Here is a 64,807-nt window from a genome sequence, read left to right on the forward strand (position 1 = left end):
TGTATGAAGTTGTCCCACTACTTTAGTTCACTTGCAATTCCCTCTACCTATGTCTACCCATCAATTAGTACATTTTTCAAATGAAAAAAATGGCCTTCAATTAAAATGCTCGCATTTATATGAACTCCTTCATTTGAAGGTCATGATGACATCATCTTTGATGGCAAGTCCTTCATAAGGTATATGCGTATTCAAAGGCATATTACAATTTTTGGCACCTTGGACTCATTTTCTTCCCCCTTCCTTAACTAGGACATATTGTTATGCAATCAAGTGATGGTATGTAAAAGTTCTCTTAATATAGCAAAACTTTTGATAGAAAAAGTGATGGTATGAAAAGGCTTTGAAAGAGTAGAATGGTACAAGAAAGTGGATTAGCGCCAAAAGAAATAGTACCAAAAGGTTGTAGGTTTGTCTAAGAATGTATTGAAGTTGTAGCACACTTCATTAGACCCTTTGTGGGGAATCTAGCTCAGTCAATAATGACAAATCACTAGAAGAAAAGAGGGAAAGAGAGCTCTAAAGAAATAAAGAGAGAAAAGAAGAAGAATATACAAAAATTAGAGAACAAGAATTAAAAAATTGTAGTCTTCTTATCACTACAAAATGTCTCTATAGCGCTTATATACATCTCTAAGCATTTCTCAAGACACGAGAAGGTAACCTTGTTGATTGTTTTGTTTAGTGCGTTATAGGCGTGCTTAAGAGAACAAAATTTATATATATATAATAAAAAATATCACTACTATATCACATAAGTAAACTAGAAAGAAAAATTATATATATATAAAATAACCCCTTGATTTTTTTTAATCAAATTCAAAATATTAGTTGTTAATCCTAAATGTTCAAAAATAAGATGCCAAATAAATTTTAGATGATATTGATTTTAGGGTAAGTTATTAAGAATGGAAGTGGTTCTATTTTTTAGTTATTTAAACATGGTTTTGACAATAATTTCTCCTCCTCTTTACTTTGAATTTATTTTTTTTACCATTTCTTTTACATTAATCTAATTGTTAAAAGTGTCATGTTAAGAGAATTACATTTGAGGTGTGATGAGATACATATTCCAAATTTTACATGGCAAAATAATAAAAGAAGGATGATGATTGCATCACTTTTAATCACATATAAGACTTAATTCTTAATTTTGAGTTTCTTCAAGAATACTCAAACTTTTCATGCTTGAACTTAATTGTAAGTTAACATAGACTAAAGGACCTTACATGCACTCTCACTTAACTTTAAAGTTGCATGTTAACTTTAGTCCCTGCAATATGCCTATTCATTTCGCTATCAATATTGAACAAAAAAACCTTGCATGCACTATCATGGGTAAGACAAGGCCTCCATTCCTTTAGGCTTCTCACTCTTTAACCTCTTTCCTCATTAGCAAAGCCTACTTAGATTTTCAGCCCTTAGCCGTTTTCCCCACTAGCAAAGGAGTATTTAGGCTTCTCACAATCTAGCTTCCTTCCCCATTGAAGAGCTTTTGAAGCTCTTAAAAATATTTTGTTATGAATGTCATTTGTTATCTTCGTAGTTTCAATATTTGCATGGTGACAACAATGGTTGGCTAATAACTTTCCTTCTTTATTGGATGAATTGGATTTGAAAAAAAAATTGTATCATCGTTATCTTGTATGTTATGGAGAGAGGTCATGATCTTGATTGGAAAAGGACCATTTGTGAATCTGATTCACAAGTGGTGGTGAATATGTTGCATGAACAGCACTTGAATGATGCTAATTGGTATTTAGCTGTGGTCATTCGCCACATTCTAAGTTTGAGGTCTTTAGAATCAGTTACATTTTGTCATATTTCTAGGGAATGGAATAGAGTAGCAGATTGCCTGGCAAAATGGGCATTTGATCTAATGCAGGGTTGGAATATTGCAGATAGTAGACATTTGCCTTTAGATTTATCTCATACATTAGCACAATTAATTGTGGAGGATAGGAATGGGTAATTCATTAATCTTCGTAAGACTGTTGACCAAATTGTAAAGTTTGGCTAAGTACCTCTCTTACCTCTGATTGATTGACATGGATAAACATTAATCATCAATTAAACAGAAACTGAAAGCTATAGTAACTTCCTCATATATACAATGTTTATACACCATCCTTTCCAAAATGTAGGTTGGCCATGTCCTATATTTTACAGAATATTGGTGCTCAATATCAAATCATATGTCACGAGTTATCTCAGAGCACTCAGAGGTGTCATGGTCAGAACCTTCAGCCTCTTCAGGTTGAAGTGCAGTGAGGTTAACTGTCCATTCAGGAGGAGGATCCCTTAGTTGCCATGTTCGTCTAAGCTGTAATCCAGACTTTTGCATTACTCCCCTGGCAGTCCCTGCTATATTGATTGCTTTCACTATCTTCTCTTCCTTAAAATTTGCAGCCCATTGTCTGCAACACTTTACCACAGCATCTGGTAACTCTAATAAGCAGGAAGTAATAACATCTCCAAAGAAGCATTCAAGCTCATCAAGCAGTTCCCTTACATTATTATAATTATTATTATCCAAGATCAATCTGCATACCATGTACAAGCTATAATTGGGTTGTATAGACCTGTCTGAATATCCTGCTTTTGCTTGGGGACATTCTCCCAATATATGCTCTTTTGTAAGAACCTCCTTAGCTTTGTCAAACATCATACATATGGACTTAAGTGCTGCTTTAAGCTTTATTGTTTCAGGAGGAACAAGTGGTTTCATCCCTTGAACAATTTTTTGGGGTATTATCTTACTTTTGCAATGATCATATAACCATTTTACCGGTGATCTTTTAGGGTATGGAAAAATCATTTCAGAGATTGGAGCATTGCTCACTGCTTTCAGAAAGGCAAATTCTTCAAAAGTATGGTTTCCTGCAAGCAAATAAACTGGGTCTTGAACTGCTTCCTCAGGATTGTCCACAAAATCCAGCAGGTCTCTTGCTTGACAGTAAGCATTACTAACAAAGTCATCTTCTTGTTCCCCTACAGCTTTCCTTACCAACTTAATTACTCTGACTATGGAGTATGCTGTCATCTTCCAAATGGGCTCCCTCATACCCAGAATATATCCCTTGAAAATCATGGAACGTATCTCCTCAAGCATATATACATATTTTCCAGGACCCTGTTTTGCATCAAAACTTCTTGTAGTCAATTCAATCAGCTCTGTATAGCTTTGCCCTCTCTGATAAGCTTCACGAAAACTCAGTCTTGTTTGCTCGATAGAGCTCCCATCAGCTATCCAGAGGCTGGCAGGAACTTCTCCAGGCATACAAACTTTCTCCAAAGCTTGTTTATATCTCACAAATTCACTTTCCTCAGTCACAGACTGCCAAATACTAATGTCCACCCCAAACAGACACTGACCCAAAACCCTGCTACGAAAAACCAACAGAGATGACAAATACCAACAGAGTATGCTGATGTATAACAGCAGACGGATCATGAGTGACACAACAACTGTCAGGACAAGTCCAGTTAATATGATCAAAAAGACCACAAGGTAGGGCACAAGAAGTAGGGTTGCGGACAAAAAAGTAATGGTGCCCCACAACATTGTTCTCAAAGTGGATGATGGTATACCCAAGCTGAGTTTTATATACATTGCTAGAAGTTGTCTGCTGATGTACCAAATCATTGGGTGAAGCCTTGATATCAGCTCATATACTCTTGTATCAGAGGCAATGGTCTCCACAAAGATGAAATTTCTAGACCTATTCCAAGCAGAAGTTGAAAAATAAAACACAGACATGAGCCATCTGTAGAAAATGACTGCAGATCCAATTGCAATGAAAATACACTGAAACCAAAATATCAAAGTGCTCAAATTCCCTTCATCATCTCCTCCATTATCATCATCCTCCAAAGCAGATTTCAGTGACACCACTTTGAACACAAAGACCACATCACAAATGAAGGCAATGAATGCTGCTATGGTGCTGCACAGTGATCTTGCTAACACATATTCTGGTTGACAAGCTCTGGCTATGATCCTTGTCTTCAGAACCTCAACTTCAAAGCTCTCCCATACATCCTCTGGAACATTTTCATTCTCATCATACTGTGATAAAATTATGGGTATAGTTATTCTCAGCCTCTCTCGAATAGCCTGCCCTGCTAAAACTACTAGAGTTAAAAACAGGAAGAGAAATACAGTGGAGGCTGTCAAAACCCCATGATATACAATGCACCATCTCCAGTCATTTTCCTTCCATACAAAATAGTTCTTCTTAATCTCCATGAAAATATGGAAACCCAAACTTCCAAAAATGGTTGCAATATTGAAGTAGCGCGATATAGACCCTGGCTCTGCCATGCCTGGCAGCAAACATCCTGCAAATACATAGAGTGAAAGCCTTGCTCCATAAATCTTTAGTTTATTTGCAGTTAACTGAAAATCTGATTTAAAGAAACCAATCATATGTACCATGTGGATGGTCAGACCCAACATTACTGTTTTCCCTGGAATCCAATGGGCAATGTTTGAGCGTGCTTTCCATATATCCAGAAGAAAAAATATTATGAAGATACTTGTTATTACCAAACTCTGCCATTCTTCCAGGACAAGTTCCATCATTTTACCCGAATTTGAATCCTTATATACAGATGATGAAAGATAGAATGATAATCACAACTTCAAACATGAGATATTTTTCAGGATTTTCCTTGCCAAACTGCAATTTTCGCATTTACCTCCTTCTCGATGATTCTTAGTAATAACACTCTCTAAATAAGTTCAATTATATTAGCTTTATATATAAGAAATAAGACTTTCCTTTTAAATCCTCAAAACCCATTGCAGCATCTGATATGTTCATCACAATGGTCGGCTTCATATAGCCGAGAAATTGACAATTGCACGAGTGAAGATTCTTAAACTAGCTCTTCTACCAGTTTTTTTTGTAAGAAAATTATATTTAAAAAAATTAATAATGTAACATGATTTTAATTAATTTTTTTAATTTAATAAGTTTAATATGTTTAAACTAGATTAAAATGTGAGAAGCATTAATATACTGAAAACATTCTACTCCATTATCATACTTCCAACTTTTGACTATTAGGCTTTCTGCACCTATTTTATATATATATATATATATATATATATATATATATATATATATATATATATATATATATATATATATATATATATATATATATATATATATATATATATAACTATATATAACTTCAATTTTTAAATACAGAGTACATATTTGTTTTTCAATTTTTTTAAAAATTAAATAAAAAATAAATTTTGTATTATATATTTTAATTATATAATTGTTCTAATAGTTTTATTTATTGTTTTCTTTCTTATTGAAAATTATTTGTCACTTTTATTTTCTTACAATTTATTGAAAATTTTAAATTAAAAAAATTTATTCACTTACATAATTATTTCAATAATTTTATACTTGTAAAACTATTTTATTCATTAGTTAAATTAAAATAATTCATTATTCTTATCTAATTATTTCAATAGTTATATTTACTATTTTGTTTATTATAACTATTTCAATAATGTTACTTGCAATTCTATTTATCTATAATTTTTAAATAAATTATTTTATCTTGAAGTATATCATTCAATAGTTTTATTTATGAAAAGGATATTTTATTCACTGCCATTAAATGAATAACACCATACCCACAATGAAATGTAATAATATAAATATATTTTATTTTACAATATCTAATAGTCTATGTTTCTTTTCTTTTTAAACTCTATATTTATAAGAGGTGTTTTCTTTTTTATTGAAAAGGGTAGTGTTGTGCATTTCACAACATGCTTTATTGCTTCTGGCAAAACGAAAACCCCTATTTTCCTTAGCTTTAAGCTAGTTCTCATTACTAGTAATTCTTAGTTTATGTTCCAATTGAAGAAGGTTATTATTTCACCTTATATTTGAGTCATCAAGTTTGTTAAAATTCATGATCCTTGAGGAAGTAGATCATATTGTTTTAGGTTCCTTTTAAAAAATATTTTACATATTTTAAAAAGTGGATATAGTATTGTAGACACCTAATTTAATCCCCAATTCTTAATTTTGTATCCTTATTTATAGTCCTAACATTGCATAAAAATAGAAAAATTCATTATTAGGACTTTATCTTAATTTTTCTTGAGTTCTAATCTATTTTCCTAGTCATAGGCGCTTTTCCACATGATTTAATTAATTAAATCCTTCACTTGAGCACCCAAAATGAATAAAAAAATTAAAATGTTATTTTCTTCACCACTCATCTCTTAACTATCTCCCAAAATCATTTTGCAAATTAGATAAAATACCTTTAATTATCCATCCTCGATCTTGTTGATGCCGCATTTAACACATGCAACATAGTTAGGTGAAGTTCACCTTACCTTTCTTGAAAAAGATAACTAATCCTTAAATAATTCACCTTCTATGGTCCAAGGAGTTGGGTCACAATTGTGTTGTATGGCTTCATGGTCAATATGGTTGTTTGTTGAACGGGCCTAGTAGTGGTTTCTTGATTAAATGTTGAGTTGAATTTTAATCTAAACTCTATTCTAACCATCCACTTGATTTATTTCACCCACGGGTACATCCTTGGCTTAGGATTGCTTTTGATATACAGTGTTTCAATGACTCGTTGTGCGCTAAGGTTCCTAAGAATGCTTTTGAACCGTAGCACTTCGGTGGGATCTTTGAGCGGTGATGCTTTATTGAAGCAAGATTCAATTGAATTCTCAAGAACCCTAGTGCACACAGATACCCTGACCTCTCTAGTATGTAAGCGATAATCCAACAATGCTTCTTCGAAAGGAAATAAGGAAAGAAGTGGTAAAGGAAGAATCATATTTTGTAGAAATGGGCCTAATAAGAAAATAAAAGATTTGGAGGGTTTTGGTCAAGCCTATTTGTTCATCACCAATGAATTAAAGATACTTAGCAACCTCAATTGGTTGGGGATGTGTAGATTTACCCTTGTGCAAGGGGGTTTTTTGTGGCAGCTTTTGACAATGTTCAAAATAGAAATGCAATCTTATGTGAATTTTAGTGGAACTTTGAACAATATTTGTTGATGTTAAAACCATGTAGACTGCATTCAATCCTGTCACAAAATATTTCAATGTTGACCCCATCTAGGTAAGACGCCAAATCTTCTATTGTGATTCTAGTTTGAATCCTTTTCAATCTGTAGGTGATACATTACAAAAAAAATTGCGGGCAAACGAGGGTACATCAAACTATTTGCATACTATTTATGTCTCTATCATAGTAGAGATGGACAATACCAAAGATCTCTTGGTATTTATCTCCATAAAAACCATTTATGGGTGTTACTCTGGTGTTAGATAATGAAGGATTGCCCTTCCATTGTTGCAAATGCTTCAACATTGACCATATTGTTTCGCATTCCTCGAAGTGTAAAGTAGACAGTCAGGACACCTAGTGGAGAGATGTCTCCCCCACCATTATTTGAGAGATGTCTCCTCCACCATTATTTAGTAGAGACAGATGACTCCATTCATGATGCCAACTCTTGTGTTGTTGACCCACATGAACTTTATGGGGATGGCAAATGCAAGGAATCTGCAAGAAAAATTTAAACCTATCAAATGGCCATAGATGGAGCTCCTCAAGGGGAGAAGGAAATTGTTAAGGTTTAATATGCATCTTTGCTCCTACACTAAAAGTGGAGAAAAATCTCAGCATAGATTCTTAAGTGTATTCTTGTTTTTCATGCAAATTTATTGTTATATTGTTATATGCAGCGATGAGGTCCTCTAATTGTGGCCTCACTAGGTGTAGGATAAGCTTATTTTCCCATATCTATTTTGGGTACAACTCCCTTATGGTGAATTAACCGATCAAAAAAAATCATATTCTAATGAAAGGATAAAGAAAGACCAAAAAGATAAAGGGAATGCAAGAAGATGATGTGCATACCTTACTGTAATCCAAATTTGTCTAAAAAACTAAAAGATTTATTAAGTGCATTATTGAGACAAAACTAAACACAGTCCTTCATTTAGTTTTTATCAATAATGCAGTTAATATTAAATTGTAATTCATTTATAACTACTATATTTCACATATAAATCAAAAATAAATTAACCAATTTCATTTAGCACATCTATCTCTTAAGCAATTAGTGAATTAAGATTCAAGGTTTGAACATTACACCATATATGAAGGAAGACAAATTTAGAGAAATAGAAACCATGTTTATAGACATACTTCATTAGAACTTCAATTTGAATACAACCCATAGATGTACACACTAGAAATTCTTATTTTCTAAAATGTCTCCAACTACACTAAAAATGATCTAAAAACTACATGCAATTTAACTAATGAAAAAATTAAGAATGGCCAAAAGCCAAAAATTTTAAGATCTAACTTCCAATTTCACTTGCGCCTTCAAATGAGCAAGACTTTCCATTTTATAAAACAAGAGTCTAAATTCCCCACCCAAAATGGAACATGCAAAAATTGCAATCTCCTCTCACATGCAAATGTTTCATAAAGAAATATTTTATTTCTAAGTACAAGTCAACTCCAATTAACTATTTAAAATGATTCATTTTGTTTTAATTTCCAATTGAATTGAATTTCTTCAGTTCATCTTTAATTCACCCTAGCATGATGTGGAAAACAACTAACATGCCATTTTTTGCCACTTGAACGACACCCAAAATACCAATCAATGATCCTCACTTTGACTTGTTTCATTTATATACTTTCAGCTAATCTAAACTGTGAGGGATTTGCCTTATATCTTATACCCAACAAAATGTTAGATATATAAAAATCTTGATAAATTGTCATTTTTTAGCTCCATCATGAAAGCATGCAATGTGTTTAGCTACACCCTATTGCTTGATATCACCATTAGGTATCTCCCTTACCTTATGCCTACTCAAGAGAATCGAGAGAAAACATAGATTTGAAATAAAAATAAAAAATTACTTAACCTCACAACATGGGATGCCCTTTCCCACCACCTACTATAACAATACAAAAGCCTTCATTGGTGTTGTTTGTGCTTTGAGCTCGAGACAAAATTCTCATAGTCTATTTAAAAATATATATATTAGTTGTGAGTCATAAAAACATTCTAATGAGCATGATGAAGTTAAAAAATAATCGCTCTAATTTTCTCCATAATATTGCAAAGAGTTGTAGCGTCCTAAAATTGCATCCCTTTGCAATTTTGATTGTATTTGGGGCCCTCGCCTTAGTGCTTGCATCCCTTTGTAATTTTGATCATATTTGGGGCCCTCACCTTAGTGCTTGCATCCCTATGCCTAATTAAGACCTGATTATGCCTTCACCATGCAAATATAACTTCATTTTCATCTCATGCATTGCATGACCTCTTGGTTTGGCCCCAAAATAGGGTAGGACCAGGGTGTGGCACTCTGGTCCTCATTGGAACCAGGGTGCCACACCCTGGTCCTCCTTAATTGGGCCCTATATTGGTCCCCTCTGGCATCCTCAAATTTGAGCGAGAAATCTCCCCCCGTATCGGCCTATGTCAAAAAATTAATGCATTTTCGACAAGTAAGTATATAAGGAGGTTTTCCCCTCTCATTTGCAGGACACAGATATACAAGAGATCATGAGAGAAGGGAGAAATTATCATCATCAATCATTCAAGCATTGAAGCATTCATTAATCATCTCTGGAGTTCTTCAAGGCTACATTCTTCATTCATCAATTATGGAGCAACTTTACATCAAACATGTGTGTGTGATTAGGGTTTTGTCATGTTCATGTCATTTCATACAACATATGTGATCACATTCAAGAACAAAAACATCATTATCCTTCATTGCAGATCTAAGGTATATCCTTCCGTCATTTTATTTCAGTATTCGCAATATTTCGTTCAAGTTTAATTCCTAAACTGGGTTTTGACTTAGGCAAACCCCTATTCCCAACCTATTTCCCTTTCTTTTTGTGTGCAAGAAATAGGTATGAAGTTGTACTCTTCAAAATAGGAATTATTTGCAAAGACGAATCAACCCTCTTTAGCGTGTGAAAAAGTAGGAGGACCATGGCGATGGGAACACCAATCTCAACATTTTTGGAGCTTTTTCGGGGATTAGATTTGAATCTGCAAACATTGCTCAGATCCAAGTGCGTGCAAAATTTTGATGATTATAGCTCACTATTTCCACATTTTCATCTTCATTTCCAGCACTTTTCCCTAATTTCAACATTTCAACTCACAAAAGAGGGTCAATTCATTCACACCACCCTTAAATCCATTCAATATTCGGTCCTCATCATTTTTTATTTGGGATTGGATCTATTGGATTCCTCCCTCTTTTGAATGTAATGGCAAATTAGCGGTCTTCATCCCTCTCATGGTGGAAACCCTAATTTTTCACCATTACAAGAGTAATTAAATTGTAGTGTGCAGTTTCACAATTTCTTGGTCAAAATACACATGCACATGTAGGCCTAAATCATTTGATTGTTGGACATAGTGTTGTCATTGATGTCAAACATGTTGTTAGTGTTGTCATTGATGTCAAGGTATTTGAAAGATTGTTGAAGCATTGAATTAACATAATGTCATATCAGAGCATTTCAAAACAACAAAGTACAAATTCAAGTGGAGTGCCAGTCGGAGTAAGCATGTGAATGTTCATGTTGGGTAGCACATAGCATGTCCCACTCTTGGTGCAACGTGTAGGCTTTAGGACCATGCCAACTACATGTTTGGTTAAGAAATTTACTTGTGGTCGACTTGCAAATTTAATAAATATGTTCTAGGTTTACTTAAGAATGTAATTAATGTTGCAATGCATATAAATAATTAATCTAGGTTCATTCTTAAAGTGTGTGGATTGGCAGATGTGGAAAAAGTTGTGCAAGCTATATATTGAGGAGGTAGCACAAATGAATTGAAGTGTGTGAATCAAGTTGTATATCCTATACGCACTGAGAGTGTTTAGATGCAAATCAAATCAGACAGATGTTGAAGGTTGAGTTGTGAAGGTCCACATAACCTATCTTTTGTATATCTTGCTGGCAATTAAGGTTGGTGCCCCATTATCTTATTCAATTTATCATATCACTTTGGTTTTCATCATTACATGCCTTAATGGAAGCATCCACTGCATTTTCAACCAAAAGAGCTCTAAAATTAAATTTCTCTAATTTTATAGAAAAATCTATTAGATGCAACAAAGCTTTGATGTCATAAACAATGCAAAAAATGATGCACTTCAAAAATTAAAAGACTAAGAAATGTCTTCTCACTTCTTAATGATGAACTTAATAGCATCTAAATACAATCTCTATTAATTGATTGTTCTGCCCACTTAACAATTTGTTCAAAAATCTTAAACATAGTAAATGACAAAGAGTAATCACCCTTGGGCCATCTATTTTAGATTCAAATGGTTAAGTTTGAAACTAATTATTAATTATCAATTATTCTTCCCTTTATTTTGTGTCATATTAGTACATATAATTATTTGTTTATTTACATTTTTAACATCGAATATTTGAAACTAGGATCTTTATTTCGATTATGGAGATAATTAGTCGATAGGCTTTTATGGGTAGGAAACTCTCACTGGATTTGTTTCATATCTGACACCAAAAAAAAAATGTCAATGCATCTGAATTTTAGGGCTGACTGTTCTCGAATGTTTATAACAGTGAGTTTACATTGCAAGACAAAAGATATTGCAACGTAAATTCCCTTTAACACATCCTTCAACAGAAAAACACTATTTCCATTTCGGAATTTGAATATATTCTGCATTTTATGAGCAATATCGAGTATGTTCATAAGGAATATGGATACTCAATTAATTTATAAAACCTATATTGTATTGAAAAGAAAGAACTAATATTATATTTTTATTTCTTCAAATATACCTCTTCTAATATTGTTCTCGTTGTTTAGTAGCTATTTGTATTATGTTTTTTTTAATTCGGACTATAACCTGTATGAAATATTACACCCATCCACTTTTTTAATCAATGTGTATAATTTTTTAATTTTTATTTTTATTATTAAATATTTAAAATAAATAAAAATAAATATGTGAATTATTGTGTAAATAATTGTTTATTTTTAAATTTGACTAATAAGTCATAAATATATTAAAAAAATTGGTAAACTTAAGATGATGAAATATTTGTATATTAGTAAAATATTATTTTAATATTAATAAAAAATAATTCACATGTTTATCTAATTTATTTAAATTTCATACTACTATTGAAAATAAAATAATAGATTATAACATAATATATTATGACTTGATGTGGAGCTCGCGATGGATGGCCCGACTTGAAGGGGGAAAGGTGTGGAGGAAGGAGTTGGTGTGAGGTAAACGGACAGAGAAGAGGAGGTGTAACAGCAATTTAATATCGATGGAGGTAGGAGGCAAAATGGTTGCAAATGTTGATGTCGTTGGAGGTAGGAGGTAAAGGCATACAAAGGATGTTGGTGGTTGATGGTGATGAAAGGACAGAGATGGAAGGCAAAAAGCGGAAGGATGGAGGTGGAAGGAGTGGAGGAATAAGGAGACAATGGAAGAATGGAGGTGGAGGAGGATTGGAGGAGTAGATAAGGCAATAAGAAGGATGAAGATGGAGGAAAGGAGTAGAGGTGTTAATATTTCAAAAAGAAACTATGGGGAGGGGGTCTCAAATAGTTTGTAGTTCCAGTCAAAAGTGATTACGGATCAAATATATATATATATATATATATGTGTGTGTGTGTGTGTGTGTGTGTGTGTGTGTGTGTGTGTGTGTGTGTGTGTGTGTGTGTGTGTGTGTGTGTGTGTGTGTGTGTGTGTGTGTGTGTGTGTGTGGTGATTTAATCAACTTGGATATAATAAAAATAATATTTGTCTCTTATTTTTAATTTCTGATTATTTATATTCTGTAAGATATTTTCATTCTATTATATTATTTGTTGTCATTTTAGAAAACTTTATATTTAAATGTTATATTTAATAATATTATAAAAAAATTAAAAAACTATTTAAAATTTTTGAAAATTCAAATAATTTAAAAAATATTTCGTAATAAAAATTCAATTGAAAATTTATAAAATTATTTTATTACAATACGTTGAAGTTAGTTGTTGCAGTTTACTACCAATGAGGTTGACTGTCATGATTGGTCTGAAGCATAGTTTGAAAACTCGTGGACTCGCCACGGACTCGCGAGTCCAATGGCTCCACGAGTTGACTCACCAAGGACTCGCAAGGCAAGCCTTGGCGAGTCTTTCTCATGGACTCGCGTGAGTCAATTACACGGACTCGTGAGTCTTTTGCAGGCACTCGCACGACCGAGTTATGATGCTTAGCAATGTTAAAAAGTGATTTTTTGCATTTTTTCATTCATTTGCCTTTCTTTCTTGGTGAAAATTTGAGCTATATTAGAAGAAGTACAAAGAGGAAGATGTAGTCTTCTCTTTAGTTTGTTCATTGTTGTTTTTCACATTTGGAGTTGGACATATCATTATATGTAATTTTTTAAACATTTATAAACTTATGCTGCTATTATACATATTAGAGTTTGAAACTATGAGTAATGAGTATGATTTTAAGTATGAATGATGAAATTTCAAATATTGAGTGTTTGGAGATCATATGACATGTGTAATGTTTCAATTATGGCTCTTATGTTCTCTAAATGCATTAATTTCTTTATGTTTTTTTGTAAAACTATGGTGTTTTTTTTTGCCGAGTCTTTCATGAGTCCGAGTCCAATTTTGTGGTTTGTCGAGTCTATGACGAGTCTGGGTTTTAAAACTTTGGTTTGAAGAATTCTCTGTAGTGTTGGTTCAAGTGTTGTAGCTTGGAGGACATGTTCATATTACTCATGTAGTGTTCCAATTCAGAATTCAAGTGTCGGTTTTCTTTTCAAGTGAAGATATGTTGATCTATTGTTCAGTGTTATCTATTGTGTTGGTTTATGACCGACTCAGTTGGTTTATCTTATTTGGATTATATTCTTTTTGTCTGGATATGCATTGGAGGTTGAGTTAAATTTTTGGAGGATGTGTTGGTGTGTGTGGTTCATTGCAATCGATTTAGGAAGACATGTTACAATGATGTATTTGGGTTCTCTTTATCTCTTGGAGTGGACCACATTTAACGCAGTTGGTCATGGTGGCCAACTTTAATGTAATTTATGCTAATTTTGTCTATGGTCGACCTAATTGAATGTTTCAGTGAATAAGTTAATATAAATTGATGTGTGAATTATGTTGTGGATTGATTGAGGATGGTGTAGAAGCATATGCGTGGAAGCAAAAGTGTGAATATCAGTGTGTGATGTGTTTATGATTAGGAGATCCCACTCAATGCAATTTTTATTTTCTTTGTGCCTGTTAGAAGACATCGAGTCTTTTGGAAGCTTGTACAGATTTGTATCTTGCCCTAGGATTGTGCATCTTAGTATTTCGAGTCCTTTGTATCTTGCCCTAGAGTAGTGAGTTTCAATAGTGCAAGTCCATTGTATCTTGCCCTGAGGTTGTGTGCCTTAGCCTGCAAGTGCAAATCAGGAGTAGTGAGCTTCCTTAGCCTTGAGCTTAAACATTGTATTTAGTTAACTATATTGTGAGTGTGATTCTCATCGTGGTTTTTCCCACATTGAGTTTACTATGTAAAAATCTAGTGTTAATGTGTTTGGTGTTTCATCTTGCATTGATTTTTAGTTGGTTAATGACAATTGATAAGTACTTGTGATTAAAGAAGTTTAAGAAATGGTCAAGACTGATTCACCCTCCACCTCTCAATCTTGTGGTGTGTTCAACATGTCTCATCCTATTTTGTGTTCTCAACCTATCCCACAGTTTTCTTCTACTCAACTTCACACATTTGTTGCATTTAATGACAGTCTTTTGCCTCATCGTCCTAGTGTTCCCCCTTCAGTTGATGTTGATCCTCTTATGGCAGGTTCTCCTCTTGATTCCCCTCATTGTGGGACTTTGGATGATAGTATCGATTTGATGGTTGTTAAAAGGAGGAAAGGTCCTTCTACTTCTTCTCATCCTCTTTCTCTTATTGTGAAAGAGAATTCACTAGAATAGATTTGAGTCCCTTATTTCCCATGGGTTCTTTGCTCTAATCAAATGCACTAGTTCTTCTTGTTTATTTTTCCCAATCTCACGACTGGTGAGACTCATCTCTTTTGCCTCAATGCATGTGATTGTATGGGTTCAAGCCTTTCCTACTTTATCTAATCAAAACATATTTGATTATCTCAAAATAATTTTGTGTTAATTATTAAAGGAGATGAAGATAGATTTCAAAAGCAATCCAAATAATTATCAAACTTAATCTTGAATTTCTTCATTGATTTTGGCTAAATGAGGAACAAACTAAGGATGACTTTCAAGACATTTATTAGATAATCAATCTTGGGCATCTTGGATCTAAGCACCAAGAGTAAAAAATTTATGCATACACCTATGTTTTAGTATTATTTTATTGTGGAATTAGGAGACTACACGTTACTAATATCTTGTGAGTTCAATCTATGTCTTCCATCACTTTTTTCTCTTATTTAAGTTACTAAATCATTACATTCATATCAATTTAATGAGCAACTTGGCATGAAGGTTTTTGCCAAGGCAAAGTCAAGTTTTGAAGAGGATGTGAGGAAAGGAAATCCTCATCTTTTGAATTTGTAAGCTTTGGAGGACCAAAAATCTCCCTAGATTCAGGATGTGTGATCTAAAAAATCAAGACAAGATGTTGGACCGTTAGAGTCATGTTGTTTCCATTAGTTGATTGAGGTTGCCTTACAAATTCTCTTCATAAGTTTGTTGCATTTTGGTATGTTACGATATGAAAGGAAATATGCTCAAGATAGAGTCATGTATGAGATGATCTAATGCATCTCAAGTTTGCCTTGAAATAGAAGTATACTTCCTTAAAATTGGCAATTTTCAAGTATGTTGAAACCAATCATTTTGATCATGGAAAATTTGAAACCATTTCTTTGCAACAAGTAGCAAGTTTTTCCATATTTCAACGAAATGTGAAATTTTAAGGGTTTTTGGTGTTTCAACTAGTTTTTTCAACATTTTATCTTGCTTTTTTAACACTGGGAGGTTTCAAGAAAGGCATAAATTCATTGTAAATATTGTTGGAGAGGATGGATTTCATTGTCTCCTTCATTTTCATCTTCTTTTTGCAACTAAAATTGACAAATCAAAGGTTTTTGAGATGCAAAGGTGAGTAGTGTGACTTAAAAATTGTCAAGGATCCAAATTACCCTAGAGGCACTGTTTATCTATAATTGAACTACACTAGTGAAATGAGGAGAAAGAATCTCACTCTTGTTCAAGATTGCCCCTTTCTAGGGTATCTCAAAGGTCATCTTATATATAAGCAATATAACATTTCCATGGTCCAAAAAAATTAATGAAGAGTACTTCTAGGTATAATTACGTCCAAGATTTTCCATTGATATTTTAAATTATACTTCATGATCCATCTTCAAGATAAAGAAATGAATGAGGTAATCTTGTTGTTTATAGTTTTTGTGAATGTCCCATTATATGGGATACTTCCATTATATGTTGTCTTTATGTTTTGCAACTGCAATGAACATGTTTATGATTGTTTTTAAGTGTCCTCTAAAGATGAAAAATGACATTGTTGAAGGTGTTTGCAATGTAATTTATAGTAACATAAATGGTTAATAATCAAATAGTATCACCATCCTGTTTAAAAAAATTGAGTACATTGTGATTATGAAAAATGATAATGCTTATGGACCGAGGTTAGTGTGTATTCAAAGGTTCATCACGAAAGGTTAGTGTGTATCCAAAGTTTCATCACGAAAAATATGTCTGGATACATTCATATATCCCATTCGCAAGGTAACACAAAAAAGATTGGTGTGCAAAACAATGGCATGCTGCAAGACGAAGCATGTACTAGTGGTATTATAAGGTAAAATTGTGGCCACTTAAATCCCTCTAAAGAAGAAATCCCATTCTTGTGTTGCAAGCCTATGATTCTTTAAGTATGTGAGAGCATTAGAAAATTGTATGGCGTAAAAGAAGAACTTGTCAGCCTTAAGTAAAATTATTGTAGCTGAACTAATGGCTGAAGGATGAAGAACAGCTCACTCTTCTATTGAATTTTTCAAATTGGGTTTCTCTTAGTCCAGTTACTAGTATTCTCATTACTGTTATCTGATGCTCTTTGCCTACATTTCCATATTTAAATACTTTTGTTCGATGCTTTAATATTCAAGAATAGGGAATGATTTTCCTTGTGTTATTAAGAATGCATACTAGTGCAATCCAATTACATTAAGGAAGAAAATGATTTGTGATAGTTAATCAAGATGTGATACCTCTTCTACTATTCTTCTCGTTGTTTAATAGCTGTTTGTATTATGTTTTTTTTTATTCGGAGTATGAATTATTATATCCATCCACTTTTTCAATCAATGTGTATGATTTTTTATTTTAATTTATTAAAATAAATTTGTGAATTGTTGTGAATTGTTGTGAATTATTGCTTCATTTTTAAATTTAATTGATGACATAGATACATTAAAAAAATTGGTAACTTTAAGATGATGAAATATTTGTATATTAGTAAATATTATTTTAATATTCATAAAAAATACCTTGCCATGTTTATCTAATTTATTTAAATTTCATATTACTATTTAAAATAAAATAATGGATTATAACATAATATGGTCATTTGCTAGAGGAAGTGGGGGAGGCTTTAGGCAAATTCCTAATGATTGATAAGGAATCTTACCAAATTTATCATTCTATTTATGCTCGTATTTTAGTTAACATTGATGTCTCTAAAGGGCTTCGAGCTGAGTTAGAGATTGAATCTTCCTTGGGATCTTGGGTCCAACCACTCGACTTTGAAGGTATCCCCTTTAGATGTCAAAAGTGCTTCCAGACTGGACATGTTGTTGCAGGGTGTGAAACAAATAAAAAGAAAAAAAGATGATCTTCTTGGTGGAAGGGTGCATCCTCTTAACACTATTTTGTTATAAAGAAAAGTTTCTCCCAGGTCGTGGCACAGGTTCCTCAGACTGAGGGTATGCCTCTTGTTTCTGGTGTTGCCTTGCCTCAGGAATATGTGGATGCCTGTGGTGGCATCCCGAGTGATCGTTTGAAAAATGATGGATCTTCCTCTTCGATGGATGACCCTCCCGCATCTCAGATTGTTGTCGTTGTCTCTGCCTCTCTCGATGTTGGCTCTGTTCCTCCTGATGAGGGGAGGTTCTCTATTCTGGACCCATCCTCTCGGCAAAACGTTGTTGTTAGGGTTGAGGAGGGATGGATTACTGTTAAAAGTAAAAAATCTAAATTGTCCCAGTCCTCTTTTGATATGACCCTTCGATCCCATAAGGGTAGGTCAAATTCTTGATCCTTCCTGGTTGGGTTAGGGCTGTTGGTTTTTTGCAGCCTGTAGGTTTTTGGTGGGGATTAATGTTGTTCCCCTTCTTTTGATTGGCTGGGCCGAATCTCTTTTGTGTTCTGTTTCTTTGAGTGGTCTTTCAAGTTTATCTTTCGGTCCGAGTTGCAGGTCCTTCTAAAACCTGTCTTGTAAAGGGTTTCTGGTCCCTTAAAAACTTGTTTTTCCTTAATCAAAAACATAATATGGTGATTTAATCAAATTTGATATAATAAAAAAATTGTCTTAATGATTATTAATTTTTTTTATAGATAATAGGCCAAGGCCGATAAATTTATTCATTTTGAAAAAAAATTACAATCCTGATTCAATGTGGGCACCAGTAGGAAAGAACCAGGAAAAAAAAACTTCCAGTCTTGCCCAAGGAATATACATTCCTATAGATAATGCAGACTTCAACCAAGATTGTTATTCAACCTAACTAACAACTATCTTTATTACAATGGCTGAAGGTATACATTATTTCAGAAATCACCTCCAATTGGTGTTAAAATGCCTGTTAAGCCATAGCTTGTTATAATGGAATATCGAAATTACAGCATTATATTACAGACATCCTTTTGATTTTCTAGATCCCTATCATTGTAATCCCCTGCTTATTTCTGGTTCTGCAGATTCTACAAGACACATAGGCATATCTCCACAATTCATAGGTTAAAAATTATTTCCGAATATTTAATTAAACCTGGCGCAATCCATCTGGGATAACAAAGCTTCTGCAAAATGAAGTTAATCATCTAGAAGTATTTCATAAAATCAACTACAGCAACTACCCAATTCGAAAAAGACTATCATACATTCCACAAGCATAATCTAAGATGCTTTTGTCAAATCAAAGACATTAACAATTATGCTAACTTAGAAATCCGCACCACCTTATTTGATTAACCAAATGCCACTCTTCTCTTAGGAGAATAAAGTTCATAACATCAAGAGAATTTTCCAACCTAAATGACAAAGGTTGCTCTAGAAATCCGCACCACCTTATTTGATTAACCAAATGCCACTCTTCTCTTAGGAGAATAAAGTTCATAACATCAAGAGAATTTTCCAACCTAAATGACAAAGGTTGCTCTTAAGCCAATAAACCAAATAATTAAAGACACGAAGCATATATATATACAAAATGAAGAAAAAAATTTAATTGTTATATTATTTGTTGTCACTTTAAATCTTATATTTAAATGATATTTAATAATATTATAAAATTAAAAACTTAATTTTATAAAAAATCAAATGATATAAAAATTACTTTACACCAAAAATTCAATTGAAAATTTATAAAATTATTTTATTACAATGTGTAGATTATCATCTTTATGAATTGAGTTACAATCCTCAATCTAATGTAGATATTAAATAATATATAAGAAAATTAAATAATATGTATCATCTCTTCATTGTAGTTACGAGTCAAGGTTAAACATAAAATTAGAAGTTAACGTTAGGAGTTGGTTAAAATTAAGTTATGATTACTATTAGGGCTCAATTAGGGTTAGATTAAGTGATATTTATTATAATAAAATATAATAAAATACCTTTAATTTATAAATTATTATAAAAATGTATCAACCTTTTTTTTAAATAATAATAATAAGCAATGTACATCTATTTTAAATTTGAGAATATAGAATACTGTACTATTTTTCTAATACAATCAAATTGAATTATGATCTTCAATCTAATGTAAATATAAAATACAATATACCAAATTAAATAATATGTAACATCGCTTTAGATTAAGATTAGTTTTAACATTAAGGCCTAATTAGGGTCAACATTACGTTTCAACTACAAGATTAACATTTTAGAATAAAACTTGGGGTTAGAGTTACAATTGAATTAGAATTAAGTTTAGCATTAAAATTTAATTAGGATTGGAACTGATGTTCCTAAGATTTAAATATAACGTTAAGGTTAGGATTCAATTAGTATTAGGCAAAGGATTAGTATGCCATATTATAGATCATTGTCTCTCTTTCTTCAATTTGTACCTTCTAATATATTAGTTAACTATATCTTACTTTCATTGTAACCATTGCACCTTTTGGTAGTGCTAGTTTTTTACTTTTTGAATGATTTTTTATAGTATGAACCACACCGTTTCAGCCTTTATCCACACACTTCTTCTGAGTAATTAATGACCATAGAAACATACAAAACATTTGCTAACATTTAACCTATCAAATTTGCAGCAGTTACGCACGCTCTTTCACTACATGCCAGAAATTATTATATTTCGCATTGATTACTTTCTACCACAAAAGCAACAATTATATTAAATGTAGCTAGCTCAGTAGCAAAACCAACCATTTTGCCCTTCCGAGAATGATAAGCACTTTCAGTTGAATTATGTTAAACATGCTTCCCAGAATGATAAGCACTTCCAGTTGAATTATGCTAAAACATGCCAGTCATTATTTTTGCCTGACTATTTGTTTGCACGTAAGGTTTGAATACTACCATTATTTTATGGTTTCAAGCAAACCTACTTACATTCACGAAAAATTATTACAAACTGATTCAATTTATTGACTTCTATATTTGAGATAAGCTCCACACCTTAATGTATTAAGGGGTATAGTCCTAGAGCCGAATTCTTTGATAGTAGGGGATGGGTCCTATATAATTAACTCTTCCTCCGTGGGAGATAAAACTAACAACAAATTTTGAGCTAGAGGAACGTTGAAGATTTTTAAGACTTTCATATCATACATTCCATCAAAAAAGCATTTTATGACATTGTAGATTTCCTCACAAATACACATAATGCAAAAGCGTGTACTTTCAACGACAAGGGAGGTAGTTTATAACCAATAAATTACAATGTTTTGGTCTTGAATTGCACACATTTAAGCAACTTGTGCAAGAGGCAAGCGCTAGGTATATTGTCATTTTTTTTACCTTACAACCAATTCATCATTTTAGTTTGAACAATTTAATTTAACATGGTTAATAAAAGTTTTGAAGATTATGCTAATTTATGGACCATTTTTAAGCTAATTTCTGCAGCTCAATATCATGGTAATCTTTTATCATCTATTCCACATGTGTAGTCTCCAGTCTTCCTATAAATCTTTATTAATGATTTCTCAGTGCTCACTAAATATCAGTTCTCAAATGCCATATTGGGTTATCACGTAGAACATCATCCATTATACATCCTGCAAAATTTTGACATTATTGAACTAATAGAGCTGTAGTTTCATTTTCTTTATACCAATTGGGTGTCTGTATCAGAGGAATACCGTTACCAACAATACCTATAGTTTTTGTTATTTAGCTTCAATCATACCTCTGATCCAATGATGTAATTATCTATGCAAATGATTACTGTGGCACGTCCAAAATTCAATTATCTAATGAGTCTCACATTGACTATGAACCTAACCCTCTTAATTCCCTCGGACACAAGGCAGAACTGAAAAAACAGATGAAGGGTTAAAAAATCATCCATAAACCATTGGCCTTCTGCTAAAAGAAATCCCTTTTGTACAAACATTTTTTTGCTTGTAGCGACAGGGCCTTTTTAGCTCAGATATACTTTTTGCTCTTTGCTTCTACCTTCCGATTCAAAATACCAGAAAGCTTATTCACTTCATAGAGAAGCCCCACGGAGAACAAGAAGCTGCATGCACCACCACCAATCCACAGCTTCAGAACAATAAAAAGTCATTTGGGAGAGTCTGAGAAATCAAATCAACTATTTAATTTTTTAAATGTCACCATAAAATAATCATGCATCTTTTGGGAGAGAAGAAAGACAAACAAAATACAGTTGAATTACACTCATAGATTGCAAAATAAAATTTTGTTCTGAACCCTAGATTTAAACCATTTCAGTCCAAATCAGATAACAATCATTGCAAACATATCTATGTCACTACTCCTTAGACAAAAGACTACATTTCTTTGGTTTTTAAATTGTAGGGAGCAAAATAGACTTTCTTTACCAAACTCGAGATTTAAAAAAGCCCAAATCAGGTAACAATAACGTAAATCCGTACATAAGACAATATATAGATGCAACTTGTAAAATCTTATATAACAAAAACTTTAATTACAAGGATTCCTAATCTCGTAGGGCACACTTCATAGTAAATCAGAAACCATTATAAAATCAAAAATACTCATAAGATGCAGTTTTCCTAACTAAGAAAACAAATGTAATCTAAAGAAAATCAGTATGTAAGCTTTTCTCTCAAGATTATACTTTTTTAGAGATGGAACACACAAAACATATCACCAAGATCTTAATTCAAGATACAATTGCACTCTAATCATCATAAAATTTCACCTACTTAGGATTGATGAAGTAAGTAAATTACCAAGTAGTGATGCACACTCTGTGCACGCTACCAGCAGTCACAAGTGCAACAAATTCTGCCAACAATGCTAACAGCAGAAACAGAAAACAATAATATTACAGTTGAACAAATTCAAATTATCGAAGTAAAATCAGCAAGGGGCTTCCTAACTTACCAGCTCCCCAGCCAGTTCTAACACCCATTGTTTCCTGGAAATTGCCAATAAACTACACAAAACATAACATAGTAAGTCTTCCTAATAGGTACAATAAATAAGATATTTTAATCTTTGCTTCATTTATTATTGTTCGGAGAAATATTATACAGTAACACATTCAAGAGCGAATAAGCAAAGTCAAAAAGCAACAATAGGAACTCTGCTTGCCATTGCAACCTACTAAGGAAAGTAAATATCCTTATTATAATTGCAATGTGGCATTCCAACCTTCAACTAGCTTTAAAACTACTGTAGGCACCAATATTGCATTCGAGAGCAAATGACCAAAGTTAAAAAGTAACAATAAGAACTCTGCTTACCTTTGCAACCTCCTAAGGAAAGCAAATATTCTTATTAAAATTGCAATGACCATCACTCTTGTACGTGTCAAACCATAATATTTCTACAAGACACTTTTAATAAATTATCCCATTAATTTATTTGAAATTTGAATGTTACAGCAAAGAAAACAATTCCATTATAATTCAATATCACTATATCATCTACCCAAGAAAAAGAAAACAATAAAAAATACGACAGTGCCTTCTATGATTTGTACGTAATCTCCACATTTCAACCACTGCCTGATTAAAAATCCAATATGGAACATTGTTAAAATTAAAAATTGAAAACTTGAACCATTTTGACTCTAAATACTATATAAGTAGAAAATGGCCCCTTTGCATTTAATACCTGGTTTACAGTGACAAGGTGAAAGGCAACTTAAATATTGCTAGCCAAATGTGCTAACTTTAATTCTGCTTGATGATATATTCATTTTGGAGAGAAATAGACTAAGATACCGGGTTTATGCACTTGGGGGCGGAATCAGAGACGAATCTGATGCGGGTTCCAGTATGACTGGGGCGCCAGGTCTGGTGTGTGTGTGTCTATATATATATATACATATATAAATAGATAGATACAGACATGCCTGTACCCATACCCATAACCATTCCCGTACCCAAGGGAAAAAATGCCATACCCACGAATCCGTACACATACCCGTACCCGAATCAGTAATGTAGGAAATAGACTTAACACAAAAAGAAAGAAACATAAGCCAACTGATGTTAGCTCTGGCTACTTCCATCAAACTTCCATGCAATTCTAAAATAATAGCAATTTTTTCCTTACCATTGTTTTTCCCAAATACTAGAGCCAAAATGAATAATTGATTCAATTCAACAGTTAAGTCTTGTGTTATTGTAGGCCAAAGGGACTTAAGGGCCCCAAGAGAGAAGTGCCTGTGATTATAATGGATAAAAACCCATATTACAGAATCACCAGATACGCTAGCCGATTCTGTGATGTCCCCTTTTTCAGCAATCAAATTAATTTGATATATAGTTGCTCAAAATAACTTTATTTTTAATTTTATTAATTAAGTGCAAATAATATTTTATTATTATATTAAATAGGTTTTTAAGGATAATATTTTATTTTGTAGCAACAAGTACAAAAGGAATATTATTTGATTTTTAACACATTATCGAGAAAGTTCCGTGGTAGGCTAAAACAGAAAGCTGAGGAGAAGACAAAAGGCCTTCTGAGTTTGATAATTTTCTCTTTTAGAGATTTGCGCCTGTGGCCAGATTTCTCGCCTGGGGGACAAAAACCCCAATGGTTTCCTGACTGACAGAAACACTGAACGAAATGTGGTTCCAATCAGGGATCGACATTGTGCTGAAGATTTGGAGATTGAGGACGAAAACCATCAGATTTCGTTGGAGCAATTTCGTATAAAAGTTTGGCATTGAATGTTTGCAAATATAAATTTAATGAGATTTGTACACAAATAATAAATTTATCAGTGGTTTGTGCAGATGATCAGAAAATATTTAGTGTCGAGTGAGATTACAAAGGCAGGTTGTATTCAAAAATAAGAGAAAAAAAATATTATATTATTCCCAGTCACAGTCATGCTTCCTATGAAAGCCATACAAGCTTTAGAATAAGTTAAAAATGGGGTTGATAGATTGAATTGGATCCTTTATTGGTCTTGTACTGCCTGTGTGTGACCCTTTTCAGGGAGCCATACCACCAATCTCGAGTATGAGTAATCGATGCATAAAGATAGAGTTTTGAACTTAGTAAAGTAAGCCTTCAATGCAGCCTACAAAGTGGTCAAAGGAACTAAAACGGCCTCTAGCAAGGGACTGCTACCTACCAAGGCTGTCATCCCTTCTACCAAGCTGTCGTACACCACCCTCCAATATTCTACCACTTCAAAAAGCAAGCAAAGAGACATAACCTGTTTGGTGACACAAAAGATTTGTCAAAGGTTTAATTGATGCCTAGTTGGATTCCATTATCTCCATCACTGCCTTCGTAAGGAAGCTTAAACATGTTTAAGCCTATCATACTTCCTTCCTTAGTTGTCATACTTTCCAAAGGCAAGCTGTACAGTTAAGAGGAGTAAAGACAAGTTTTTGTATGTAATGAAGACTATTCAAATGCCAGGTCAGCTATTTAATGTTTAAATATTGAGTTCCATCAAAGATCACTCAATGGTATGCAAACTTTCCGAGTAATGTACTTTGTAACAGCAGCAAATAGACGATTGTCAATGCAATATATTATGCAATAACTTTGTGTTTTTGACATGAATATCAGAAATTTAAAGTTATGGAGTTCATGCTATGGAGATTGTAATCATATTCATCAAACAAATTGTATAAACACAATCTGGACAGTTACATGCCAGCTATTTGACAAAATGCCTGGCAAGCAATAATACAGATTGGTTTAAGAATTAGCTCAGACCATTACAGTTGCAAGCTGGTTTAACAAAATTCTGTTAGAGGATATTACAGATTCTAGATGAAACATCCCAAAATCAAATCCTGGTTCGAATTGCCTTTGGATTTGAGCATTGTTCGATTTTCTTGCACTAGAAATGATCCCACCCTTTGTCAATCAAATCTGACTGATTCTAGCACTGACATGGCAATTCTGGAGGGAAACTTGAGCGATTCCAAAGGTGGACACGATTTTCAACGGTTTTATTTTCTTTTTGGACTGGAAAAAGCTCTGAAGATCTTTCAGTTGCAAGAGGGAAAATGACTCTGAATAGAAAAAACCCTAAAAGTCTTTTTACAATGGGAGGGAGAAATGACTGTTGTTGAAAATCTCATCATTATCTACTTTGAGTGTATGCAAATGTGATTTTGTGCATCTCTTAACAATGGCCATGTATGGTAAATTATGTCTCACATTTTTGGGGGGGCTTTTGTCCAAGACAAGGTTCTAAGTCGACTTCCTTGTCATCCTGTTTCAAACCCATATCCTCACCATTATATATTGCCTGTGGCTTTACGTGATACAATTCATTGTAGCAACCAGTGGAGATAATGAAGAGCAAACAGCCTGATCATGATGCTAGAAAAGTGGAGAGTGGTTTTCATTGCCACATTATATTCATTCCCTCTTATGACTGAGTTGTCCACTGTTTATGATGACTTTTCACCTTAAAGCAGCTCACTCAGCATATTTCCCTATCTGTCAACATGATGTACAACACATAGGGAGGGCATTGTGAGTTCATTTATTTAATTTGAACTTCCAACTCTCTTTGAAACTCTTATCCAGCGGGGCAATGGGAGTAGTGATAGTGAAGAGGTTGTGGTTCGAATGCAAGAAAGAAGTATACCTAGATCTCATATAAGTAGGGCAGTCACTGGGTGTTCTTCAAGGAGTGGGAGTGTAGCAAGGCCAGCAAGTTCAAACCCATTTGAATGTCCCTTTATCCTCAAAAACTATGCAAAAGGTCAATTTAACCCCAAGACACCTCTATTACAATTTGCATCAAGAGTTGATAAACATAAGAAAAGAAATCAAAGGGGAGTATAATATAGAGTTTACATTTGTGCAAAAAAAGAATATAGGGTACTTATACAAGAGTTTATTTCCATATGTTGTGGATAGGTGGTCAAGGGGTGAAAGGTTATGAAACAATAACTCCAGCTGAGAATATTTGAGGCAACTAGATTGCATATGAAGGTGGAAGCAAGAAAGCCAAGAATTCCATTGGAGAGCATGCAGCCTAGTGATTCATTGCCTACAGGATCCGTGGATGTTCTACTTTTACAAGAAGAAAGAAAAGTACTATTGTTACAAATGTGTTAAACATACAATCATGAGATGTGGCTGATTCTTCTATTGCCAAGTTATTTTATGCTCATGCCATACAATTTCATGAGACACATTTACCATATTTTAAAAAGAAAAAGTTAAAAGATGTGATAGTTGTAGGTCCCTCATTTGTTTCACCTAGAGAACATATCCTACACACCACCCTCCTTGATAAAGAATATTCCTAGTTGAGTGTGTTGATGAAAAGTATGAGAATGTCATGTCCCTGCAAATGAATACAATTGAGCCCAACTTTTTCTAGATTCCTTTAAATATAAAACTAGGCAGCAGAAATTTATAAGGGCCAACACTAAACTAGGGTTTTTCCTCCAGGATGGCACCTCTTCTATTTAAGGCAAAATTAACTCTATCTGGCTGAATTGAACCTTGTTTTCCCTTTTGACGTCAACCCTTGTTGGTGGCTGACCAGCTATTCTATTTGTCTTTGTGACCAGGTATTTATGAAGGTGAAATTTGCATTCTAGGACATCAAAATTAGGTGATACGAAATTACAGCCTGCAATATTATTAACTCACCCCTGGAAATTGTTGTTTTGCCTTTATTAGGGTAATGATCTCCCATAAAAACTCCAACTAATTCATACACGGATTCGTGTTCAGTTTAATGTATTAACTATCAATGAAGTGCAATTTCAAAAAAAGGGTCCAGCAGTAATGAAAAGGTTAAGGGCAAGATCTGAAGAAACGTCTCTTGAGGAGGGCTGTGACTTTATGAACGGGCAGGGCATGACTCTCCACCCATGATGAAGAGATACTTATACAACAAACTTACCACTACAAGAGGGGAGGGGATGAACAGCAGAAAACTTTCATATGCAGCAATCAACTTGATCTGAGGAATGACACATTAATCTCTCGTGGTCTCCAAAACAGACTTATCTTTTCATGTTCTTGGGGGAGAATTGTATCTGTAAGAATTGACTATAGCAACCCAAGATCTAGAGGTCAATTGAAGAGCACAAAAACAAGAGAGAACAATAGAGACAAGAACAAACTATATTCTCATCAAGATGCAAATAGCTGGATGATAGTACATAGGAGACTCCCTTGTTTATATAGCCAAGGTGAGTGAATGAGACAATGACAAATGTCGTTGTCTCATGTCAAGATAAGGGAGTGAAAAGCTATCACCCCACCTAAAGTGGAAAAGTGATGGTATGATAAAACCACAAAAAGTGGATCACCCACTAAAGGTGGAAAAGTTCATCTACTACAAGCGGATACGATACACTAATAACATGATAAGTCCACCTAAAGTGGAAATGCTCCAACAACTCCTATGCGATTTCCTAAGTAAACTTAAGTAAAGTGTAATTATATCCTAGGAGATAAATAAAAAAAATTAATTACACCAACACCCCCCCTTAAGTGCAACTTAGGGGAATGTAAACTCAAGCTAACAATACTAGACGGGTCTCAGCTACTAGGCCATGTACAAATGCAATGCAATCTCTCGCAAATGGAGAAAGGGAGAAAACCCAATGGGAAAAAAACTCACCCCCCCCCACAAAAAAAGAGATGAACACACAAAAGAGCTCACAAAAAAAGAGATGAACACACAAAAGAACTCTCAAAGAAGAATGAGAAGGACAAAACCTCGAGTGATGAAAAAGTCACCCCCATAAGAGAGAATGGAGAAGTCAACTGAACCCCTCTAATGAAATATCATGCACCCCAAGAGAGACCGCAACTAATGAAACTTACTCTCAGTGAAGGGTTTGGTGAAGATGTCTACAACCTATTCTGTTGTAGGACAATACTGCAAATCAATGACCTACTAATATATCAACTCCCTGATGTAGTGCACATGGATATCGATGTGTTTGGTCCTCTAATGGTGAATGGCACTTTGATTGTCACAGTGAAAGACTATACCATGGAGTGGTGAAGTCAAACTCGAATAAAATATTTTGAAGCCAAATAGCCTCAATAGCTGCATTAACAACCCCTCGATACTCAGCCTCAGTTGACGAAAGAGCAATAGCATAGTGTTCTTACTATCCCAACAAATGGGGCAGGAACCAAGATGAAAGTTGTAGCCTGAAGTGGACTTACAATCATCAAGATTGTTAACCCAATTGAAGTCTGTATGACCAACCAAGGTATGTCCTATACCTGCTACATAATGAATCCTAAAGAGATGTATACCCTGTATGTAATGCAAGATGTGTTTGGTAGCTTTCCAATGGAGCTCATGTGGTTCCTGCATAAAACATGAAACCAAGCTAAAGATACAAGTAGATGAGACAAGCTAAAGATACAATGTGGCATCAACACATAGAGTGGAACACTTAGCCTCAAGCTTGACTCTTGAAAGAAAGGGAGTCAGCATAGGCTTACAATCAGCCATGTGGAACCAAGCTAAAAGATCAAGAGCATACTTGGGCTGAGCAAGAGTAATCCCGAATGAAGACTGCGATATCTCAATCCCGAGAAAGTAGTGCAAAAGGCCCAAGTTAGTCACAGAAAATCTCTCATGAAAAGTAGATTTGGCATTGCCAATGATGGATGAGGTGCTCCCTATAATGATCAAGTCATCAACATAGAGCACAAGTAGCAAATGGGAGTCATCCTATCACAAACACACTTGGTGAAACCTCCTGAGAGAAGAAAGGAATCTATCTTGGCATACCAAGCCCTAGGGGCCTAGTTGAGGCGATAGATAGACTTCCTCAATCTACAAACCAAAGAAGAATCCTCAATGAAGCCCTTAGGCTGCTCCATGTAAATGTCCTACTGAAAATCCCTGTGAAGAAATGCACTCTTCACATCCATCCGGTGTACAACCCAACTATGAGCTGCAGCAATAGCAAGTGTCAAGCGAATGGAGTTCATCTCAGCAACGAGGGCAAAGGTCTCTGTATAATCAACACCAAGAACTTGTGAGAAGCCTTTGGTCACAAGACGAGCTTTGAACTTATCTACACTTCCATCCACTACATACTTAGTCTGATAGATACACTTACATTGAACCATCTTTCTCCCCTTAGGGAGAGGAACTAAATCCCATGTGTTGAACCTGATCAAGGAATTATACTCTTCCTCCATTGTTGAATCCCACTCAAGAACTCCTAATGCTTCCTTAAAGGATTGTGGATTGAAAGCTGAAGCAATGTAAGCATATGGAAGATGTTGATGTTGTGACCTAGTCCTTCGAGTGCCCGAAGTATCCCCAACAAGGATACCTACTAACTCAAAGAGTCTATCGAGCCCAACGAGATCGTGTAGGCGATGGACAAGTCTCCTCCACAAGTGGAACCTACAGAGGTGTGAACCTGCGAGTCAGGATTAAGGTAGAGTCATCTGAGTCACTATCATCACTTTCCACTATGGAGGAAGGATGGGGAGTATTAAAGGCCAAGCTAGGTAAGCTTTCCTCAAAGTGAACACTCCTCTCAATGAATAGCTCATATGTCTTTGGATCCAAAAGTCCATATGCCTTGACACCATCAAGATATCCAACAAAGATGCAAGGCCTACTCTGAGGTTCCAATGCCTTGTGCTTCTGTGGAGGTATGCGTGCCCATGTTGGGCAACCAAAAACTCTGAAGTGTCTCACAATCGGTTTTCTACCACACCAAGCCTCAAAAGGAGTCATACCTTTCAATGCCTTGTCGAGAACCCGATTTTGGATGTGTGTGGCACTGCTGATAGCTTCTACCCAAAAAGTTGGACCACGAGAACAAGCATGAATCATGCAGCTAGCCATCTCCTTAAGGGTTCTATTCTTCCATTCTGCAACACCATCCTGATGTGGAGTATAGGCAACTGAGTGTTGAAGATTAATCCCCTCAAGAGTACAAAATTCCTCAAGTCTATTGTTCACATGTTCCCTTCCATTGTTTGTGCAGAGAATCTTGACTTGCTTCCTTGATTGCTTCTTAACATGAGCCTTGAAGGAAAGAAACTTGTCAAACACTTCACTCTTGTGACAAAGAAAGTAGACCCAAGTGAAGCAGGAGTAGTCATCAATGAAGGTGAGGACATAGCAAGCCTTACTAAATGATGGCACTAGAAATGGGCCTACCATATCACTGCAAACTAATTGAATAACTTTCAAAGCCCTCCACGACTTCCCTTTGTCAAACTTCTCTTCGAGATGCTTGCCCATGGAACAACCTAAACATACACCATCTGAAAAGTCGATATGAGGGAGTCTTGTAGCCATATCCTTGGAGCTAAGCTGTTGAAGATAGCAGTAATTGAGATGTCCAAACCACTCATGCCATAACTTGCTTTCTGAATTTGAATGAGTGCGCTAGGTTGTAGAAATGAGGCACAAAGTGGGAGAATGAGTAAAGCTGAGTGTTGTGATTTGCATGTCCCACTACAATCAAGGCATCATCCTTAAATTCTTTGACCACAACTAAATCAGGTGAGAACTCAACTTTCTTACCATCTCCAAAGTGAGTGATTTGGTAGATTGAAAGAAGGTTGGTGCTCAAGTTAGGAACATGGAGAACATTCTCAAATGTTCTATCATTCATGTCAACCGAACCTTTCCCTTCAACTTCCACTTGAGTATCATCACCTGAGATACCTTGGATGGCTCCAATGAAGAAAATTGTTCCCTTGTAGAGCCCATATGATGTGAGGCACCCGAATCAAGTATCCATTGCTGCAAAGAACTTGTAGTTGCCACAAATGCTTGCCCTTTTCCTTTTCATTGTGAAGAAGTGGAAGGAGATGAATCCTTCTTCTCGTAGGCGGATGGCAAATTGATTGTTGTTCTTCTTGATGATGTTTGTCAACTCATCAATTTGCTTAGAGTGGCAACAATGCTCATCATGACCAACTTTCTTGCAATATGAACAAGTTGGTTTCTCCTTCTTGATTGAATTTTCTTTCTTGGAAGAAGAGGAAGAATTGCCTTGTTGTGGAGAGGATGATTGTGCTCTATCCTAGTGTGGCTTTGGCTTAGATTGCTTTTGGTTTTTGCCTTTGCCTTGATTCCTTTGATTAGCCACCAAAGCTTTTGACTTGGAAGACTTGAGAATCCCCATACTGATCAACTTTGCTTGTTCAAGCATCAACATTTTTGTGAATGCATCAAAAGATGTAGTGAATGAAATACTTGAAGTCAACCGATGAGTTTGGAAACTGCAAAAAGAGGCTGCATACTCTGATGGATGCTTGTCCAACAAATTGTATACCAATTGTGCATCCTTGTCAATGCCACAATCCTTGAGTTTTGCTCTTAGCTTAGTTGCTTTAGTTAGATAGTCTTGGATTGCATCAAAATTCTTGGGATCCAACATTGTGAGAGCATTGTCAAGCTTGTAGCCCCTAATCTCATCCACTTGCCCATAGAATTGACCAAACTTTTCCCAAGCATCTTTAATTGTCTTACACTTATCAATGTGAAAAATAAGATCATCAGATGCATACTTCCTCAATGTTCCAAAAGGCATAGTATTCTTAGATAGATACTTCCTCAATGTTCCGAGCGCCATAGTATTCTTAGTGAGCAATTGGATCAGCTTTCAGGTCTGGTGGTGCTTCAACAATTCCAACAATTTAATGAGTTAGTCCTTTTTCCATTAACATACTCCAAGCTTTGATTTTCCAAGAAGCATAGTTATTTGGAATCAAATGTGGACACTTAGGAGAACCCATAACTAAAAATGAAGGAGCACAAGAAATAGAGAGAGGCACACTCACACAAGACACCTACCAAATTCACTCAATCAAAGAAACCCCCCCCCCCCAAAAAAAAGGATGATTGGGCACTTTATACTTAGTGCGTGTACAATGGGCCAAGGCAAAGTGGGCTTCTGATTTCAATGATTTACAACTACCACAAATAGGCTATAACAGACTCAGATTACCGATGCAAAAGACCTTTCTAAGATCTAAGCATGATATATGCCAAAATAGGCTAGAAAGAGACCAAGTTCTGAAAGTGATACTTCTACTATCAATGATGAAAAACTGACAGCACCACAAAAAATTATGCACTTTCAAAAAAAACGGCACCTATAAAGGAGGTCATATGAGCCTAAACGGAGCCCTGGAAGTTGTAGAAATGAAGATTGGACAGATACAGTTGTAAAAAACAAAAAAATTGGAAAATCTATTCACCACAATCAAAAAGTAACCACACCATAGCGAAGTACATGAAAAATTAGCCCAAATCAAAAAAAAAATTGCACTGAAAAAGTTCTCAAAATGACCAAGATATGAGCCTTCAAAGTTGGACTACAAAATTGAAAAGCTCAATAGAGCGGGGTTTGCAAATTTTCAAAAAATACTGACGTCAACAAAACACGAGCTTAAATTTGATGATCATATGCCCGTCACGTGAAAATCCCCTTGCAAAGTGTGCGCCCTTGGTCTCCTTGTGTTGTGTAGCACAATGCTCAAGTTTGTGACATGGTTTAACCGCCTCCTGTGGATTCTATAAGTCTAGTGATTGTATTGGGCATTAACAAGTCGATCTTTTGGTGCAACGGCAACTGCATGTAACACTCCTAGCCTGGAGAGATTTATACCTTTGATAGCATGCTTGGGCATATGAAGGAAGCAACACATAGCAGGGACCCTACTTTGGGATTTTACAAGGAGCATCTAAGGCCCATTGCGATGTGATAGTAGAACACTATTAACACCCCACTTCATATGGTAGCCTATGCTCTAAATCCCAAATGGTATGTCACTAAGACTTGGAAGAGTGCCTCCATCTCATGATGAAGAGGTGAAAGAAAAAGTGAAGGACCTTCGGAAAATGTATATTGAAGAGGAATTTTCTTTACTTCGCACACAATGAATTGCATTTAGCATCTCCATGGTCCAACCTTCAACAGGAGGTTGGATAGAGCTACATTAACTAAACCAACCCTATTAGATGTTAGAATGGCAATGATGCACCAAAGTTCAGAGACTTGCCATTTGTCTTCTTTCACAAGTTGCCAATTCCTCTACCTCTATATTAAGGTTCATCCATTCAATCAAGAGGAACAACTTTACCTCTAGATAAATGGAGAAGTTGGTGGTCACGCATAGTGCTTTGCACCTATAGGATCGACATACTCCTTAGTATCGTCAGACTCTAGCCTTACATTGGGATGTTGATCCCAAAGATGCTATACAAATTGATGAGACACAAGAGGGATTGGTTGGGGTTCCATTGCCCGAGGCAACCCCTTATACTAGCGTTGACACAGACTCGAGCTCTGATTTTGATATAGACATACCAGTTGCATCTACTAATTAGAAACAGACATATAGACCTACCAATTGCATCTACCGATTTTGATATAGACCAACCAATTGCATTTGATGATTAGAAACAGACATACATTTTCTATGTTTTTGTCATTTTATAGTTGAAACTTGGAGCCTTTGGGCATGTTGTTATCATTTTTATATAATATGTAAACACATTGACAATGAAAGAATTTAAATTTTGTTAATTTGCTGTCAATTCTCACGTGAAAACTCAATTCAAGTCTAATGTTATGTATTAAGCTTCTATAATGTTTATGATGAATGTTTTATCAATATTATGATATGAATATTTGAAATTTCTCTATATTTTAAAATTCCTATTTTTTAATAGCTGTCCCATGTCATCCCCTAAAAAATGGCCCAAAAGTACACCCTACCGGAAAAACATCCAGCTGTCCCTTGTCGTCCATGTCCCCAAAACTTGGCGATATATATATATATATATATATATATATTTCACTAGCATACCCAAGACGTACCCAACCTTCTCCAAAACTATTGTTGTACCAGCATACCATATCCATGTACCCATACCTGATTAAGATTCTGATTCAGTAACTTCGATGAAAAATAAGAAAACACTGAAATCTGTCAATATAATGACTAGAGAAAGGAGCAAATACCTTAAGAGAAAGAAAAATACAAACAAGGTCTCTAGGAAATGCATGTTTGCTGACATTCAAAATAAGAGATACCGTATATGTGCTCATTGCTAGGAGAGGAAACATTAACGAAGAGAGTTATTGGAAACACAAAAAGTTGTAAACCAAAATGTTGATGACAGATTTTCTTTGCACATTTGATTTAGCCACAATTGAATTACCAAAAGAAAAAATAAAGACAAGATTGAACTTCCATGGTCTATAGACATCTTTTATAGCTAATTTTCTAAATAAGAAAGAGCATTCCAGGGTCTATAGACATCCTTTATAGCTAAATTTCTAAATAAGAAAGACAGAAAGCATTAATACTCATTAATAGGCTCACCGTTAAGACAAGAAGAAAAATAAGGGAGCTAACGAAGCCACCAAAAATTGTAAACAATTCTGTTGATGCCAACTTTTCCTTGTACATTTGTTGAAGTGAAAGTGTAATGACAAAAAGGAGGAATGAATATAACATCGAATTTCCAGGACCTGACATACTCTGTACTGCAAAAGGTCAAACCAAGGTGAATTTATTAGCTAAATTGTTTTTAGTGTATAAGCTTGAGAATTAAGAGTACCATCAGATTTACAGAGGAGAACTGTTCAGCTAAAAACAAGCCAGCAAGATATTTCTTTCTATTACAAATTTAAATAATGATACATGGCCATGTCGGAATAAAAGACTCAAACATGTAAGTAACTAATTCAAGTGCTGAATAATTGAGATATCATTGCAAGGACATATCAGCATTACCAAATGAACTATTTAATCTAGCCTCTGATAGAATCTACTAGGAACCATACAACATAGATGAAAAGCTCAACTAGTAAAAAATGCAAAGCAAAAACCAAACAAATCCTGAAGGAAAATTGTTCATCTAAGATGCTTGTAAGTTGTAGTTTGCTACTGATTTGAAGGCCAGTGAAGGCCAGGTTTGCCAGCCAGAACCTTTACGACGTGTCCTAGTTCCCATATGATCTGGTGATAAGAACTTGTCACAGATTATGACTCTAATATGAGGCATCATGTGAGAGGAATTGGAATACTTAATGCCTTACAATAAATCCCTGTCAATTAAAAATGGAGACACGCCAGGAATATTTCATGCACACAGGTACCATTCCTGAATTTGTCCACAAACAAAGCTTCATGTATGCTTACTTATCTCAATCATGAGAAGCACATAAAAACAACGAAAATAACTGCATTCAAAAATTTGATAAAACTTGAATTAAAACCAACAATCGATTTTCTTTTTAAATTATGCCTGTTCAAGTTATATAATTTTATTTAAAAGCTTATAAATGCAACTGTTCAAATTTTATTTTTTTTTAAAAATCTAATAAATATACCTGTTCAAGTTTATGTTTTTAATAAGGACAAAAGTTCTGTAGATCAAAACAGCATAATTACATCAATATGGTTCACCAAACTAGAGGGACTAGACCACAACACAACACAGACTCTAATTCCATAAACAGACCCCCATAATGTCATGTCCCCTTTTTTCCATTAGACATTGGGATGTTCCCTAGACCTTCCCGTAGGCTTGGGGAAATAAATTAGGGAAATGACTTTGTAATACTTAAATGTGTCCTATTTTATAAGCACCCAGATTATGGAGCCTTTTGTGTTATGCGATAAGTGAGATAATTAGAAAAATGACTTTGTAATACTTAAATGTGTCCTACTTTATAAGCACCCAAATTATGGAGCCTTTTGTGTTATACAATAAGTGAGAGTTTCTTTTGGAGGGAAAAGAAGAGAATTTGAAATTTGCCTTATCAGGCCCCATGTGCATATTTAATCAAAGATGGCATGCTTGTTTATGAATTCATTTCCTCGAACAGATCAAGCATCTTGTTTGTCTATCATGAGAGATTGGAGGGCCAAACCCCCCTGATTTCTACACACCTGGTTAGTTGAGGAAAACCTTTTATCTGCTATTTGGGTGGCTTCTACAGCACCTGTTTGTTTGGGTTTGTAAGTCTGAGTTGGCTCCCTTAGTGCCTAGGGTTTGTAAGTCTGAGTTGGCTTCTTTAGCACCAATTGCTGTTAATATTTTACATCGTCTGATAATAATAATTGCTGCGGTTATTCCAGAAAGTCTAATAAAGCCCAAATTCATTGCAAGTTGAAATCAAATTTGTTAGAATAATAATTCCTTATATTGTTAATGGTCAATTATGTCTACAGTAGCAGGTAGCTGATTTAATAACTACGGTGTTTTTGTAATTTATATAAATGTAACTTTTTCTCATTTTAATGAATGAAGTTTTTACCAGTTCATTTTGCTGAACATGGTATCAAAGCCTAGGGTTTTTGCGTCTGTCTAACCCTAAAAATCGCGGATTTGTTTAAGGAAGAAATTCGAGGGTTTGAAACCTTTGTTCTGGCGTCAGTATCTGGGTGGTTCTGGGCGTCGTTTTTTTTCCTTCCAGCAGCGCAAAAAAATTGCGGCTTTTTCTGGGCCCCTTTTGCGATTTTCGCGACTTGAAAAATCGTGATTTTTTGCAAACCCGCATGTCTTGCTATATTTGCAATTTTTCTGGACGATGGTCACGATTTTCACTGCATTTTTTCTGCAATTTTTTCGAGCTAGGGTTCATGTTTTTTGAGGCGGCGGTGGCGCCACTGGGTGTGATTTTCTGCGTATTTCCTACGACCTTCCACAGTTTTTTCTTGCTTAGCGTTGACTGTTTATAGCGCAATTTTCTGCAATCTATAACCATTTTTCCGGCCCTGCTAAAAACAGCAACCGGATTCTGTGCTGGGTTTGTAGCTGTGCGACCTAAGGTTTAAACTGTACCCTCAGTAATCTTTACTTGCAGCTAGGTTTTGTGAAAAAAAAAAATCATTCTCAAAAAACTATCACCTTGATTTCTTTGGGTTTTTCCTACGATTTTGGGTCCTTTTTTTTCGCAGCTAGGGTTTCTGCACATTCACCTAGGGTTTTGACCCTCCGTTTCAAGGCAGAATTGTATTCTGATTGCAGATTCTTGGTGGGTATTTCGAGAGCTTTTATGGGTTGTTGTCTGATTGTTCTAGGTCTTCCAGAAAATTTTCTGCCTTGAAAACCGTGCTAGGGTTTCAATTTCTGCCTCAGAATCCGACGTGCAAAACTTGTTTTCATCTGCTGTTTTTCGTGCCTTGGAATCCGTGTCTTAACCAGTTCGACCTCGAGGTACATGATGGCATCTCTAACAAATATAATGCTTGAAAGCAACCAAAAGTTCAACGACCACAACTACAACACCTGGAAGCAGCGTATGCTAACCATTTTTGAGTACCGATGTCTTGAGGAGAATGTCAGATGTTGGTACTTCTACCCTCAGGCCTAAATGGTGGGCCAAGACAATAGGAGATCTTCGTGATGATTGTTGAAAATGTAGTTAGGTCGTATCCCTTGATTGGGCCGACCTAGCTTGGTAAATTTTAATGTGGCCTTCGGCCTTAAAATTTATTGTGTATGGGCCTATTTGGGATATTATGTAACTTGAATTAGGGCAGGCCCTATTTGGGCGAATTACATGTGTAACTTGTAAACACAAAATAGGTCAAGACCTATTCATGTAACTTGTGTTCATATGTAACTTGTACTTAACCTAGACCTATTCTTCTTGGCAGATAAAATGTCTATGCCGACCAAGAGGGAAATTAGAATGTATTATCTCCTATATATTCAAGTTGTTGAAAGCATTCATTATATACATTCAGCGAACTTCTCCATTCAGCAAGATCATTTATCAGCAAAGCATTCATGAGCATCAGCGATTCACATTACAAGGACAACGAATCACATTTCAAGGTGTGCAAACTGGTTCAAGGGACAACGATTCATAACCCTGAAATAGCGAACCATCTCCAGTAGCAGCTAACTATCTTCCAGGGTCTCCACACTCACCTTCAGGTCTGCAATTCATCAGAGAACTCCATTGGTGACTGCAGATAAGTTACATGCTCACCTAATTCAGATGTGCTAAATGCTTCCTGTGCTGAAACAAGTTGTAAAAAGACCTACTGTTAATTGATTAATATGATCTGAGAATTTAGCTGGGATTTTACACCTCCAAGAGGGAGGTTTTCCAAGGGTATAGTTGTGTTGTGTATCCTTCTTATTGTGCAATTTTGTTTTCTGCTCATTAATTGTTAATCTGATCATTAAAAACTAACATGGTATCAGAGCAGGTTCCTTCTATAACACCTAACAGCTTGAAGGTAGACCCTGTATCTTTTTTTTGCAAACTGAGAAATCAGAGCAGGTAGCACAGAGAAGTGTTGAAGAAGACTAGCATGAATGTGATTCTATCAGGCTTATCGCTCTACTCATACAGACTGGGAAACTATTCACAACTATTGATTGCTAATGTCATGCAGTGTCCAGACTTCAAACTAAATTCACACTCCTGTGGCGAGGGTATTTATGAAGTGCTTATGGATGAGAATGGATTCTGAGTGGTGGCGAGGGCCGAAGGCCACACAACCATCATCAGATGATTCAGTGTGATCTAAAAGGTTATGTTGGAAACTAACTTATAAGAGAAGTATTTTTTGAATTTTTTATGTTGTTATCAATTCGTTGGATAGTGAATCATGTATGATAATCTTGAACTATTAGTAACCTCTCTTAAATGCTTTCAGGACGGACTGAGGAGCATAAAGATGATGATTGTATTCAAGAGAGGAAAGTTTTGAGACATCTTGTGAGGAAGCATCACAGGATGAAGACTAAGAGACATAGCTTAGTTGGTGATACTACGATCAAGTTCAGCTTCAGAGGGAGCTTGTTGTTTTCAGCTTCAAAGGGAGCTTGTTGTATTCAGCTTCAGAGGGAGCTTGTTGTTTTCAGCTTCAAAGGGAGCTTGTTGTATTCAACTTCAGAGGGAGCTTTTTTGTTGTTTCAACTTCAGAGGAAGCCATATCCTTGGTTAAGGCAATCTTCCGAGAGAAGATTGAGGTGAAAGCCCTCGGTTAAGACAATCTTCCGGGAGAAGATTGAGGTGAAAGCCCTCGGTTAAGGCAATCTTCCAAGAGAAGGTTGGGGTGAGCGCCCTCATTCCACCCTCTGCAAGTAGGCATGGTGGTGTTGTATTCTTCTCTGGGAGAAGTCTGAGGTTAGAGCCCTCATTCCACCCTCTGCGAGTAGGAATGGTGGGTATCACGGATGAAATTCCATGATGAGTTTGTTCATCCCATGGGAGTAGCCATGGTAGTAGTCACGATGTGACTTGATTGATCAAGGGATCCTCCCTAGCTAAGAGGGAGTGTTGAAAATGTAGTTAGGTCGTATCCCTTGATTGGGCCGACCTAGCTTGGTAAATTTTAATGTGGCCTTCAACCTTAAAATTTATTGTGCATGGGCCTATTTGGGATATTATGTAACTTGAATTAGAGCAGGCCCTACTTGGGCAAATTACATATGTGTAACTTGTAAACACAAAATAGATCAAGACCTATTCATGTAACTTGTGTTCATATGTAACTTGTACTTAACCTAGACCTATTCTTCTTGGCAGGAAAATTCTCTAGGCCAACCAAGAGGGAAGTTAGAATGTATTATCTCCTATATATTCGAGTTGTTGAGAGCATTCATTATATACATTCAGCGAACTTCTCCATTCAGCAAGATGATTTATCAGCGAAGCATTCATGAGCATCAGTGATTCACATTACAAGGACTAGAGAATCATATTTCAAGGTGTGCAAACTGGTTCATAACCCTGAAATAGCGAACCATCTCCAGTAGCAGCTAACTATCTTCCAAGGTCTCCACACTCACCTTCAGGTCTACAATTCATTAGCGAACTCCATTGGTGACTGCAGATAAGTTACATGCTCGCCTAATTCAAATGTGCTAAATGCTTAATGTGCTGAAGCAAGTTGTAAAATGACCTACTGTTCATTGATCAATATGATCTGAGAATTTAGCTGGGTTTTTTCACCTCCAAGAGGGAGGTTTTCCCAGGGCATAGTTGTGTTGTGTGTCCTTACTGTGCATTTTTATTTTTTGCTCATTAATTGTTAATCTGGTCATTAAAAACTAACAATGATGAACTTCTTGAGGATAGATCAGTAGCCACAAGAGAAAGCAGCAAAATATAGTCAACTTTGCTCTTATGGCCAACATCCATGAGCCCCAGACATAATACGAGGCTAAAGGCATTCCTGAGTGGGAAAAGGCTATGGAGACAAAATACCATAGTCTTCTAAAGAATAACACTTGGGTTCTTTTTTATTTGCCTCCTGGGAAGAAACCTATCAGCTGTAAATAGGTTTACAAAGTCAAGTATCATGCAGATGGTACTTTGGATAAGTACAAGGCCAGATTGGTTGCTCGGGGTTTTACACAGCGGGAGGGCATTGACTATGAGGAGATGTTTGCTCCTGCTGCCAAGATGAGTACCATTTCTCTTCTTTTCGCCATTGCAGCTCAATTTGGATGGAAACTTCACCAAATGGATGTTAAGAGTGCATTCCTCAACGGTGAGTTGCAAAAAGAAGTTTATATGACTCAACCTCTTGGCTTCAAGGTTCTTGGTAAGGAACATTAGGTTTGTAGATTGATAAAAGCCCTATATGGCCTGAAGCAAGCCCCTCGGGCTCGATATTTGAAGATTGGTCAGTATTTGGTTTAACATGGTTTTCAGCACAGTCCCTCTGACACTAATCTGAATGTCAAACTTTTCGGTGATGATATCTTTTTTCTTGTTGTCTACATGGATGACTTGAACATTACTGGCAATCCAACACATTTGATTACAGCCATCAGACAGGACTTGTGCCAAGCTTTTGACATGACAGATTTGGGGCTTCTCCATTATTGCTTAGGTGTCAAAGTGTGGCAGACTGGTGACAATATCTTTATTTCACAGTCCAAGTATGCCCGTAGTTTGTTTGACAAGTTTCGAATGCAGGATTGTAAACATGTTTCCACACCTATGGAGAAAGGGCTCAAGTTATCAGCCAAGCCTAATTCACTTGCAATAGATGAATCCGAATTCAGGCAACTAGTAGGCAGCCTCATCTACCTCACTGCCACTAGACTTGACATTTGTTTTGTTGTCAACTACATCTCTTGCTTCATGACGGCCCCAAAAGCTGATCATTGGATTGCAGCAAAACAAATGCTATGATATGTGAAAGGCACTTCAGACTATGGCATTCTGTATGATAAGTGCAACGATCCAAAGCTGATTGGTTATACTGACTCAGATTGGGCAGGCTCAGTGGATGACAGAAAATCCACTTCTAGGTACGTATTCAGTTGGGGTACAAGTGTCGTCACTTGGAGAAGTAAGAATCAACAGGTCGTGGCTCTTTCCTACACCTAAGTTGAATACCAAGGAAGAGTCAAGGCCGCATGTGAGGCAGTTTGGCTCTAGAGGATGCTTTCTGACATGTAGATGCCGCAAGCAGGTCCTTCTCCCTTGTATAGTGATAATCAAGGGGTGCTCAAACTGGCCAAAAATCTAGCCTTCCATGAACGTACCAAGCATGTCGAGCTTCATTGTCATTAAATCCGCAAGCTGGTAGAAGACGGATCAGTTCAGTTGCAGTATGTTCCGACAACGGATCAAACTGCCGATATTCTCACTAAGTCTTTGAGCCCGGATAAGTTTGTAAAATTCAAGGGGCAACTTGGTGTTTTTGATAGATTGACCATTAAGGGAGGGTGTTAGAATAATAATTCCTTATATTGTTAATGGTCAATTATGTCTACAGTAGTAGGTAGTTAGAAGTAGGTAGTTGATTTAATAACTACAGTGTTTTTGTAATTTATAAAAATGTAACTTTTCCTCATTTTAATGAATGAAGTTTTTACCAGTTCATTTTGCTGAACAAAATTAAATTAATAAGGAGTTATCAATTAGCGTAGCTGCTATGTTAATTGTTTGCATTCAAAGGGAATTCTTATCCATTTCTTCACGTTCTATTGAGAATAATATTGGTTTTATTAAGTCCAAGGGGTTGAGCTTAACTGGTTAAAACACTAGGTTCTCATTGTGGAGACCCAAGTTTAATTCCCAATAGGGACATCTAAAGTGGAATTCTAAGTTGTGACTCTTGGCCTTCCATAGGATGGGGAAGGTCTTGGGGTCAATCTAATCAAACATAATAATAATAATAATAATAATAATTCAAAGATATGTAATGGGGATGGGGCCCCCTACTGTGGCCCCACTGTTTCATAGCTCCAGTCAAAAGCTATTCAGGCTTCGGCCAATTACCTATCAAAAAAAAAAATATTGATTTTATTAGATCTGATCTTGCAATAAATCCAGACATGTATGTTGATTGGAATTGAATTTAATAGAACATATAATATTCCTATTGGTGATATTGCACATAACAAATAAGTTATTACCATGAACCCCGGGCAACATTAATAAAAGCATCTTCAATTATTTGAATACTAAACCTGGGAAAAATTTAATTCCACCTCACATCCTCAACTCCTCCTATGTCACAAGGTTCATGCTTGCATTTGATTTTGCGAAAGATAAAATTTGGATCAAGATTGACATTGGAAAAAAAACGTGATTAACTTTGATTGTTTATTAAAATAAAATAATATTATATTAACTTTAAATACATTATAATAAATTTTTAAATATAAATAAGTTCTATAATTTTAATTCAAATACCCTTAATATGTTGATTTTATATATTAATATATTAACAATTAAAAATATGAAGTAAAAATTTTACAATATTAAATTTTAATAAAAAAAATTAATGACATTTTAATCTATTAAAGTATTAAAATGGATCAAAGATAACACATAAAATAAAAGTAAAAACAAAAATAAAGACAAACAAATATAATAAAATGTGGATCCCTATCTCTGCCTCCCACAACTACAGCTTGCACACACCATGATAGTCTTCAACACCACTCAACACAATATACCATGCCTATTTCACAGGACCTGAACCTAAATATCTTGAAACAAAACCCTCTTGTCAAATAATGCAAACCTCTAGCATTGCCTTAGCCACTAACTCTATAGCTGCATATTCCATTGATTATATCAGTAAGATCTCTGCGAGTACCAACCATATTATCAAATCTACAACAGCAGGCAACAAACTGTTAAACCAAACACCCAGTTGTCAACAACTCAACACTAAACGCTTTCAAACTCTTGCAGAAAAAAGACTGTCACAGAACACAACAAAATTACAATGAAGCCTGTAATATGTTTTTACATGTCATTGTTGATTGTAATTAGCAAAATGGCGGATTACAATTGCCTTGGGCAACATTGGAATCCGCCCAAGGGGGTTGGGCCCTATACCTCACGGCACTCCATTAAACCCAACGCTACATAATAAAACCCCATGCCACATACAAGGTAGCATGCTCCCACAAATAGGGCCAACCCTATTCTAACATGGCATTTCAATAAAAGAGAAATATTAATAATTAAAACCACCAATTAAGTTAAAAGCCGACTCAATTAGTCTCTTGCACTCCATATAAATAAATGGCATCTTCACTCCATTAGATACATAACACATGCATCCTTATGCAAAATATATATCTGCTGATAATGCAAAATTCACATATGCCAAATGAAGCAAAGTACACATCTGATTAATGCGAAGATTGGTGAAGGAACTTATGTGAATCATCCCTGCCATTTGAAGAAGTAAACATCAAGCTCATACTATCACAAAGGAGGTCGAGCTGTCCCAAAATTAAAGTGCTAGGGTTACGGATCAGTTTCAAGCATAAATGCAGACCTAAGATACATCAAGAGTGCAGATCTAGGGCTTGAGTCTGAGTGCTGGTTGGGGTGTCTAAGGGGCAGATAAAGTGCAGACCTGTTGTTGATTCCATTAGCCCTAAGTGCAAACACTTCAAACATCTTCAAGAACTTGAGATAAGTGTTGTAACTGTTATATGAATATAATCCATAATCAAATCTGAGGATCCTTTCAGGCTGAGTTTTTCCTCCTAGGAGGTTTTCCCAAGGTAATAGTGTTTTGTTCTTATTTGTTCATTTCTATGCTATGCCTAGATCTAGAAATCTCTAAAATTTAACAACAAACAAATCAATTAGAAACTAAATTCTGATTTCTAAGATTTTACATTAATCTGAAAGTATAAAATCAACATGGTATCAGAGCTAGGTTCGTACTAACCAGTGATCAGATTTAATCATGTAATTTCAGTCTCTTGTTCCTTCTTTCTTTGGTGACAGGTTAGTAAATTTAAGGATCTCTCAATAAGACGACTTTGATGACAATGAAAACATTAAATGTTAAATAAACGAATCCTTTATTTAGTCCTTGTTAAACCAAATATTATAAGAGGATTCTTGGTTAATTAAGGTTGTTGTTAAGGGCTTATTATTTCGTTTGAGCTGCATACTTATGTAGTGGTTAAGATCTGATTTAAATAAGAGTTGCAGATCTGATTGTGAAAGGTTGTGTCCCTTTCAAAGAGCAGAAATAATGAAGAGTTGCACTCTTTCCAAAGGAGCTAATGGTGAAAGGGTGTGTCTCTTGCCAAAGAGCATACATGATGAGGAGGTGTGACCTCTCCCTCATATTGAGAGATAAAGGAAAGGAATCAAAGCATCCAGTGATATCACCACGGACCGGATCAGGTCAGAACTGTTATTAAGTTACAGGCAGTAACATCTTTGTTCTAGATGGTATGCATGGGGATGTGCTTAATATGAATACTTAATATATGATACCTGATAATGTTCTTATGCAGAATTTAATATTAATATGGACTGCAATATGTATGACAGTTATACTTAAATTTCATAATACATGACAAGTTAGTATACTTATAGCCTAATGCTTGTTACTACTGTCAATATTTAAGAAAGTTAGGAATGGAGTTGTTTCCAAAGAGGGGCAGTCTAAATCCAATCAATAGGATGATTCCCAAGATAGGGTAAGGGCTTGGAACCATAAACCTTGAGGGAGCCTATTGTATTTTGGTCTCTGAGCACTTCAGTAACATAGTCATCCCCTTCTTCCTAAGAACTGAAGTAGTAACGTAGGTTGACACTTGCATTAAGAATTATGGATGATAAATTAATTGAACTATGGAATATCACAAATTTGATTCATGTTAAGATAGATTTTGTCTTCTAATCAATTTAGTTGGAATCATAAGTATTTTGAAATAGATTAATTATGGTTAAAACAGGCCTAAACCTAGTAAGGGAAATTTTGTGTAAGTGCCTGATCAATTAAATACTGAAATTAAATATGGAATGTATGCCCACATTAACTATCTAGTGCTTAATTGTTCCAATGAGTGAGATCAAAACAAAGAAGAAAAGTTGAACTTCGTTTAATTTGTGAATGCCTTTATCTATGTGCGTAAGGAAAAATAAGCCAGTTACATAGGTATCGCTGCTAATTGAGTAAATGAAGTATTCATTAAATAAATGTCATAAATAAGTGAGCTAGGAATTTATTGTTCACAATGCTTGATCCGATGATTAATTCCTTTGATGTATTTGTTGTTGGATGTCTAGAGGTTTGATCTGAAATCCTTTATCAGAATTATTTTAATTATATATACTACAGCTTACTAATTGTTGTTGATTCATGGAAGTATAGGCTCTCACTATCATTACTTGGTTAGTATCTTCATTGGTAAGTATACTTCACTCTCCTTGTAAACATTCTATTAGTACTTCCTCACCTATGATCTGATTGAGTTTTGACTATCAATTGAATGATTCTATAATAGTTACATAAAACCGACTTTTTAGTTGAGTATTTGCTATCATGAAGTGTGAAGTATTATGGAAATTAATAATATACACTATATCCTCAATTGCTGAATTAGAATTATTCTAGTTGATAACTACCGTACCTTTGTGAGCAAATTGTAGACTTTATTAGGTCATACTAATGGTTGTATGCATGTATTCTCAAATCTGTGGAAATCCTGGTGAGGCAAAAAATAATCATGACTTAACCCTTGTGAGTTTCTTTATGAAAATTAGATTTTTGTTATAACCTGTATGGTGATGTACAAGTTTTCAAGGTTGTGTGTTACCGGCTGGCTCCTTTAATTTGTGTCACATAAGTATTGTCTCAGCATTCTATGTATCATTGGTTATATTGTTAAAGGAATGCATCTAACTTATCATGAATGTTGTGATCCTCACCCAAGGTCATTTTTATATAACCTCATATAGTAGGTGATGTATGTCGAGGGCCAAGGCCATACTGACATCAGAAATCCATAAGTTTGGATTAATGAGTCTTCAAAGGGAGCTTTGAAATAAGGCATAAAGATCTTCACACTCAATTAGAAGAAGTTGAGGATATGTCCTGATCATAATTGCGCCATGAGTCCAATTCATAAAAGGTGAAGTTAGCATTTCTCATCCCTGTTTATGAATACTTACGATCTATGATGCCTGGCTATCAATTTGATATTGAGGATTAAAAGGGAGATCTATGATCTTCAATAAAACTCTTGGTATGAAAGAGTACTTCATAAACCTAGGGGTTTTGTAAAGATTCTAACCTGTTCCTTAAAGTATTTGAAATGCTAATTCTGATTCCTTATGTGGATGATCTAACTCTGATTGATAAAGGTAGTCTCATGATTTAATATATAAGAAAGAATTAGCTCAGAATTGAGATGGAAGATCTAAACCTAAAATGCATTACTTCTAGGTTAGAAGTGTGGCAAGGATCTAATGAAATTATTCTAAGTCAAGTTTTCTATTGTTATGTTAGAATTATGGATTGTAAGCTTATATGGAAACTAACTTGAAGAAGTTGAGTATGTCTGCAGCCAACTATGATCTTGCAAATTCATCTGAATAGAGGCAGGTTGATTGGTGGGTGCTTCAGCTAATCAAAGCTAAGCATATTGTTGCAGCCAAGCATATTTTGATATTTGCAAGACACAATTGATTATGGGCTGAAGTTGCTGAGGTTCAGATTGGTCAAGGAGTGTTACAGACAAGGAAAACACTTCAAGCATTCACCCGCTGCGATCTCTTGGACCTACAGGGACAATCCTCAGTTGCATTGAGTATTGCTGAAGCTAAATACATTGTTGCAAGTGTTGCATCAAGAGAAGCAGTGTGGTTTCTCAAAATTCTTGTTATGCTGTTTTGATTTATTATTAGGGTTGTATAGAGATACCTGACAATTCAGTGTTTTATGGCAGGACAATCCTATGTTGCAGATGTTCTCACCAAGTCTCTTGAAGTTTGAGTACTTCAAAAGATAGACTTGGAGCTGTGGAGAACACCGCCTTGGTTGAGAGGGAGCCTCAACCTCAGTGATACATTGTGTTGTATCAACCACCCTCTACAAGCAATGTAAGGTGGTAGTGTAATCTTCTCAAGGAGAAGAGTAATTGTTACCATCCTCTGCGGGCAATGTAAGATGGTAGAAAAGATTATCTCCACCCTTGTGGGCAATGTAAGGTGGATCCAGTCTATGCTTGTGTGTGAACTGGAAGACTATGTTATGTAGTTCCATTCTATGCTTGTGTGTAAGATGGAAGACTACAATATTCTGATTATGTTTATTCCATTCCTTGCTTGTGTGCAAGATGGGGGATTATGTTTATTAGATTCCATTCTATGCTTGTATGCAAGATGGAGGACTATGTTTTCATTTTATGCTTATGGAGGGAGAACCATGATTATGCAACTCCCCTCTATGCTTGGGTGCAAGATGGAAGATTATGATGTTACATTCTTCTTTGGGAGAAGATTGAGGTAAAGACAATGAATGATGGATATGAGTGATCGATGGCATGGAATGACTCCATGATGTGCATGAATAATTATGTATATATTCATGACTTCTAAGTGTGCATGTTAAAGTTTTTCACCCTCCACAGGCAACACAAGATGGATACTATGGGCTACTAGTTGTGGCTACTTGTTGTGACCCCCCCTCAGGAGTATTTGAAGTTGACAGCTAAGTTCGGATTACAATTTAAACATTGTATGTATTACTTAGGGTTGGGCCCTAATCTCGAAACCTGGTTGTAAGATTATCTTTCTCCCTAATTAAGAGGGAGTGTTGATTGTAATTAGGGAAATGGTGGATTCCAATTGCCTTGGGCAAGATTGGAATCCACCCAAGGGGGCCAGCCCCTTTCTCCAATGTGTAGGGTTGGGCCCTATACCTCACGACACTCCATTAAACCCCATGCTACATAATAAAACCCCACGCCACATACAAGTTAGCGTGCTCCCACAAATAGGGCCAACCCTATCCTAACATGGCATTTCGATAAAAGGGAAATATTAATAATTAAAACCACCAATTAAGTTAAAAGTCGACTCAATTAGTCTCTTGCACTCCATATAAATAAATGGCATCTTCACTCCATTAGATACATAACACATCCTTATGCGAAATATATATCTGCTGATAATGCGAAATTCACATATGCCAAATGAAGCAAAGTACACATCTGATTTATGTGAAGATTGGTGAAGGAACTTATGTGAATCATCCCTGCCATTTGAAGAAGCAAACATCAAGCTCATACTGTCACAAAGGAGGCCGAGCTGTCCCAGAATTAAAGTGCTAGGGTTACGGATCAGTTTCAAGCATAAATGCAGACCTAAGATACATCAAGAGTGCAAATCTAGGGCTTGAGTCTGAGTGCTGGTTGGTGTGTCTAAGGGGCAGATAAAGTGCAGACATGTTGTTGATTCCATCAGCTCTAAGTGCAAACACATCATACATCTTCAAGAACTTGAGATAAGTGTTGTAACTGTTATATGAATATAATCCATAATCAGATCTGAGGATCCCTTCAGGCTGGGTTTTTCCTCCTAGGAGGTTTTCCCAAGGTAATTGAGTTTTGTTCTTATTTGTTCATTTCTATGCTATGCCTAGATCTAGAAATCTCTAAAATTTAACAACAAACAAATCAATTAGAAACTAAATTCTGATTTCTAAGATTTTACATTAATCTGAAAGTATAAAATCAACAGTCATGAGTGTTATTTTATAGAAAAAATTCAAAAAATATAACCAAAGACACATTTTTTAAATATATTTTTCTTAAGAACCCTAAGCCCTTTTCAATACAAATTTTAGGGCAAACTGAACTACTTTTGTGGGTTTCCCTTAGTTTCACCAGATTTTGAACATTTTGGTTGAACAATGAACCTTGTGATATAGGTGAGTACTTGAGTTTGGATCAAGCTGCCCAACATGCTCCAGCACTTTGGGGTAAACTTTCTGATGTAGGGACTTCTGGAGATCATAACTTTTGACTCTGGAGTCTGATTAACTTGAAATTTTTATGTGGAGAAGCATCTTGAAGAGTTGATTTCGATGCAAACTGAACTAGTTCACTTAGAGCGCATCTTGACATTTTTTCAGGACCATTTTCATCCATCTAGGGCCTCAAATTGAGCTTTTAGTGATTTTTTCAGAATCAGGACTTTCCTGATTTGTTTTTCTATTTAATTTCAAACTCTTGCATATAATTAGATTAGAAAGTTGACAATTAATGTCACTTTAGTTAGTCTCAATTAATTGGGAACTTTCATGGCCATGTGGATAAGCATGTGAAGTTACCTAAAATGACAAATTAAGAAAGCTGCTAAAAACTACCAAAAAAAGGTAATTTTCAGATTTGTACTTAAAAGGAGTTGTTTTCAATTTTGGGATAGAATGGAATGATTTTTTGCATTTCAATTTCAATGACTATTTTATGTTGTGAATTTTGGATGCATCACTTTCTTGGGAGGATTGTCTCAATCAATAAAATAACCCTAAGTTGCCAAGGTGGGTATGGTGATGGATATGGATTCGGGTTTGCCAATACAGCAATTGTTTCCTAATTTTGTTATGGATGTACTTGGATGATATTAAAAAAGATATAAAAATACCGATAATTTGAAATTAAATATATATTATTGAAAAACAGTTGACTGTGATAAAGATAATTGTTAATTCAATGTCGATACAAAATACAATCAATAATCTTCATCCTACTTGGTGTGACGTTTTCACACATTGCCCCATTGCAAATGGGGACCCCCACATTTTCGCTTTTTAGGGCAGATGTTTTGCCTTGGTTGTCCTTGCTTGGCAGTAAATTCCTAGTGTTTGCCTTTGCTTATGAGAGGGTGTTATGTCAAAATGCAAAAGGGTGTTAAAATTGCAAGGAAATGATCCTAAGTGTCAGGTTGCCTTAGCTTGTCAGTTTATTTTTCTAACTGTTGAAGTTGCAACTTGCCTTCAAAATGTGAGCAAAAATGTTGAAAATGTTACGAATTGGTGTGAATTTTGTGCTAAGGTGCTAAAAGTCCCTATAAGAGTCATTTTTTCACTCATAGGAAATAAAACAAGTCAACAATCACAAAGTCCCGATGGGAGGTGTTTTTCCACTCCATTTTGAATATCAAGGTACCAATCTAATGTTAAGGATCATGAAAGTCTCTATGGAGGTTTCCGGCAAGCAGCATAATATCATTAAGTTGCTGATTTGACTTCAAGTGAGCTGGAAGAGAAGAGGATTGAAGATTGCCTAAGGTATAGAAGAGTTTGTGCCACCATTGAGGACACTTTGCAGCCCACTTGAAGATGTCATTGCCAGCTGAGGGCATCATTTCCAGCCACCGCTTCAAGCTGAAAATGTATCATTCCCGGCCATGCAAACACAGACTGCATCAGCAACATGAATCGTACAAGTAGAAGAGCAACATTCAGCTAATAAAGAGACATTTTTTAGACATATTTTCAGACTTTTTATACTCAAAAAGCAGACTTGGACAGCGAACTGGGTTACAACATCATCCATTTTCTGAGTTTGAACGGGCATTTTCAGACTTACACATTTAAATAAGACCTTTCTTAAGTCTGAAAATCAGGTTTCCTTGAGGTGAAATTTCCAGATTTTGATCAAATCATTTGTACTTTCCAGAATCAGCATTGCACAGTTTCAAATTTCTGATTTTAGAAAGCAAATAAGTCTGAAAATCAATTGAAATCAAAACCTAAGTCAATTCTGGAAAATTAATTGTTCAAATTACCTACCACAAGTTGGGACAAAAGTTGGAAACAAAAAGTCCCTATGAGGTTTGAATCTCCATTCCATCAAAAGATGATCAAATCAACACAAAATTTTCAAGGACAATGAATCCCGATAAGGGTCAGATTTCAACTTGAGGGCAAAATTACAAAGGAGTCCCTATGGAGATTGAATCTCCACTCCAGAGGCTCAACACTTCAAAGCAACAAATGATGAAGGATCAGCTCCAAGATGACAAGCAAATGAAATGCAATGAGAATGAGGAAGACCAACATTACAATGATTGGAAGAGGATTTCAAGACAAGGATTTCCAAAAGCAAAGATGAGGACTAGCTCAAAAATGAAGAAAACTTCACCGTGATGCTAAACAAATGAAGGAAAGACAAACCCAAGACATGATCACAAGGAATTCCAAACATCATGAAGAATGTTCAAGGCAAATTGATTAAGTCTACAAGGCAAGTTGAGGTGGATTTTCAGTCACCATTCATTCCATCAAAGGGTACCAAGTCAGCATTCATTCAAGGAGGGAATAGGTGACATGTGGCGCTACATCAAATATTATTTATCTTACCTACCCTCATCTCTCATTGGCCAATGTAATGGTGGTTGTAACAAACCCTACTTAAGGTTTCTATCTTTCGATCTTGGCCATTGATTGTGAATCACTATGAGCCATTCATTGTAATGAGATCTCTATATAAGGCTCAATGCTCTCATTTGTAAAGGTTAATAGAGGTTAATGTTAGAAGAGTAGAAGAATAGTTGCTAAGGCAATTACGAATTAGAAGTTAGAGTAGAGTAGAGTAGGAGAAGAAGAAATTGTTGCTAAGACTTGTAAATGAATATACTCTTTTCATTGAAGATATGATGAAACGTGTTGTTTCAACAAGTTGCATGGTTTCTACTTCTCTTTTGCTTTGATGTTGATTAGATGAATGGAAGATTTAGTGGGTACTTAATGGTGAAATTCCCATATCCATACTACTAGCAATTTGTTGATTATAAACTTGCCTTGCGTGGTCAACTGGAATTCTTATTCAATCTTAACTTCAATTGCTATTCACACATTGATATGCATTGCCTTGATGGTGTCTATGTTGTTGGTAGTAATTTGAACATCATATATTTACCTTAGAAAATTGCACTAGCTTTGTGGAGTTGTTCATTGATGTCAAAGCAAAGTCTAGTAGAGTCTCACCAAGTCCTCCACTGCATCCTACATTCCTAGGATTAAAGTAGACTCTCTAAACCCTTTCCTTTTGTTCTTTCTTTGTTAGATGAATTAGTCCCAAGTTCCAGTAACATTCAAACATTCAAGCATTCGTATGCAACATAAGTCCCCTTGTGATTCCAGCATTATCGCATCAAACCATTGAGCTTATCCACACATCAAGACCTGGTATTTCGAAACCTTGGAGTCTTCCAATTGATCACACAATTTAGCATTTGGGAAGATTTTGTTCAAGAGAGGATGAGATACCTTGGTATTTTATTGTGTTTGAGGTGCATAAAAAACACATCAACACTACTCTTCTTAAAGAGCATCCAATTCATCACTTGGTTCATTTTAACCACAAGCAACCTTAGTGCCACTCCCACTAGCTACATTTTGAGTAGGAAACTCCTCATCCTCTAAAGTGATTGTGACAAGCTATGCAACAAATGCATCCAGGTTGGCACAGTCAAGGGTTACCTCCAATTCTTTATTGCACCTTATTGATTGCTTTTGTCACAAAAGGCACAAATCGAAATGCACAAACACCAACTCTTCAACTTTGTTTTGTAGCCAACCAGTTGCAACTAACTGGCTAGATAAAAGAGATGTATTTCAATTCCACTCAACTAAAAAACTCACAACTTCTTAAAATTGCAAACAAAGTCAATACAACATTTGTAATTATAGAAGACAAACTAATTGGCTAGATAAAAGAGATGAATTTCAATTTTACTCAACTAAAAAACTAAAAACTTGTTAAAATTGAAAACAAAGTCAATACAACATTTGTAGTTATAAAAGACAATATATAATTTGAAAGAATAGTAAGAATGTGAAAAAATAAAAATCAAATTACCTATAATCAAAGTTCAATTGCAAGAAATTCCAAGTCCACAGAACCTTGCCCATGGAGGTACCACAATGTATGAGAGTCCTTGTACTTGTCTCAAAAGGTTGTTGAGACCATGATTCTCATGAAGCTACTAAACTCACCCACAACAATATCCTCCACATCTGGATCTAGCAAGATTCTTTGAAAAGCAACCTTGTACCAATCAACAAGTCCTATATCTCTATATATTGCCACTCCAATGAGAAAAAAGAGTTCCTTTGTACTCTAATATTTGGGAAACAATGCAAACACGAGAAGCATTGGTGTGGTCTCGTTTAAAGATAATAATGATTCTTTGCACCCATTTGAAAAATGCTTCTATGAAATCATTCTCCCTAGTTGTTGTTATGTGCAACCATATATTTCTTCCAAACACAATCAATCCATATAAGCAAACTTGAACATATTCACAATGAGCTCAATAAAACCCAAGATGTAATCCACAAGCCCAACAATCATCACCTAGGCTCAACAATTTGGCCTTTTGGACCCTAAAATAAATTTGTTTGCCTTCACACACTCTGCATGTTACTGATGACCATGGCACACAATGCCTCTTGCACCTTCATAAGTCATCTCAATTTGATTGTGTGCAATATGAATCATGTCTCAGCAATCTGATATAGTATGAAAAAACTAATTAAATTTTTAAAATAGATGGCATACTTAATTTTTTATTTCAAACTTGAGGTAAATTATATACACGTACATATACAATATTGTATATGTATATGTATATTTCATAAATTTACCTTCAAAATCTCCAAATTGGAGCACTTGAAGATAGCTTGTGACATGTGATGATTAGTCACAAACATGTAACTCTCCTCACTCCTGTTTCAGTCCATGAATCCCTGATTGCTTGTAATCATTTCTTTGCAAAGTGTTTTTCTCTAGCCAATAAGGTGATGTAATGTCCCCTTTTTGTAAATGCCCTGGTTTTTGCCCTAAAATCACAATTCCAAGAAACCAAGGAATAAAATAGAATTAGAGATAAAATTTATCAATTTAAAGTGTTGAACAAGATAGATCCTGGTTGAGATCCTGCAATCATGTTATCATTGAAAAATACAATACATAATATCCATTACTACTACTAGGTTTAGAGAACACATATTCATAATCATCTTAATCACATAATATCTATAATTTATTATTTAGGTTCAATCATAACAGCCAAGATAAGAGAACACGATAGGGTGCCCAAAGCGACTCTCTACCCTAGGCCCAAGAGCGGATATACCATCCTTCTTGGCCTCATGTTGCCTTCCACAATCCATCCTTCTTGGCCTCATGTGGCCTTCCGCCATCCATCCTTCATGAAGTGGTGTACCTAGTGAGGACACTTGTATCTGCTCTCCCTACTCGTGCCACCTTATTCACCATCTATGATTGAGATCTTATTGAATCCATTCCAATAATCAACCATTGTTGAGGTTGGTGAGGAAGTCACAATAGGGTGTTCAAAGCGTCCTTCCCTTCTAAGCCCATGTATATGTATATGTATATGTATGGTGGGGAACTCCTTGCACCCCCTTGGCCTCATGGGGCTATCCATCACCACCATGTTAGAAGAGGACCTCATAACAGTTTCTCCCTCCTTGTACTCCTTTCCTAACCTCATGGCTGGTTGCAGAAAATTGACAGAGAGATTGGAAATCTAGTCATTTCACATAATTGCCTATACCAACTTATTAAGGAGTATTCATTAAATAAATCATTAGACATATATTATAGCCCATACATCAAGCATACACAACACACACAAATTTATGCATACCACAATTAAATAGTGATGCTACAGCCTGCAATAAACAATGATTTACTGATCTTCTAGTCACAAATCTGCAATATGATCTGCAATAGTTTGCTCATAAATCTACCATATAGCTGCTCCACGATTCTCATTTTCACTCCTTTATATCTGCTCTAAAGAGGAATGATATTCCATAATCTTTCTCCCACTCTCATCTCAAACATATCTTCTTATATACCATGACAAAAACACCCTTTCCCCCAAGAGGGGTGACTTTTCAAGGAGGTCGGCCCAAAACAGAAATAATTTATTTTTATTTAATCTATTTCCTTCTCAATGGTTGGCTACCTTTGCATTATAACTTTAAATGGTCAGCTGCCTTGTTATTGTGCCCCTTCAAGGTCGGCTGTCTATTTATTGAACCTAAATTCTAATTGACAATATATTTAATGTATTTCATGTTTTAAATTTTGAGTTGGCCCTTTTGCTATAATTAATGTATTTAATGCTGGTCGGCCTCCCATTAATTCCTAAAACTGTGATCAGTTGTATTTATTTGCAGGGACATGACAGATGTGTACCTTTTTAATACCCAACATTGTGTAACCTAAGGTATTGGATTGTTTTTTGTCACCATTTCTCAGCCATATAGTGATCTCAATAGGTTGAAAAGAAGTTTGTTGGCATCAAAGCAACGCACAATGTACTATTTTGCAATGTCCCTAACCCCATTCTAAAATGCCCCATCCAATGGACCTCTTTTGCAAGAAAGAGAGAAGTTATCATCTTCTTGGAAAGGTGACATCTCAAAGGATGTGAGGCAGCCACTATCAAAGATCCCAAAGATGCCCCTAAAGGCAGCTTGCACGATCCTTTCCTGGACAGAGGATGAGATCTTAATTTTTCTCTCAGTTACAATATGAGCTTATTCTCGCTTTTTGATATATAAGAGAACTTGCCTATTTGGCTACAGCTTTTGTAACCTTGGACAAACTCTGATTCCCTGTTCAGCCATAAAACATAGGTATGACTTCACTCAACAATACAAACTCTAATACTCATTATGGCACTAACTACAGCACCAAAGAAAAACCCAAAGTCGTTCAATCGTCATAACATATTGCCAAAGAAGTGGTGGTTGAATAATTTAAAAAATTCAAAGTAATTTTTTTAAACTAGGAAGTTGGGAAATTTCAAAAAAAAACATGATAAAAACTCAAACTAAATGTACCTTTGATTGATAAATCTCCTTGGTGCAAGTTTATTGTTTTTAATAGCACTTAGCAAACACACTTCACATCTTTCTATCCTTCACCAGCAAAAAAAAAGATAGATTGAACAATGAGTAATGGAAAGTTGGAATGATATATTGGATGTATTTTAATGTATATATCTGATTCAATCTGATACTTGCATTCTTGGAATTCCATGTGTTCTCAAATTGAATAACATTATACTATATATATTCCTTTGGAGAGGCATGTCCTTGAATGGACATGTCTCTCCTTTAATCATAATAATTTAATCAATATTATAATGTTTCATCAATCAATTATTAATTTAGAATAATATAATAGATTAATATTGAATATTAAATTTTATATGATTAATAATAATATAATAATATATTATTATTAATCAACATATATTATATGTATTCTAATATATCATTCGACTGAAGCTACAAACATTAACAATAGTGTATGTTTTTGTGTCTTGTGTTTCTCAAATGAGGGCTTTTTAGTGACTTATAGTGATTTTAGGATTTCAAAGTACAACTTAGGGTTACTTTTTCATATAAAAATGTTTTTGTTTGTTGAATTCGGGTGCTGCTGTGTGCAGATCCCCTTGAGTACCCCCCAAGGTAAGTCTAAAACATACTTCACCAAGCCACCCAGGATGTGCCCTGGGCCAACCTGAGATGAACCTGGGCCCATTTGGAAAGGTATGGAATCCATTCCAAGCAAGCCCAATATCTTATAGAAAGAACCATAAGTCAATCCATTTTATTGCATAACTGATTTTGCATTGAAATAGATCTGAGCATTGGAAACCCACAAAAACTTATTCTAGAATTCAGAGAAAAAAGCAAAAGCACAGACAATTAACAATGTGAACAAAGTTTTTGGATGTCATACACGTTATTAATGTGGTGAAACTGCAACTACAGTCGATTGAAGCAAAACCCCTGGCACACTCCACAATTCAAAGGAGATGTAAACAAAAAGAGGAATCGTCAAATTCCAAAGAGCCCAATTTTCAACTGATAAAAAAGTAATCAATGCACGAAAAATAGGGTAAGAAACTTGAATGCTTGCTGAAAAGTACTCTGTCATAAACTTTGAGAACTTTCCTAGAGGATACAATTTAAGATAAGTAGGATACTAGGAAAGAAAGATTATTATATAATGAACCCTTAGGATCGTATGACCAGAGTATTAATATTGTAGTATTGCTATAATGGTCATCCTAGTCATTTAGTTGAGTGCAATTATGGAAAAGGTCTCTTATCTTTTTCTTGCACAGGTGGCAGGTTGTTTTGGTCTGTTCTGGAATTTTACGGCAGCCTTTTTCTAAAAAATGCTGCTTGTTAAGGTGGTCTGTATCAACAGTTTTGTTCTGATGTGATTCTGAGAGATGCGTTTTTTTTGGGGGGTGATGGCACATGGTATGAAGATAAGTGCTTCAGGTTCTAAGTTTAAAAAATTATCTTTGAAGCCATTTTGAGTGTGTCGAAAAGGTGTGTGGAAGTTTTTTTATGAAATGTGTGAAGTGTAGTTCTTTAGTGAGAAGATATTAAAAATTTCAAATGATGTGAATTTTTTAAAAAGTTTCAAGTTACTTCTGTGAATGGGTGTGTGGCTGAAGATAGAGGATGGAGTCGTGTTCTGGTTTTGTCTTTGAAATAGGCCAGATATTCTTATGTGTGTGATCTGAAGTTTTTCATAAATGTGTTCGAACTGCAGTTGTGTGTCAAATATCTTGCTCTTGGGTAATAGTTACGATTATTATCTAAGTCATTCTGGAGTGAAATATGGTTCTGTTGTAGTGATAACCAGATGATGTGAACTCAGAGAATGAACAGGGATTGAAGGTTGAAAATAATTCTGGAAATTCAAGAAATGTTGTGCCACAGCATTGAGAACAGTTTCAATGTTCGAGTGCAGTTGCTGTACACAGTATAGTGCATCCAGTACATTGCAAGCGGCGTGAGCTGTCATATTGATGTTATACATTTAAAAGGGTTTTATACATTTCAGTATAAAACAAAAAGGTTTTCATTTTGTATGTCTTTAGAATCAAAAAGGTGTCTCTATTTTTAGAGTTTGATTGAGGTCGAAGCCTCTTGTTCCTGAGTTGGTGCCCTTTAAGGAATTGGTGCTCCTGATGGCTGATTGTAATTGGGTCAGTGCCCACCTTGTTAATCATAAAACTTGTAACATGTGGTTTTTTTTACCGAAAGGGTTTTCCACGGGAAATTTGTGTCATGGTACCTTATCTGTACTTTGAATGCTTTATTTTAATCTGTAGACTTTAACAATACTGATCCACCCCCTCCCCCTCTCAGTATTGTTTGAGTTTTTACAAACCTAAGACATATTGCGCTTTAAAAGCATCACCCATTCCGATTACAACTTAACCCTTGGGTGGAGTAAATTAAAGATTTAGATAAGGCATCTTTGAATACCTTAAGTGAATTAAATCAGAAATTATTGATTGAAATTCATTCTTGCACAGAAATTTGGCTGAGTAATTTGACTAGAATTTACAGTGCTTAGATCAGCCTTAAAGTATGTTCTAACCCATTATGAGAATTGGGTTATTTTTTCCCTGGAAAAAGATGAAACCATATTTTACTTCAACCAGCCAGAAAAAATAAAACCAAGTACACTAAAATAGAAAAACCCATGAATTTGCAAACTTGAGCCAAAAGGATTAACACCAGTGCTCCCTGGGGACGCGTCCCCTGCCTTTATACCCTGTGCTGAGTAAGCTAGGGCCACATTCTTAAAATCTAAACCTAGGTCACCCTCAAATGTACCCAATTATCATGCAGAAAACCTCGTGACATGTCTTCTGCATAAAAGTTTGCAACTTTCTTAACTTGAACTTAGGTTACACTCAAATATACCCTACACTTAGTAGACGAAAGCCTCATAACATATGTACTGAGTAAATTTGATTATGATCTAAAAATTAAACCTTAGTCGCTCTTAAATATGGCTCGTATTCATTGCACCACAACATCGTGAGAATGTTTACAGGGCTATGTTCTGCTTCGCTACGGTGTGAGGGACTTGAAACGGCGTCATGTTGTAATTTAGCATCACATTATAACCACTTGGACCCAGTTGGAGAGTCATATCGCTCACTAAAATAGGTCATCCTTGAATATAATTTTGAATACTTCCGTTGAGCAAATCAGTTTAACCATTTGCCATTAATTACCAAGAATTTTCCTAAACCTTAAAATCCCTAAACCTGGTATTTTCAGAGCATTTCAAGATTACATAAAAACATTTAACGAAGACAAGTGGATCAAGGCATGAATTTTAAAGATGAAAAGAATAATCCAAAAGATCTAAAAGGTAAAAAGGTCAAAAAGCAAAGGAACACAATTTTCAATTTAGATCTGGTTAATTCGCTACCAGCTCTTCAAATTAAATTATACGATGGTTAAGGTTTTTGCTAACCTGCCATGGCGGTAAGTCGAAAGCCGGTGCCTGTGATTTTACCGATCAGAATACAGCAAGATTGAGGGTTTTCAGAACAAAGATAAGTGGAACCGCGCTCTAATCCTTAAGTAGACTGAAACGTTAGCAAGGAAGACTTTTTGTTTTATATGCTTTAAGTCTTGAAAATATATTTACTTATTCAGATCGACGTGGTATATAACCCTTTGGCTTTTTTTTAATGAATAAGGTCTATATTATTTTTTATTCATATAAAATAATAATAATAATACATTATTCATTAAGAAAAGATAGGTGGTAGAAGGCCGCGTTTTTAAATTCTAAGTAATTCGAGTTTTAAAAAAATTTAAAAATAAGGGATAAGTTTAATCAATTGTAAACTTAAAAAACCTCTAAACATTAAGAGCAATATCAATAGGAGGGAGATCATGATTATCAAGTTTACTTCATACATTAGTAAAGATAAATTATCATTAATAGGCTTCTAACTATTAAAGAAAATATGATCTTCTTATGCAACTACAAGATATTATTTCTAAGCCTCTTCAACAAGTGGTATAAATCAACTATAATCAGCACAAGTTATGTTGTTTTTCATGATTTGATTTATAGTCACTAGTTTATTTTAAGGTATATGTTCTTTTTGCTTTCAACCACTTTTGTTTTGTATCTGATACAATAGTGTTCATTTATGGTTATGTTGGTTTTTGGAGAGGCTTTTCAGTTGAGTTTGTAGATGTTGTTGGCATCCTCTTTATTAATATAGTTGTCATGTATTTGGTTGATGTTGTTGCTCCACTTATGTTAAGGCAACATTTGGTTGATGTTGTTGTTTCACTTACATGTTGGTGCAGCAGTCTTTGTATAATTTTATTTTATGTTGGTCCTTTTAAGAACACATGACTCTTTGGAATAATGTTTTTAGCTTTTTCTATTTTAAATTAAAAAACTATTAAGAACACCCTCTTCTTAATGTTCTATATATTGTTGAGCAAAAACAAGAGAAATTGCAGGCTCTAAGACGAGGAACTTGCAAAAATCTAGCCAACCAAAAGCACCACACTCATGAGAAGAGGCATAAGGTGCCCAAGAGGGTTGAGGTCATCCACGAATAGCATGATCCCTAGAAACATGATGTTAGGAGCCTTGAGATTAGGATCCATGCTCTCATCTAGAAAATTGACCACAACCATACTTGCACATACGAGCTAGGGAGGAAGTAAGGGTTGTGACTTTTAGCACCATGCATGGTGCATTATCCCCAAAGGTCAAGAAACTCCTACAGATGCACAACTTCCAATTCAACTTTGTGTGCTTACATTTTCTTTTCTTTTTTGTTGCCACAAGGTATATGTGTGACCTAGCTTAGCGTCCATTTGGGTTGAGTTGAGGCATGACTAGTCCCTAGGGATGTACCAAGCAGCCCACCTACCAGGTGCATCAGGTGATATCCAGGCCTCGAAGTCAAACTCAAGAACAATGGGGAGCAAATCCATGGCCCAAGCCAACTCTGCTACCTGTGCAGGCTTGTGTGCTTAAATCTTGATCTGCATTAGTACACAAGCAAAATTCACAACTTTAGTACATAAAGAAAAGTCAATATATCAATCGAACAACCACAAAAGAGAGTTAAATTTATACTTTTCCAAATAGTAAAGAAAAATTTCACCATAAAATCATATCAAATCTAGAAAAAAAATTAAATGGTAACTAGTCCAATCGCCCAACAACACAATAACCATGTGAAGGGATCGATTTGAAAAGGCCTGAAGAAATCATGCATCTATGAGATTTAGCCAACAACACTAGACAAGTGAAAACAAAAAATGAGAAAGAAATGTAAAGAAAAAGAGAAGATGACGTATTGAGTAAGATAAGAAATATATAAGGAGGTATGTGTAACATCGGAAAATGTAATTGGTCCAATTTACACCTCATGTTTGTGCTCCTATTTTAGCGTGTCCTATCTTCATCCCCTCTTTAAGTCTGACATGACCCTATTCTCCAACTTTGATGTTATGAATAACACTTGATGGGTCTCATCTTGGAGGTCCCCTCTCCCATTTCTTATTGTATTGGTCCTATCTGCTGGAGGACCAGGGGGTGGAGCACCCTAGTCTGAACCAAGGTGCCCCAAAACACCCTGGTCCCCCTTAAATAGACCCCAATTTGAAATGGGTCAAGCCACTTACCCCTTCGATGGATCCAAATCTCGGAGGCTATACATGACCATTGGAGGTCAACCTAACCAGTAATTTACCTAGGGAACCCTATATAAAGACATCAAATCATTTCATTTTATATCTAATCCTCCATACCTAATATTTGTGCATCTATGAAGTATTCATCATCAAGCATTTTCAGACATTCAAGGCTGCATATTCATTCTTCAAGTATTGTGGGAAAAAGCTACATCAATCTTCATGCAAGCATGTGAGTGTGATTAGAGTTTTTCATGTTCATGTGTATGTCATGCCATTACATTCAACATTTGTGATTACATTCAAAGAGCATTGCATCATCATCAACAATTGTAGATCTGGGGTATATCTCCCTAACATTTATTTTAGTATTTGTATTATTTCATTCAAGGTTCCTAAACCGGGGTTTGACTTAGGCAAACCCCTATCCACAAAATCTTTCTCTCTCTTTTTGTGTATAGAAAATAGGTGTAGGACCTATACTCGAGAATTTCGACAGTGTTGACAATGACAAACAGGTTCAGCTTTTGACGAAGGAAAATTCGAAGGACCAGGGCATGTTTGTGCTACTTGGTCTTGAAAAATCAGGTCGAACTTCTAGAAACAGGTTTTGAATCTATTATTTTGCCCATATCCTAGTCTGTGGCTTCGTGGGACATTTGTAGCATTCTGTATTCATCAATTTACTTCAATCATCACCTATTTTGCCCTAATTTCATAAGTACATTCCAAATTCAACCAAGAAAGACAATAATCATTCCCAACCAATGAATCTAATCAGAATTTAAGCCCTTTCCTTATTTTAGATTATGGATAGATCTATTGGGTTCACTCTTTCAAATGTTTTGGTTGATTTGGGATTATTAGTGGTTTTATTATCTTGATTGACCCTAATTCCAAATTACAACATTACAGTACGTATATATGAAAAGTATCCTACATACCATCCTACCTACCATGCCATATAGGCAAGCTACCTAAGCAACCGCCTAAGTATGATTAACACACCAACACCCCCTCTAACCCTAGCTCAGGTGAAAGAAAAAATGGGTCCCAAAACCAAAGCCTAAAAAGGTACCTAGGTACAATGCACTCGTAAAGAAGAGGAGAAAACCTTGTGGAGAAAATCTCTCCCCTAAATGAGGGTAAGATGTGATCTCTAATGTATAAAAAGTACAAAACACCATGTGAGGAAAAAATATTTCCCATGAGAGAGAAGAAGGAGAGAGATTGTGCAACCCCTTTAATGAAGAATCTCCTACAGTGATGGTAGGTGTCCGACATTGAATGTTAGAGATTATCCAAGCACGTTAAACAACATTCCTCCCCTTTGGAAGAAATAGAACCGCATAAATAAAGTTACCTTCCCATTCTTGAAATGAGTATGAGGAAAGAAAACTAAATATGTATGATGCATCCTTGGAAGATGTTTGCTCCAAATGCTACCTCAAGGATCTCAATGCCAATGCCGAAATGTAACAAATGTCTATATGATAAATCAAGCACCATAAATGATTCAAAAATAGGAACCATGGATGTATGGTGATAGCTAGACCATTGAAAATTTGATACTGCCTTGATAAAAGAAAATATAGGCAAAGAAAGAACAAGAGGGTCTAAATGTGCCTTCAAATCTTCTGAAGGAGAATAATCAACTCCATAGAAGGTGCTATGAAAGAGGATATGAATGTACTCAATGGTGGCCTCCAAGTTTTCAATATGAGACTCTAGAAATAAAGATGCAATATTTGGTAGAAATACGTCCCAATGGGCTATCTCTTGGAGACAATAAAAATCATGCTGCTTGTCAAAAAAGCATCTTTGAACTCAAAAGTAGCAATAGTAGATGAAGTGTTCTAAATTGGAGGAGATGAAATTTCTTCAAATTTGGAAACAGTAGTATGAGGAGGAACATTGTATGTCAATTAATCACTCCTTAAGGATGTTATGCACAAGCTAAAGTAATAAGTGTTGTAGACACCTAAAATTGTCCCAACGCCTGCAAACACCAGTTTTACTAATTATTCCTCTATATTAATT

General features: G+C 35.3%; 1 protein-coding gene across 1 annotated transcript; it reads right to left on the reverse strand.

Annotated features, from left to right (window-relative positions):
* Nucleotides 1-21,591: 21,591 nt before the first annotated feature.
* LOC131076298 (uncharacterized) lies at nucleotides 21,592-60,732 on the reverse strand. The gene is made up of 5 exons (XM_058013423.2): nucleotides 60,567-60,732; nucleotides 35,330-35,493; nucleotides 22,919-22,970; nucleotides 22,765-22,831; nucleotides 21,592-22,064 (listed from the first exon to the last, which is right to left on the reverse strand). The coding sequence occupies exons 1-5, from the start codon at nucleotides 60,571-60,573 to the stop codon at nucleotides 21,971-21,973; spliced, it is 384 nt and encodes a 127-aa protein (XP_057869406.1). The 5' UTR covers nucleotides 60,574-60,732; the 3' UTR covers nucleotides 21,592-21,970.
* Nucleotides 60,733-64,807: the final 4,075 nt, after the last annotated feature.

Source organism: Cryptomeria japonica, chromosome 4, assembly GCF_030272615.1.
Source record: "Cryptomeria japonica chromosome 4, Sugi_1.0, whole genome shotgun sequence".
Lineage (NCBI taxonomy): Eukaryota > Viridiplantae > Streptophyta > Pinopsida > Cupressales > Cupressaceae > Cryptomeria > Cryptomeria japonica.

Excerpts from the sequence above, each read along its gene's own strand:
- LOC131076298 (XM_058013423.2), bottom strand. Across the intron at positions 22,832-22,918 it reads TAGAACTGGCTGGGGAGCTG|CATTGTTGGCAGAATTTGTT; the intron begins GTAAGTTAGGAA and ends TTCTGCTGTTAG. Across the intron at positions 22,065-22,764 it reads AGAGTGTGCATCACTACTTG|CTTCTTGTTCTCCGTGGGGC; the intron begins GTAATTTACTTA and ends TGGTGCATGCAG.